Raw genomic sequence first — 72,089 nt, 5'->3', positions numbered from 1 at the left:
AATTTTTGTGAATCTCTGAAATGGGTTGTGGAGATGAGTCATGAAGATAAAGGCAATTCTCCAAGTTTTCAAATATAACCCGAAAAACATCTCCAGTTCTATTGAGAGAACTATACTCTAGTGTAATGTGGGGTCAATAAGTCCTTGGTTTAGAACAGTGGGTCTAAGAGCGTGTTTAATGGATGCATTAAGCAAACATTTATTGAATAGATCTTATGTATCAAGAATTGGGCCAGCACAAATGTAAAGGGATGAATAAGACAATTACTGTGCTCAGGAGACCCAATATCTTGTGGCCCAGCCAATTGTCCAGGGACTAAAACTAACCCTCAGCCAATCTCTGGCTCCTGGACCAAAGGCCCCTCATGGGAGGCAATTGTGTTTGCTCTCTCACAATGAACTGTGGTCATAAATAAAGGACAATGGTCAAGCCTAAAGTGTTAATGGATGAAGACAAAGAATTCTCTGCCTCCATGTTTATGCATCTTTTTGTTTGGTATCTATAATAGTCATAGTCAACTGAATTTTCCCTGAGTATATCACATATCCATCAATACTTCTGATCATTAACTGTCATTACCTACTCTTCTTCCACCATTATGTTTCCCCAATATGCCCCACGTTCACATGGTCACCATGTCCTAAGCATTCTCCCTCCGCAAAATCTCTGGAGACCAGCTTCTTCAATGTATTGCACTAACATAACTACCACTGCCTAAAACCAGGCTCTAGTCGTGTTGCTCACAGATTGTTAGTAATAACCTTCTCACTTGCCTACCTCCTCTAAGTGCCCCCCACTCCAAACACATCCCAGAAACCATTGCCAGAGTAATCTATTTAAACAACTATCTAATTATGTATCAACTCTGCTGAAAATCCACCAGTGGCCTCTCTCTTCTTCCTCCCACTCACTCTGCCTTTCAGTATCATATTCATACACTTTAGCTTAGCATTTAATTTTGTGAACAGACCCTATCCTGGTCTTGTTGCCAACATGCTTCGTTCTTTCCTGTTTTGCTTAAATATTTGCTATTTTTTGCCTCTTTTCCTTTACACAGCTGTCCCCACAACTAGAATGTCCTTTCTTCTCTTTCATCTAGCATCTCATGCCTACTCTTATTTCAAATCTAAACACTGTCACGTCTCTCAGAAAATTTTTCTCCACCCATTGGCTGATTGAAATGATTATGGGCTTACACAATACCCAAGTTGATACAATTATTATAAACTTTTCTCATTACTTCGTAGTCACTAATTTATTTGCCTGGCTTTCCACTAAATAGTATGGAAAAAAAAATACATGATTTTTACACCTCCCCTCCCGAATATATATATATGCTGAGATATATATATATATATATATATATATATACCAAAATAGTTGGTACAAAGAATAAATTGGTGACCAGATGAATAAGAATCTTGCTTTCTCTCCCTTCTCCCTCTCTTTTTTAAAAATTTGGAGTAAAGAAGGAATGATTGCTTAAAAACAACAAAAAATGCCCTTGAAAATGAGTAGCGTGATTCTACCCTGATAAATTCCTCCTTTTCCAGAAAGCTGAGAAACTTTAAGTGTTCGTTGTTTGGAGGAGGAAAGTGCCTTTCTTTATCATGTCTCCAGTGGCTCATTTTCCTGAAGGAGGGCAATGGACCACATGGGGCCATTCAAAGCAAGCCAAAGTCACATGGAAGGAATACATTGGCTTTACCTCGGAGGATCTCCAGTTGAGTTGAATAAATGTTGCAGCCTTATACATTTGGCTCATGAAAAGCCTTTTAAAAATAAAATAAAACTCTTCAATCTGAATTCGAAAACTTATGAGTATAGGCCTGTCCCATGCCACAAAGACTTTTATTTTTAACTGAGCTCCAACATCACCATCGCTCACAGCATGGGTAAAACAAATGATCCTTCTAGTCCACACCCTGAATTTCACAGATTTAGGCACTTTTCCTTTCTCCTAGGAAGATACACAATCTATTATATCCAGTTCTCAGAAACACATCCCGTTAAACATGTCATATTCTGTTATGTGTCATTCCAATTCCTACTGGTACTTCTCTAAGCTTCCAATGAGCCGAATCTTCATAATAACTCTATTAAAATCTTACTACCTCATATTTTGTTCATATTACTGAGTGATAATAAAACCGCAGTGTAATTGGGTGAAACTTAGAGTGAATTCAGGTAGGCATGATAGGGAAGCATTGATGTTCTTTCTGTACTTTCTTGCTTACTTCTCCTTTAGGGAAATTCTCCAGTCACAGACTATTCAGTTTAAATAATAGAAAAGTGGGAAACTTTAGCCAGAAAGGGTGAAGAAGTCATCTTTTGCAACGACTTTGTTTCATAAATGAAAAAAAAAAAAAACAAACAGAGAGAAAGTCATTTGTCCATGATCATACAGCCAGTCAAAGACAGGATCCTGACTCTTAATTGCACTAAATATCACTAATTCAAGAGGTCCAGGAAGATCCTAACATCCTAAATAAAAAATTGTGAGATGCGTAGGTAGAGAGGGGATTCTAGCTTCATTAATTTCAAAAAGTTCATGACCATATAAAAGATTAAGAGTTATATTCAAAGATGTTTTAAGTTGGAGGCATTTCTTAGTCTACAAAATGCTCCTTTGGCCTGTGTTCTCTCTAGCATAAGTTCAAAACAAGAAAAAAAGAAGTTTGTCTTTATTTTAACACAAAATCTTATTTAAATTGAATTTTTTGCTTCCTTACAATTTATAGATAAATTTTGCACATCAAAATATTTCAAGGGACATTAAGCTTTTTCAACCTTGACTCACAATTAAGTTTTTATTTCCATCTTCCTTTAAGAAGATACAGGGGCATACTCAAATATTTGTGGCCATCAGATTTCAACGGATTATAAAATTTTGTCTAGTAATAACTCTATCCAGTGCATTGCCCAGAAGGTAAGACATCCACCATGTACCAATATGGATGGACTCATAGCATTGTAGACAGATATGGGAGGACCTTAAGCCCCATCTAGTGACAGCCTCCCTCTTCTACAGGTAGGGATAAAAGACCCCAAGCGAAAGTGATTTGGAGAAGTGGTCATTATAACTAGTGGCCCCGTACTCCTTCAACATTCAGAAGACATCCTTTAAGCAGCAGGTGAGGTCCAGGTATTGAGTGTGGCATTAGGAGTGCAGAGATGAAAAGAACACTGTTCTCCCTTCTTGGACTCATAGATGGATGGGAGACATAGACTGGCTTCCCCAAGAAGATCTACATACAAAGTATTACATTTTCTACTATATATCACTGTAATGAACCAGACCTTCACAGTAACTTTTATCAAAATCCTGGTAACTCAGATTTCGTTGGTATCCTAGACCATAATAAAGGTGATGAGGATGGTTGAGTTGTACATTATTGGTAACAAGAAATTATATATATATATATATTTGGTGAGGAAGATTAGCCCTGAGCTAACGTCTGTTGCCAATCCTCCTCTTTTGCTGAGGAAGATTGGCCCTGGGCTAACATCCGTGCCCATCTTCTTCTACTTTATATGTGGGACGCAGCCACAGCACGGCTTGATAAGTGGTTTGTAGGTCCCTGCCTGGTATCCCAACCCGTGAACCCCAGGCCGCTGAAGCGGAACACACAAACTGAACCACTACACCACCGTGCCAGCCCCAAGAAATAATATTTTTATTCATTGAAGTCACCAGACTGATCTCACTTTTTTTATTTTTATGGGTCATAAGTACTTCCATCCAGAGCAAATAATGACTTGGTATTGTAGAAAAAGGGAAAGATGACATTTGGTTTGCTTTATTAAGGACTTGGTGCATTAATTATAAATTAGCCTTTGTACATGGTCACTGAGAGGGAAAGTAAAGTGTGACTTTTATATTCAAGAGAGCATAAAAACATCAACCTGACTGCTGGTCCTCTGAGACAGAGTCCTTAAAATCTGTCATCTGGCTAAGCTCTCTTTCTTTAATGTTGTTTTAATCTTTCTCTTCATTGACCTATTACTATAGAGGTTCTTGTATGTACGTGCTGGGAAATCAGAGATAAATGAAACACATGCCTACAAAGTACACAGTCTGTGGCTGAGGACAGAGAACACTAGAATCAGAGGAGGGGGGTGGTCCTACCTGAGAGTGTGTGGGAAGTTCTGTGCATGAAAGTGTGTTTGCAGGGGTCTGTGAGCAAGAGTCACCATGGGCTCAGCATGCCATGTCCTGTCATGGGCTATAGCTCAGTTGAAGTCTTCAGACGTGCTTGGGGTATCTGGATGATTCTGAAGAAAATGATAAAATAATGACAGAAAACAATTACAGAAGCAATTTTGTGCTAGTTCAGACACCATCTTACATTCAGCTCTGGAATGAGCAAGCAGTTTGCAGAGCCCTAGTTGGAGATTGAATACTGTATCCACTAGCAACCCTCCCAGTGCCCCAACTGTGAAAGGGTTTCTACTTCTCTAATGTTTCAGAAGGTGGACCTTAAACAAATCCCAGGGCAGCAGAGTTTGGTGGCAGCATGCTGGAGGGAGTCATGCAGGCTGTGCAGATGTAACCGGAAGCCAGGCCACACACAGCCAGATGGCGTAGACTCATCAAAACAGGGACTGGATTTAGAAAACCAAGGCTTTACACTACGGGGCCTCCGCACACCAGTGAGTGATCAATCCAGTCTTATAATTTCAGAGGTCAGCACACGGAGATCTTGATTTCAGCTGGAGCCGTACGTATCAGTCAACCAGCCACTGGACACCACTGCATACTCTGCGTTTTATCACGTCCTGAGAGCAAACGAATCCTGCCCAGCATGAAAGACAAGGCTGCATCTCAGGAGTCTACAATCTAGTTTAGATACCAGTCTAGGGCAGAACACCTCTCTCCCAAATATTTCTTCCTTGAAATCTCCCTGATTCCTCTCATGTCTCCTTCTTTTTCTTCCTTTCCTCCAATTCTAGTAATTCCCCTTTATTTCGACTCCCAAGAATAACAATTATAATTCTTATTATAATAAACTCAGTACTCACTTTGCATCAGACTCTGTCTTAAAAGCTCCAAGAGTATTGGCTCATTTAATCCCTGCAATAAATTTAGGAATTATTGTAGGATTCTTTCAGCCTATTACTTATTTTATTTCCAATATGAGTCATGGAGAAGCAAAATGACTTGGCCAAAGTCACACTACGAGTATGCAGTGGAGCTGGGCTTCAGACCTGACAATCTGACTTCAGAGCTTCCTCTCTTAAGAACAGTTGTCCCCTCTGCCCACTGCCTTATCACCCCAGCCCAAGCATGTCACATATGTGTTTGAGCTGAATCCAACAGGAAATCCAACTTCTCTTTGGTCCACAGAGATTTTAAAACATATCTTAAGGTCTTGCTTTTCACTTGGCCTTTGCAATTTTGATTGGGTCGAGGAATGGCAGGAGTGACCATTCAGCCTCGCTTCACCCAAGGTTTACTTGCCACGACACGCGTTCAGGTCATCAATAATGCCTTTCTGAACGGTCCACAATGATTAGGAGGGTTTTTAGGCAGATTTATGTTTTGTCGGGTTTTAAGAGTAGCAAGATATTCAAAATGGACCTCAATTGTTGTTCACACTATAATTTAAATTTTGAGGAAACCTGGCAGGGCCTTCACATTCTAATATGAGCTAATTCTCTCCAGTGGGAAGAAGGAACTTCTTGGAATCCAAAATGGCTAACTTCATGTTCTACAGAGAATCTTTCCCTTCTCTTTATGGATAGGCACATAGTCCTGCCCATGCTGAAAACCTTAGATCCACGTGAAGTTCAAAACCAGGGCCAATTAAAATGGGAGAAATCATTTTCCAGATCCACCTATCGCAGAGAGTGGACTCATATGTATAAGAACCACTTCAGGGAAAAATTGTGAATCAAAACAGGGAGCAAGATCTAGGTGGCTAGGCTTTGTAGCAACAAACCAGATCCGTAGAAAGAATCGAGAACACGTAAAGTTGGAGAAGTTATCCTGCCCAATCTTCCCAAACTACCCCCTCCCCACTCAGTACAGCAATTCCTTCTTGGATCTTAGAAATCTTGTCATCCAGCCTCAGCTTGAATAACAATAGCAAAGGCACTTTTACTAACTCAGACACTCACCTACTCCATTTCTGACAACTTTAGTTGCTGAAATATCTATCTATCAATAACCACTTATTAATAGGTGATCTGGGGCTGAAATATGGCTTGTGAGGATTCTATCAACTGATCTTAATGTGCAACATCTGAAGAAAGAAACACTACATCCTTACATTTTCTGAAGGATGAATATCCACTGTGTCAAATTGTCCTTGCTACAGTGTGTTATCTCTAAGAGTCTTCCCAGGGCTGCTACACTCTAGTAATTAACTTCATAAGTTCTTCTGTCATGCATCAAAAACTATTTTGTAAGGCCTCTGGAGACAAATAGCAGGCCCTGAATTTCTTTATATTACCTAGAGCGCCCAGGAGAAAGTTCGGTTCAATAGATTTGTCGTAAAACCAGCATAGTAGAGTAGGAAGTACGGTGTCACAACATCTGGGCTCTAATCCTGGCTCTAGCTCTGGACAGGCAACCATGGGTAAGTCTCTTGCTTGTCTAGTCTTAGTATATCAAGGTTTTAGACGGTACAGAGGGAGATGGAGAGGGAAGAAGGAGAGGATGCTAAGTGCTCTCTATATGTGGACATGCCATGAACATTGAAGTTGGTAGACCCAGCAGTCTGGCTGAGTCATATCTACCACTTACTGACCTCAAAAAATGGCTTAGTCTCTCAGAACTTCATTTTCTTCAGTTTTAAAATAGGAATATTTATAGCATTTATGTCACAAGATTGTTTTGAAGATTACATGAGATAACATATATAAAATGGGCTCAGCACAATGCCTGGCACATAGAAAATGTCCAATAAATGTTAGCTACTTTAAAACCTTTAAGATGTGAGCGACTAGAAGCATTCTCTCAAGCAGTTTTTGCCAGATGGCTTCCTAACTCTAGGCTTAGCTCCTTCTCGGGAATGTGTTCAGTGAAAAAAAAATTCCAGCAAATCAATTAACAAACATCAAACAATCCTTTCTACATGCAATACAATGCTTCAGGGTCTGTGAATGATCCAACAAGAATAAAGCATGGTCCTCCCCCTCGAGGAGCTAATTTAATTAAGAAGATAAGACAGCACATGCAAACAGAACTGAAAATTCAGAATAGTAAGGGATTCTCAATGGGTAATGCATGCTCTGTTTCCTAAAGCAGCATGGAAGGAGATTACTTTCCAGCTCAGACTGTTAGGGAAAGCTCCCTAGGGAAGGGGAGGTTTAAACTCATGTCATTTCCACCCCACCTCACAGTGGTACCCTGTCTTCCCCCCGCTTCCACCAAAATCAAATCAAAATAAAAACAAAGCAAACTCCTGATCTGGATGTCCTCTCTCAGTAGAGGGAGTCATCACCTACCTAGAATTCCAAGAAGGAATCTTTCTTCAAAATTCTCTTTGCTTCATCTGCCTTGTCCATTTGGTCCTAAATATCTTCAGCACCTGCACCTGAAACTACTCAAATGTGGGTCCTTCTCTCAAAATCTTCTATATGAGTTGAGGCCCCCATTGTCTCTGAATGGGTCTCTGAATGGTTCCCATTCATTAACTTTCACATCACCCCATCTCTTTGTTCAGGAGGCCACCATCGGACTTTTTCCCTAGAGAGTAAATCTGGACACCTCAAGGCCATATTACACTGACTGCTGCTTTGTCAGTCTTTCCACCCTGTGTCGCAGCAGCCAGAGCATAGTTTTATTCCAGCCATACCACAGCTGCTTACTATCCCCTGACTGTCACGCTTTTCCCAACCTCCATGGTTTCTGACACTGGGAATGCCTTGTCTCTCCCTGTTTCTCCACCAGGAATGCTGACCCTTCTGTCTCTTCAAGGATAAGCGGGAGATATCTCATTCTTTAGGATTTTATTCAGTGTCGCCTTTTCGGGAATCCTTGGCTGATACCATCCCAGTCTGATTTAGGTCTCCCTTCTCTGGGCTTCTCTAGCTCCCTGTGCAGAATTCAATTATTCCTCTTAACTGTATTGAAATTGTCTATATTTATCTGACTTGTCCCTAGATACTGAGACATTTTAGTCTTTTTGTGTGTGTGTGTGTGAGAAAGATCAGCCCTGAGCTAACATCCGTTGCCAATCCTCCTCTTTTTGCTGAGGAAGATTGGCCCTGGGCTAACATCCGTGCCCATCTTCCTCTACTTTATATGGGACACCACCACAGCATGGCTGGACAAGCGGCACGTCAGTCCGTGCCTGGGATCCGAACCCGCGAACCCCGGGCTGCAGAAGAGGAGCGCACAAACTTAACGGCTATGCCACTGTCAGTCTCACTGTCTGAGACTTTTTTTTTTTTTTAATGGCAGACCATGGTCATCTATTTCTGTATATCTTGTGCACAGCACAACACAGGGTCTCAATAAATGTTTGTTGAATATATCTAAGTGACCACTAAATGATGAGTTAAATTTGGCCATATTTGTCAAATTTGAGGAGAAGTATCTGCAAGGAAAAGGTAGACAGAGGGCGTGGTAAAGACATCATACTTCAAAGATGGCTAAATGTCTTCAGTGATATTAAGCAATGATTTGTTCTAAAATAGTGTCTTATCATCTGAATAATTTATTTTTAAAATTGTAAATGTCCAAGAAACCCTGAACCTAGTCCTTCCTATGTTGCCCAACTGTGAGTAAAGTTGCTTATCTTCTTCATTACTAATCCATGGTGAATATTCTCCTCTTCCACCTCAGACCCTCCCAGCTCATCTGAAAGCCTTAGTCTTAGCACAGAGTACCAGATGTATACAGCAGCCCTCTGCACTATTGATATTTTAATGGAGTTGTGGGGGAGAGGGAGTGTGCAACAGAGTGCAGCAATGGTTTGAACGTTCCTCTATCCTTTCTATCTCATAAAGAATATTCTTTATAAACAAATAGTATAAAGCCATGCGGCAAAGTAGGAGCATTTTCAACACTGTACAAATTAAGCAAGAGTACCCTTTGAAAGAAATCTGTTCTGCAGGGTGAAAGTAAACCAACAGCCACTGCCCAGGAAAAAAATTATATCTCTAGTATTTTTTAATATCAGTTTGATGAGATCTAGGTTATAAACAGGTCTGGTGCCATGTAATTTGCAACATAATTTCACTGTCTGTTTATCTATCCCTCCTCCACCCATTCATATGTATATAACATAGGCAGGAAATCTGGTGTCTGCTGCTAGTTCATAAATCAGTGTCTGCTCTCAGCAACATCTGAATACAAATGTGATTAAATTTGATACCATGCCCGTTTTTCATTTATCAGATTTCAGAATGTGATGCCTTGGCAGCTGTCCTATGGTAATGTGTTTTGCGTTTAACCCCATGAGTCCCAAGTCCCCTCTATGTAGGAAGCCCCTTGCAGAGAAATTGGAAATTCACTGAACAGGATATCTACATAGCACAGAGAAATTTTTCCTCAGCATATCAGAGAAAGAAGAATGGAGAAAGAGCTAGAAATAGCATTGGAATATGGAAGGAAAAGTCAGAATTTTTTCTGTTTTTGAGATGTGTTTTTGAGATGGAAGAGAACTTAGAGATCATCTAGCCCCATGCGTCTCAAAATCTCATGTCCTACAAATCTCCTGGGATCTTGTTAAAGTGCAGAGTCTGGTTCAGTAGGTCTAGGCTGGGGCCTGAGAGCCTGCGTTTCAAATCAGCTCTCAGGGAAAGCCCTCACCACATGTGAGGCAGCAGTCTAGTGGCTCCACTATTTCCTAAATTTGGTAGTCATCTGATTGACTCCTGTACCTAAGCATTCTCCCCAGAATCACGAATCAGATTTTCCTGGAAAGGGGTCTTACAACTGTATTTTTATTTATTTATTTATTTGTTTGTTTGTTTATTTATTTATTTATTTTTTGTGAGGAAGATCAGCCCTGAGCTAACATCCACGCCAGTCCTCCTCATTTTGCTGAAGAAAACTGGCCCTGAGCTAACATCCGTACCCATCTTCCTCCACTTTATGTGGGACACCGCCACAGCATGGCCTGACAAGTGGTGCGCAGGTGCGCGCCCGGGATCCGAACCGGGCTGCCAACAGCAGAGTGCGTGCACTTAACCGCTACATCACGGGGCTGGCCCCCACAATTGTATTTTTATCAGTCGACTCACATGACTGACCAAATTTGGGAAACACTAAAAACTGAAGCCCAAAAGGAAAAGTGAATTGCTGAAGTAGAGACTTGAATACAGATTCCCAAGCAAGTGCTTTTCACAACAGAGATGAAATAATCAGAATAGAGTTTGGAGAACAATCCAGAATACTCAAAACAGGTTCTAGAAAATTGATTCTAACAGAAATGGATTCTTCAGAGTTGGTGCTGAAGAACCTTCCAGGAATACCAAAACAGGTCCCAGAAAAGAGAGAAAGTATCCAGCTGTTCTGTGAGGAAAATAAACCAAAACAAAACAAAGCACTGGCAATAAGCTATCTTTACTAACAAACAAGCCGATGCTGCTTTCCCTTTCTCTTCCTTCACTTGCCTTGTGAGAACGTATTCACAGAAACATCAGCCACTCAGTTGTAAAGCCACACTCTACAGAAAGGGAGATGCATTGTGGCCCCTCAACCTTCCCAGCTTCCCCAGATCCACCATGGCTTCCTCAGATCCACCATGCTTCCCAAGATCCACCATGGCTTCCCCAGATCCACCATGGCTTCCCAAGATCCACCATGCTTCCCAAGATCCACCATGGCTTCCCCAGATGCACCATGTTTCCCAAGATCCACCATGGCTTCCAAGGATCTTCACCAGCACACACAACATATCTTTACTCCACAATGGTGTTATAATACCATAGGCCTGCCAAAATATCAACGTTCCTACTTGGAACGTTCAACAAGAGATATTTGAAAACCTATCTGTTATTTTCCTTGTCATAGGTGAACCATTAGTAGGATATCTTTCCCTCAAAAAATAAGATAATGACCGTACAGAGGAACATGGCCCCCTGAGGCTTGTGGGTAAACAGCAAACTCCTAAACATTAATGCCTACCTTTAGGGTAAGACAGTGAATAAATCAAATAAGCATTCTGTATACCTCTGTCTCCTTTACAGGGAATAGAAAACACATTTACTGCTCACCTTAAAGGGCACAGAAAATACAAAAATTTACAATACTTAAAAAATGTAAAACTATAGAAACAACATACCCAACTTGCAGAGCACTTGCTAATAAATAATAACCAGTCAAACATCAACGTTTTTAGGATTAGCTAAGGGTGTTTCACCTACCCTTAGTGGGTTGGAGAAAACAAACTTCATACAATAGTTTTAAACATGCGTTGGTCACCTGAGCAAAAGGCTTTTGTTCAATGCGGGCAAGGCTGCTTCTGAGTCATGGTTTCATACGACGCCAGCAGACATAAATTGCTATACTCTTCCTCCATAACCATTTGGCATATGTATCAACCACCTCAAAAGTGCTCAATGACTGGGAAACTTCTGGCAGTTTAGCCTAAGGGAATACTTAGCTTTGTGAACAAAAGATATCCATAATGTTATCTCATTTGCAAGAGAAAACCTTTGCAAATACATAAATATATAAAAATAGAGAAATGGCTAAGTATATCATGATACATGTAAGGTTATTCAATCATTTAAAAATGTGGTTTGTAGAAATATGCAGCTTCTCACATGGTTGAGTGAGAAAAGAATATAAGATTTCATAAACTTAACCTAAGTACACATAAAAACCCATAGAGAAAGAAAACTTGAAAGAAATATACAAAATGTGTCCTCGTTGATCTTGGGGCTGGTCCAGTAGTGTAGTGGTTAAGTTCACACGCTCTGCTTCGGCAGCCCAGGGCTCCCAGGTTTGGATCCCGGGCACGGACCTACACGCTGCTCATCAAGCCATGCTGTGGTGGCATCCCACATACAAAATAGAGGAAGACTGGCAACAGATGTTAGCTCAAGGCCAATCGTCCTCACCAAAAAAAAAAAAAAAAGTGTCCTCATTGATCTAAAGAGGAAAATAATACCTCTATTCTAGGGCAGTGTAGGAAGTACAGGTTAGCTCTATAGAGTACCCAGCCCAGTAATCAGTAAATTATCTATAGTATTAAGTATAACCAATGATAATTATATTAACCACGATAATTAACAGTTACCAATGGATGCTGGAATTACGAGGGTCTTTTGTATTTTTTTTTCCTTGAGCGTTACATAGTAATCAAATGTTGGTTTTAGAAACAGAAATGTAATTAATTTCACTTTTAAATCATTCTGGATGGAACATATCTGTTCTTCCATCCTTCCCTCCCTCCTTGAGCTGAATTCTAAGAATATTAACTAGGATCTATGTCTTCCCTCTGGCATTCACAGGGTTGACAGCCAGCCCCCACCTCTCCCACCCCCACAAGCTGTGATTAGCTCCCTGGCAAGTCTATCCCCCACCAACCCCCAGACACAAAGCCCAGAATTAAAGAAATGGGGGTGGGGTGTCTGAGGTGTGGCTTTTTGCTGCTTGTCAACGTAAAAATGAGACAAGAAAGCAAAATCTCCTTTTGAAAATATAAATGTTAAATGCTAGGCTCCTTTTTTTTTTTTACCTCCGGAAGTAGCTAGCCTTATTAGGTAGGATTCATCAATGTTTTATGTTGTCTCAAGTGGGATACCATTTATTGGGTTCACAAAAGCAGATAAAGCCACAGAAGTGTTGCCTGGTCACTCTTGCTGACAGGAAGACATAGGATAACATGCAGGAGGCACCCTTCTCTCTTGCTCACAGGACCTAGTTCAAAGGGTCTTCAATCCTTATGTCACAGTTACTGGTCTATAGTTAAGCTGGGCACAGTGTGCGAAGTTACTGGTAGAAGACTGGAGGGCAGATGGTGGGATGGTCTCTGTCTCTCTCCTTCTCCGTCTCTCTTCCTCTCTCCCTCGCCTCCAACTTTCCACCACTATCTCTCTCTCTCTTCCTCCCTTTCCCTCTCCCCCTCTTCCTCTTCTCTCTGTCTCTCTCCCTCCCTTCTCCCTCTCTCCCTCTCCTCTGTCCCTCCCCCACTTCTCCTCCCTCCACTTCCCCTCACCCTCCCTCTGTCTCACAAGTCTCTGTGCTGGTCAAGTCTCCAGGAGCCCTGGCCCACCATGCTCTAGGCTGTGCATATGGATCTCATTGGGTTTGTTTACATTTTCAGCCTTCTGAAAGAAATATAGCATCTAGGAGAGCCACCTCACCTTCAAGCTTCTATAGAAAGAAGGATTTAAATTCCTATTCAAAATAGAGCTTGTTATAATTGGTAAAAGATTCTCCTCCCTGAGGCACTCTGAGTCAATTAATTGGGTTTTTTGGAGTGTTAATAGGGAAAAAAATTTTTTTTTTACTTTTATGGGGCTTTTTTCATGGAGCTATTCAAGAAAATTGCTGTGCCATTAACCAAACCAATTTTGGGGCCACAGAGCTCCCAAGAGTGGGTTTGGGTATGGCTGAAATATATAACATGGATGACACATGAATCATATCAGGAAAAAGCACCCATTTGATGAAGAGACTACTTTTGCACTGGCCCACAGCCTGTATGTGAATGAGTGGGTGTGAGATAGAGTGAGGGGGAGGAGGGAGAAGAGAGGGCGAGGGAGGTGATGAGACTGGTGCTATGATATGCCATTTGGGAATGAGAGGCATATTCACAATGAGTTTGTAAATCTGGTCAACACCAAAGCAACACCCTAGTAAACTTCAAAATACGTAAAATGGAAACAAAATGTAGCAAGAATATATTCAGAGAAACTGACTCTCTACACTCTATGGATTAAAAAAAGAAAACTATAGAGAAACCATAGTAAAAGGGAGAGCTCAAGAACTGAAATGTGGGAGATGTAACTCTGGTTTAAGGTTCTTCCAGACCCCCAGAGAGTTCCCAGTATGTTTAAAGGTAATGTGGGAATAATAGCTGGTGAATTAATGTCAGTAGGTACATGCAGTTTCACTGTAGCTTCAACTATGAGAGAGCTGACAAAAGCATTTTCAAATTCTCTTGGTGCTCTAATTCTTTAAGCACCCATGTAAATCCTAAACACGGTTTTCCTTTTCTGTGATAAGCATACACATACACATAAATGCACACGCACCCCCCCCAACAAAAATAATAGCAGCGGAGCCAACCACATATTTCACCATTCAGTTTTTCCTCCTATAGCTCAGGCTTCTGTTCCTGGTGCTTTGAAAACAAATAACCAGAGCTGAATGAAACAAGCAGCAGTGCCCAAGTCACACAGGCTGCACAGGGCACTCTCTCCCTGGAACAGATGGCTACATAAATAAAGCACTTGATTCAACTACGAGGAAACCTTCCATTCATCTCCCATGGATTGGAAATGGGGTGACTGGATTAATTAAATATTCTGGTAAGCAGTGAGGCTCCATTTATCCACAATGGATTTCCATGTGTAAAAATGTAACCACGGGTAAGTACAGTATGCGTGGGCTCAATGGAACACAGCCTCATCTTTCACAATGTGTCTCGGAATGGACCCCAGGCTCATCAGCCCAGTGACAGCCAGGCCAGCGAGGCCTAATTGTTCACCAATGGACAGCTCCGTTGGTGAACTCTGGAGCTTCACTGTACTGATGTAGTGAAAGCTTCAGAGAGAACGCAAGCTGATCAGACACCAGAGGAAGATCTGGGAAGGCAGAAATCCTTCAATGCATTTCTGAGAAGGGACACAATTGATAAGAGCAAGGCATGGAAGAAGCAAAAACTGAATTCTATCATCTACAAAAAAACCTACAGCTATCATACTTAATGGTGAGAAACTAGAAGCTTCCGCACTGAGACCAGGAATCAAGCAAAGGTATTCCTCTCACCACTCCTTTTCAATATCCTACTGGAAGTCCTGCCTAATGCAATAAGACAAGAAAAGGAAACAAAAGGTACGCAGATTGAGAAGGAAGAAATAAAACTGTCTTTGTTTTCAGATAACAGGTCCATCTACACAGGAAATCTGAGAGAATCAACAAAAGAACTCCCGGAACTAGTAAGTGATTGTAGAACGTTTGCAGGATACAAGGTTAATATACAAAAGTCAATCATTTTCCTATATACCAGCAATGAGCAAGTGGAAGTTGAAATTGAAAACACCATACCCCTTACATTAGCAACCAAAAATTAAATATTTGGATATAAATCTAACTAAACATGTCCAAGATCTATGTGAGGAAAACTGTAAAACTATAATAAAGAAATCAAAGAACTAAATACATAGAGAGATATTCCATGTTCACAGATAGAAGGACTCAATATTCTCAAGACGTCAATTCTTCCCAACTTGATCTATAGATTCAACTCAATCCCATTCAAATTCCCAGCAAGTAATTTTACAAATCTTGACAAACTTATTCTAAAGTTTATATGGAGAGGCAAAGACTCAGAATAGCCAACTCAATATTGAAGGAAAACAAAGTCAGAGGACTGACACTACCCAACTTCAAGACTTACTATAAAGCTATAGTAACCAAAACAGTGTGGTCAGGTGAAAGAATAAGCAAATAGATCAATGGAACAGAGTAGAGAGTCCAGAAATAGACCCACATAAATATGGTCAATTGATCTTTGACAAAGGAACACAGACAACACAATGGAGCAAAGACAGTCTTTTCAACAAATTGTGCCAAATGACAGAATATCTACACATGAAAAATGAATCCAGACACAGACTTTACACCCTGCACAAAAATTAACTCAAAATGAAGTATTGACTTAAATTTAAAATACTAAACTACAAATCTCCTAGAAGATAACATAGGAGAAAACTTAGATAACCTTGTCTAAAAAGACAACTTTTTAGATACAACACTAAAGGCACAATCCATAAAACAAATAATTGATAGCTTTGTTGTTAGCGCTGTCAAGTGGATTCTGACTCCTAACCACCCTGTGTACAGCAGAGTGGAACCCCGCCTGGCCTTTTTGAGCCATCCTCTCACCTTCCGGTGCTTTATCAGAAAATGCTCCACTGCTATTCATAGGGTTTTCATGGCCAATTTTTTCAGAAGTGGGTGGCCAGGTCCTTCTTCCTAGTCTGTCTCAGTCTGGAAGCTCTGCTGAAACCTGTCCACCATGGGGGACCCTGCTGATATTTGAAATAGCAGTGGCATAGCTTTCAGCATCACAGCAACATGCAGCCACCACTGTGTGACAACTGACAGATGGGTGGTGTGGTTCCCTGACCAGAAAATGAACTTGGGCCACTGTGGTGAGAGAATTGAATCTTAATCTAGACCACCAGGGCTGGCTTCATTAAAATTGATAGTTGGATGTCATAAAATGCAAGTGAAACTTTAAAATTGTAAATTTTAAAAAGTTAAAAATTTTTAATTTTCATGAAAATTAAATTTTGCTCTTCTCTGCTCTGTAAAAAATAATGTCAAGAGAATGAGCAGAAAGCCACAGACTGGGAGAAAATATCTGCAAAAGGCATATCTTATAAAAGACTGTTATCCAAAATATACAAAGAACTCTTCAAACAATATTGCAATGAACAACCCAATTAAGAAATGGGCAAAATATCTGGACAGACACCTAGCCAAAGAGGATATACAAATGACAAGTAAGCATTTGAAAAGATGCTCCACATCATGTGTCATCAGGGAAATGCAAATTAAAACCACAATGAGATACCACTACACACCTATTAGAATGGCCAAAATCCAGAACACTGACAACACCAAACGCTGGCGAGGGTGTGGAGCAAAAGGAACTCTCCTTATAGCTGGTGGGAATGCAAATGGTCCAGCCACTTTGGAAGAGAGTTTGGTGGTTTCTTACAAAACTAAACTTACTCTTAGCATATGATCCAGCAATTGTGCTCCTTGGTATTTAGTCACAGGAGTTGAAAACTATGCCCATACAAAAACTTGTACATGGATGTTTATAGCAGCTTTATTCATGATTGCCAAAACTTGGAAGCAACTCAGATGTCCTTCAGGAGGTGAATGGATAAATAAACTGTGGTACATCCAGACAATGGAATATTATTCAATGCTAAAAAGAGACGAGCTATCAAGCCATGAAAAGATGTAGAGGAAACGTAAAAGCATGTTACTAAGTGAAAGAAGCCAACCTGAAAAGGCTATACACTGTGTGATTCCAATTCTACGACATTCTGGAAAAGGTAAAACTACAGAGACAGTGAAAAGGTCAGTGGTCGCCAGCGTTTACGGAGGAGGGATGAACGGGTAGATTACAGAGGATTTTTACGGCAGTGAAAGTATTCTGTATGATACTATAATGGTGGGGACGTTATACACTTGTTAAAACCCATAGACTATACAGCACCAAGAGTGAAACGTAGGATAAACTATGGGCTTCGGGTGATTGTGATGGGTCGATGTCGGTTGATCAATCGTAGCAAAGTTACCAGTCTGGTAGGGGATGCTGATAATAGGAAAGCTGTGCATGTTTGCGGGGAAGGGGTTATATGGGAAATCTTTGTACTTTCACCTCAATTTTACTGTGAACCTAAACTTTCCTAAAATATAAAGTCTATTGAAAAAAAAAAAAAAACGAATTCTCACCTGATCTAATAGGAAACTGGGAATAGAGAGAGAACTGTCAAGGCCATGGGGGGGTGCAGATGGGTGTGTCTGACTAGCTCCCAGCCCCTACAGTTAACATTCCTGGGGGAGTTTCTACTACAGAATGAGGGACAGGAAGACGTAGGTCCCAGGTTCTGAGGGAAGGTGAGGCCATCCCAACACGTCTCCTCAGGAACCCAGCATGAGGATACCTCTCAAGCTAACTGCAGGGACATCAGCGGGGGTCAGTGCCATGAAGTGGTCACCAGCAGGGTGTGAGAGTCAGACCGGCCTGGGTCTGAATCCCTGCAGGACCTGAGGAAGTTAGGTAGCCTCTCCGAACCTTAGTTTTCTCATGTATAAAATGAGGCAACAATACAGACTTTTCACTGGATTATTGAGTCAGGAGAATGGAATGTCTTGCTGGATGGAGCACTCAAAGATGGCAGCCTTCGTTATTATTATTGATATGCAGGGCAGCAGGGTGTGCTGTTTGTATACACCCGCAGGGTGTGCTGTTTGCTTGGGTGTGAGAGAGTTCACCACGCAGATGTTTGGGCCACACCTCCCTGTTCCCCGGACTGAATCCCCTGTGGTCCATCAGGACTGAGGCCTGACCTGCTCCTGCCAGAGTTTATCCCACGTTGGGCTACCCCAGGCTCCTACTCCTAGCCTGCCCAACTCTCTCCGGGACTCCATCTCCTATTGCCTGGCTTCTCAAATACGCCTGCTGACAAGTTCCCATCCCCCTTGTCCTGCCACTCATCAGCTGTCTGCTGGCAGCACTGGGCCCGGGAGGTTGTATGGTCTCCCCACTGTGTAATCATGGGCTCTGCTCACCCCCGGCACTGCACTTTGGTCAACATAACACACTTTCCCTCTCTTTGGCCTCTGCCTCATGCTAGGTGCCACACATTTTAACACACGCCATCTGGTTTAATCCTCTCAAGAACTTTAGAGATTGGTAGTGTTATTTCCATTGCAGAGATGTGAAAACTGAGAATTTGGCAAAGTGAGAAACTTGACCAAGATCACAGATCCTGTAAGGAGCAGAGGCAGAATTTGAACCAAATGTATCTGTCCCCAAACCCATGTTCTGCCTGCAGTGATGAGACCAGATATGCACGAGCTACCCTCCAGTGTCGGCTTCCTCCTGTGGGCCACTGCCAGCTCCTGACCCTCGGCGGGCTGCTGCAGAGAGACGGCTCTGTGATGCTCTAGTACAGAAGGCGCACAACAGACACCTCACAGCACGCTGGCCTGAGCCAGCTCTCAGGTAGCCTGTGTCAAGTTCAAATAAGGGGAAAGGCAATATAATGACATGTCTATTAGCAATTCATCCCGGTAGTGATTGATCATAAAGGCCAATTGTTGGCTGGCCCCACTTCCCTCATAATGACAATACTGGGAAAGTGACCAATGGTGCACTTCTGCCAGCCCCATAAACCCACTCAGTATTGCCAGAGCAAGAACATCCCATGAAAGGTGGGAACTGTAAAAGCTCATGAGGAGGAAATACACGTGTGCTGCTCTGACACAGATCGGCAGTTGCACCAGGAGGTAGCTGCTTGGGGAAAGAAGAGAACCGGGCTCTCAGGGTGTTTTTGGAGCAGCCACATACACAGCACCTTGAACTTCCATCCTTCGCCCATCCAGCTCTGGGAGGGCATCACGCACATTTCCAGAGGTTTTGAAAGGCAGTGGTGATGGCAGTGCAGTGTGTTGTGGAAACTCTGTGAGCTTTGAAGTCAGGCCAGCTTGGAGTCAAGGCGCAGCTCTGCACTTCTTCCCCTGGTCAAGTCACTGAAATGTCCTGAGTCTCGGTGTCCTGATCTGTAAACTGGTCATGATTCTTATTTATGGTGATGCCTCATAATGCGTGCTGTCCACGCCTTTGTCACTGAATGGTTGCCCACATTCTATCATTCCCATGACATTTATGCGACTCAGCCACCGAGGGAAAGGAAGAAAGACATTGGGGAGAAGAAGAACTGTGACTCTCATGCATGCAGGGCCAGCTCGGGGAGTTAAGGACCAGTGGGAAAATATGACTGTGGTTCCCGGCCCTTCATCCAGTCTCAGGGAAGTACGTGTGTGTGTGTGTGTGTGTGTGTATATGTATGTGTGTGTGTACAGAAGAAGGGAACAGAAGGGCACACGGTCCATCATGTGCAGGGAAAGCCCAAATCACAGGCAACATGTGAAGATGGGGACCCCAAAAGGAGAGGGCCATGTGTGCTGACTGTGACTAATCATCCTTTTCCCCAGGCCCCCCCATAGGAGGACAGAATCGTGCAGCCCCTGAAGATCAGATATCTAGTCTACCCATGGTTTTAACAAGAGAGAAAACGGAGATGCAAGAGAGAAAGAGATTTGTGCAGAGAACTTGAGCTGCTGGGGTGAGTAGATCCCTCTTCCCTTGTCCCTTCCCTACCTCCACCATCGTCCTTCCCAGCACACATTTACCCAGTGCCCCGTGCTTGCAGCAGGCTGGAGAGGGCACAAAGGGAAGCGGGACTTGCTACCACACTGTCTGTGCACTACCCTCTACACTATACTCAACAGCCGCTGCAGAAACAACCCGACTCCCAGCTGCCAGTGGGAGGGAAGCCATGCATGATAAGTGACGATGTTTACAACACAGAATAGGAGTAAAAGGGGGCATTGAGGGGCAACACAGGTGAGTTCAGGTTGTCATAGAAAGTTTTTTGGGGGAGGAAGGCTTGAGCCTGTTCTTATGGACTTTCCTCAAGGCCCAGACAACAGATTAAGGAAGGAAGATCACCAAGGGCAAAGGGCCAACAGGACTGCTGGCACCTTGGAAGCAGCCCTTCCGCCCATCCAGCTCCCCGCTAACGGTCTGTCACTTTAATAGAAATGCATCCATGTATTTCTATAAAATTACCAGCAAAAGAAGTTGTATAAAGATGGGAGGGGATCCTTGTTCATCATGGAAGATGCTGGGTGAGTGTGATATTCCTAGACACAGGGACTGGGTGCAGAATCAGCCCAACTTCAGGAAACAAAGAAGTCTTTGCCAAGCCCAGGGTTTGCACAGCGCTCCGGCCGAGTTATGAAAAGCCCGCTTAGAACACACAGAACGGTCTGCTTGGTGTGAAGTGATGCGGCCTCACCAATGGGGTGCAGGAAAGTCCACCCTGCATCAGTCACGTTTCCATCCCTGGGAGACCGTTAGGAGAAAGTCGATGAAAACCCACGACTTTTATGTAATCTCCACAGCCAGTTTGAAAGGATTAAATCTTAGGAAGAGCCGACTCCAGCATTACAAGGCTTTAGCTGAGCTGCTATGAAAAGAATATAACAATAAAGAAAAAAACTGTCATGTGCTTTCATTAAAACCAAATATAACATCAAGCCACTTCAGAACCTGGAGATGCTGCAGGTGTAGGTCTTTCCTCCTTGCTAGTCTGATTGCTCCCTCTCCTCCTGCTCCTTCCCCTCTTCCTCCTCATTCTTCTCTCTTCTTCATCTTCAGCCAAGAAGTCCACAAAATTCAGCCTTTCTGTTGGGGGGCTGGCTATGCTTTAGTGCCCTTCTCAGGTAGGATATTAGCAAGGATATGGAGCCTTGGTTTTCATTAATCCTGGAATTTCCATAAAGCAAAAACCATGGTATTGCAGTAAGAAAATCAGATTGGGAGTTGAGAGTGGTTATAACTTAATGATAAAAGAGTTAGAGAGGGGGCCAGCCCAGTGGTGCAGCAGTTAAGTGTGCGCACTCTGCTGCAGCGGCCCGGGGTTCGCAGGTTCGGATCCCGGGCGCCCACCGACGCACCACTTGCTAAGCCATGCTGTGGCAGCATCCCATATAAAGTAGAGGAGGATGGGCACGGATGTTAGCCCAGGGCTAGTCCTCCTCACAAAAAAAAAAGAGAGAGAGAGAGCTAGAGGCACAATTTATTTCTTCTGGCATCTACACAATAACAAAAGATAATTCAGAAAATATTAGAATTGGAAAGAAACTTAGAAATCATCTAGTCAAGGGATGACAGATTCCATGTCAAATACCAACTCTAAGTTATTGGCATTGATACCCCCTTCTCTCTGGAACTTTGTGTTGAGTAGGATTCTGAGGCCCCAGCTGAACTCAACAGGAGACACTGTTATGATCAGAAAGCAATGCCTGGCATGGGAGCAGGAGGCAGAAGAGACAGTGCCTGTGCCTGGTATTAACGGTCATCATCTAGTCCAACACTTTCATTATAGGAAAGAGAAACCCAAGACCCAGAGAGGCTAAACCATCTGTCCACAGTCACATGAGACAGTGCTCTGCATCCTAATTCAAATATTGGCCCAGAAAAGAAAAGACGCTTAGGTCCCTGCTTCAGTTGTCTATCATTATGTAACAAACTACTCCCAAACTTAGTGCCATAAAACACCAGTGATTTATTCTTTCCTCTCTGGGTTGAAGAGGCTCAGCTGGGGATGGAGGAGGTGGGTGGCTCTTTCAAGATAACTTAAGGCTCCCAAGAGAGCAGAAGTGGAAGCTTCCAGGCCTCTTCAGGCTGTGGCCAGGATTGGTGGGGCACCACTTCCGTCACATTCCATTGGCCAAAGCTGCTTTTACCTTTGGATTACACACGTAGGGATGGGAATAACTGGACTGTCTTTGCCAATAATCTACCAGTCCCTCCTCCATGCTGTCGGCATACAGCAGATGAGGACCCCACAAGCTGCGTCACCTGGACAGGTGAGCCAAAGTTACTCAGCCTCAGCAATGTAATCTGTAAACGGGGGATAATCCCTACCTCACAGCATCACAGTGAAGACCACAGTGAATGAGCATGCAGCACGTATCTGGATCACAAACATCCCGTGAAAAGAGCGTACATGTTTATCATCATCATTTTATTTATGCCTTATAGAAACCTAAAGATGCTAAGAGGGGAAGATAACTGTGCAGATGAGCCAGGCAGCCATGCACACACGGGCCACCAGTGACACAACCACTGATACCCAACCCTGGCTGATAGCCTCCCATGCACACAGCTGGCTTTGTTATTTCGGAAACAAGGCCTCTCTTATTAGGGCTCAATTTTTCCACAGAAATCTCCAAAGAGAGTCACTTACAGAGCCAATCACTTGATCAATTCACTTGTGGAGTCGATCTCATTCATCAGCCCAGAGGGTTCTAGCTTGGGAGAATCATCTAACCCAACAGCCCTGTTTTGAAAATGAGATTTCTGAGCCTCAGAAGTCTGCAGAAGGTCACAGTGCCCTCTCCATGGTGGCCTGGGCTCCTCATTTAGATATGTTCAGAATGGGATAGGGTGGCTCCCTGGCCAAGGGTGGTGGGGTTAGAAGTAGTCCTTTTCTGTTGATTTTTAATAACGCCCTGGCTTCTTACAACCAAGTGCAACCAGATTTGTCACAAGTGTGAACTCCAGAGTACATAGAAACTCCTTTAATATTGCTATCTGAGGCTCCCTCTACTCAATGATCTCTCTAAATAACACTAAGAGGAAGTCCCCGTGTCACCGTGAACTTGCAGGATGGAGTCTGACACTGTCTTGCACTTGGCCCATTGCCCACAACAGAAACCTTAAAGCAGAAAGTGCAGAAGTGAGAACACTAATCTCCATGAAGTCACTCTAAAGGGTCGTGAACCAGAAACACCACAAGTAGATATACTAACACAAAAATAAACAGAAAAGCCAGAGATTTCCCCAGATAAGCGTGCCACAGCCTCCCAACATTTAAATGTCTATATGTCATGAGATGAAAGGAAACTAATGATTACCTCTTAATAGTAATTTCTGACTATGTGTATCTTAAGAGTTGACATACTGATTATGCTTTTCATTCACACAACTTTTTAGATAAGCTAGACAGGTGTTATTACCCATATATGATAGAGGAGGAAAGGCGGGATCAAAAGAACTGACTTGCCAGAAGCCATAGATGCAAAGTGGAGAAGCTTGGATTAGAACACCCGCCTTCTGACTCGAATTGGGCCAGGGCCTAGTACTATCTGGGCAGCCAGACATAAAGTGCTAGAGACAAAATGGAGTCTATGGCTAGGGAATTTGGGCTTTACAGCCTCTTTTCCATTATCTTTGATGGCAAAGCATTTTGTACCCAAGACTTTTAGTGCGTGTTCAACCAGTCAAAAGTCATCATCTATTTCATAAAGGCTTCTGTCATTCACTAATATCGGTTATAAGCCTGCATGTTCCTTGGACATAGTAGAGGAAGACATAGAAGGCCGGCTTGTCAATTCTGGGCATGATGCATCTGTGAGAGGAATCTTCAATGCATAGGAACTCAGCTCATTCAGAAAGATCCAGACAGGCTTGAAAAACATGCTGAAAGTGACTTTATGGCAGGAGAAAGTGTAAAGATATAAACTTAGATTCAGAAGTGCAGCTGCCTAAGTGGAGGGTGGAGTGAATAGATTTACTAGAAGTTCCTTTAAAACTAGCGAGGAGGGACGGTTAGAGTTAGCTATATGGTCTATATGAGCTCACAGTATGAATCGTGGGTCGGGGAGTTCATACTCTCGCCGACCACAGTAAGAGATTTTGGGTGTTGTGAATGAGGAAGTAGCACATGGTCTCTCCGCTGTGGGATACAGTAGAGCTTCTGACTGGCTGATATGTGCAGAAGAAAGACCTGAGAACTGAGCTGTGTTTGAAGAATGAATGAAGGATCTGTTGATATTTAGCCCAAAGAAGAAAATCCGTAATAGATGGGACTGAAGAGATGTTTTCAGATATTTGAAGGGTATTTGGAGGTTTTCAAATGTAGATGGCCGACTGATGAAGGTTCCCCGGAGCCAGTTACAGAAGCAAGCTGAGGAGGACCCCAAACTGGGTGTATAAGCTGAGTGACTGGGGGTCCTGAGCACACTGAGAAGGGGAGACTCAATCTATATTGTCCCTTTCAATGGCTATATCAGAGTGCACGGCTCCCCGCAGGCTGTCTGTTAGAATAGACCTCACGGAAGCAATTGAGGAGGTAATTAGGTTTTGAAAGTTTTTAAAAGCAAAGGACAACTACCAAACAGTGCTGATTGAAATAAGTTGAGCACATACACGTTTTTCAACCCAGAAAAGCAATTCCACTTTAAATACTTCACTACCTCTGATCTGGTAAAATAACACTTCTGATACCCCCTGACTCTGTGGGTGACCAAGTTTTGCATTCCTTGCACAGACAGATTTTCATACTGACTAGACAGGGATTACGAGCTGTGTGTCAACACCTTACCTGTGGATTGGTTTCTGCATATCCACAGCGCACACTCTAAAATTCATGAGATTGCAGACGCTCTCTGTATGGTCTCATGTAGGCAGTGACAGACGCCCTTAATTTGTAAGCATTAGCAGTATGAAATGCAGTTGCAGAAAGTGTAATTGGATCATCTGTGTATTTTATGTCAGCGTGTCTAAGTACTGTTAAAGGATGCACCACGTGCTCAGCACCACCTGACAGCAATATAGGAGTTGTGGTAGCATGACAAATAATAGCAGAGTCAACTTCTTACTGTTGCATTCGGAGCATGTGTATGTGCATGTGTGTTTGTGTGTGTGTGTGTGAAGAGAGAGAGCATGCACACCCACTTTACCAAGGCACTAGTCATTAAGTAGGAGAGCTTTAAGATCTGCTGAGAAGCATAACAGCTTTCAAACCTTTCTGACATTAAAATGTTCTATAATCACCTTCCATTAGTAAAATCAGAAAAAGCTTGGCTTGGCTGTAAAACACAAAATTCATTTGCCATCCTCTCCCCCCTCTCCCCACAATGTCCTTGTGCCTAAAATATTCCAGACCATTGAGCTCTCAAGGCAGGAAATCAGTGTATTTTTTTCTCTTGAGAAAAAAGATCCAGATTTCACAGCTCACAATAATTGGAAAACAGCTAAGTTTTCCATAAGTAAATTATGTAATTAAGACTAAAGAAAAGGGAAGCCAGTCCTGCCCACACACCTCACTTTATACATAAGGAAAACACTGGGTCCATTTTCCCTCGTCCATGCCAAAATGCACTGAGAATTCTAATTCACTTCTGACCACCAGATGGTAAGAGGAATGCAAACAGGAGAACACGTGAGAGATGGCTTATAGATCTGGAGACATTTAGCATGGACAAAAAAAGGCTGAGGCAGAAAACAAGAGCTGTCTTCATGGATATAAAGGATTGCCCCATAGAGAAGAGAGCAAGCTAGTTTTCTGAGCTGAAAAAACAGAGGAGCAGCCAATAGGCAATGTTTCCAGGAAAGCATATCTTGATTTAACATACCATGTTCCAGCTCAAAGTTCTTGAATGTCTTTCCATTAAACAACATTGGTTCTATGCTGCTAATCATGAAATATGCTCTCTGAAAAAAAATCAGTGAACAAATATGTTTGGAAAGGTTGCAAAACATATCCCCATATTTTAGAGATCACTACACATATTGAAAACTTCAGGAAGATGTTAAGAAACTATGCAGCAAAGCGACCATTAGACTTTAATCCAGCGTGTTTTCCAACTGACCCTATAATCCTGCTTACACTGTTCTATCACTGTTTCTCTAACCCTGTGTTGTAATAAATATACTTTTGAAAACTTTGAATTACAGAAAAAGTCCAAATGCTTTATCCTGGTATTTAAAATCCAGAAAAATCTGGTCCCTACCTTCTAAACTTTATTTTCTACCATGTTCTATTATTGCCAACCTCAATAGCTTTGTTGTTAACATACCTTCTACCTGGAATCTTAGAACATCACTGTATCCTAATATCTCCATGTGTGTAAATCTTATCCCAATCTTTTTCAACAAACAGTTATTGCACATTTATTTCTTAGGCTCAGAGAGGTAAGATAATTTCCCCAAGTTCACACAATTAGCAAGACATAGAGCAAAGTTACAAAGCCAGTTTGTCCAAGCCTGACATCCAAGAGGTTTTCAGTATGCCTTTCCCAGCCTAAGGTGATTCCATAGTCCAAATCACCACCGATTGCTTTTCATGGAATGGCTATGCAGAGGATGCTCAATATGGGCTTTGCTAGAGATCAGAGCCTCTGGAAAGTTCCAGAATTCAGTGCAGAGTGGAGTGCAGGCCTGGCAGCATGCAATGGAAACTGAGTGTATCCATTTACCTGGCTGCAGAGATCCTAAAAGCAGTGTACTTGTCGAGGACCAAGGTCGGTCCTGCTGACCTTGAAGAAGTAAGTCGCCATGTTGCTAATGGCCTCTGAAGTGGGCCACATGGCAGGGAGCTGTGAGCAGCCCCTAGGACCTCAGCCCCTGCACCCTAGAGTTGCAGCCTAGGGTGACTCTGAAATGGAGAACCCAGGTAGCCATGCGTAGTTTCCTGACCAACAGAACCTGTGAAATAACAAATGTGTCTTGTTTTAACAGTTCTTTGTAGTAATTTGTTATGCTGCAGTAGAAAACAAAGACATTTGGCCTGGAAATCATGAAAAAATTCAAGAGGAGACTTTCTGGAAATTGTGTCTTAACAGAAACACATTCTTTACACCTCCTGTCCCCTGTGTCCCCACATGCTTCTTAAACTAATGACTCCTGAGATTTCATTCCTTAAATATTTGTTGAGCACGCACTATGGTTCAGGTACTGTCTTAGGTGCTTGAGTTTTAATAAACAAAGGAGACAATGATTTGTGTCCTTGTGAAGCTCATATTCAGTAGGACGTGCAGCGACCTTGGGAGTCACCTAGAGGTCTGAACCCCAACTGGGGTTCATTCAGCTCTAAAAGCACACTCGAGCCAAGACTCTTCTAAGATGTATGAGCTGGGGCAAACGACTTAGCTTCTCTGAGCTTTCTCATTTCGGAAGTGGTGATTATTTTATCTACTGTCAGGATCTTTGAGAAGATCAAACTAGAAACAAGGTGTTTCCAGCAAGGTTATCCCTCATTGGAGTTTCTGTTCCTTTTACCTGAAGAATTTACAATCATTCCACATGTATATTAAGCAGTAGCTTTTTACAATCATTCCACTTATATATTAAACAGTAGCTTTAGCCATTCCTTTCACATTAGTTAAAAAATTCATAGTTGTCTTAGGAAGTTTTCTCTAGAAGTAGACCCCGATTGCAGGATTTGTGTGCAAGTGATATATTAGCAAGTGTTGCTAGGAAAAACCATTAGGGTTGTGGAAAAGGAGAAAAGAGAAGAGAAAAAAACCAAAGGGGAAGGTACTGCAGAGGGTAACCCTAGTTCAATTCCATAAGGAAATGCTGGAAATAGTGCAGGTTACACGTCAGAATTGTCCTGATTAGAGAAGGAGAGAGCCAGGGAATTCGTCTGCTCTGCACCCGTTGGTCATTGGTTACAGGCTGTCACCATGGGAGGTAAGTTTTCAGACACTTCATGGTGGGAGTCCATGTGCACGGGCAAACTGGTCTCCATAGCCTAAAGACAGATGTTAACCATGAAAAGGAGGGGCTGGCTGTTGGGGGTGAAGCACAGAGCCAGCCCATGGGCATGAAACCATAAAGGGGTTGAAGGAAGCGAGAGTCCTGGTGTGCCCACTGCAGTAGCCCAGGGAGTCCTGCCACTAAGCATGCAAAACTGAAAAGTCACCCTGCATAGAGAAGGATGCGATTTCCTTCTAAGTGCAGTAATGCGTCACCTTACCACGGGGATACATACTGAGAAATGCATTTTTAGTCAATTTCGTCGTTGTGTAAACATCATAAAGTGTATTTACACACACCTAGATAGTTTAGCCTACTATATGGATGGTATAGCCTACTATACACCTAGATTATATTGTACTAATCTTATGTTACCACAGTCATACATGCAATCCGTTGTTGACCGGAAAGTTGTTAGGTGGCACATGACTGTAAATCTATAGACAATCACATATCGAGTATTATTGTACAGGGGAAGCATGAAGGAAACATCATCAGAGGAATAGGAAAAAAAACCACCCCTTTTGATAGCACTCTGATATCATCAAAGATCTTTCTTAAATATTCTGAGTCATCACAATGACCTTTTGTAGTCAGTATTACCTGCATCCTTCTTTTGCAGACTGGGAAACTGAGGCTAGGATAAGCTATGAAGCTTGCCTGAGATCACAGCACATACTAGAAGCCAAGCCAGGACTCAAAGCCTGGTCTCCTATGTCCACTGATTTTTTCCAATAGAAATTCTACTAAATATTAAGCAGAAGTCAGATAAAATTTTGATTGTTAGGGGCCATTGCAAAGATGGGAAGTATCCCTGCCACAAAACTCACAAGGGAACCATAAAAAGGCCTGGATTCATTCTGGGCTTTGCAAGCAAAGTGGGCTCTCTCGCTGCTATGGTATACTAACCATGTAATTTTCACAAATTCATTGGAATGCATCTCACCAAGGTTTGCTTAGAGGTTGGAAGAAGGTTGGAATCCTGCCACGCTTCCTAGAAGCCATAAGCCATAATTTGTTGTAAATTGCCACTCAAAATATTAAGAGACACATATCGTGCAAAGCTAAAGTGCTTAGAAAGGATGGGAAGGCATAGCATTTCTTTTGTAGCCAATGTAGCAACTCAAGGAACTATTTTGATGATATTTTAGTCAACCTCCAGTATTTCTACCAAGTGATTGCCGTGAGACATGTGCTAGAGCAATACATTCTAAGTCACTTATAGATCCTTTAGTATAAGGCCACCATGCTGTTATTAAGTTCATGCAAGAATCCTTAAGAGCTGATGGTAGTCATAAGAACTATGCAAGACTCTGATGCTTCTACTGAGTAAGAACAGTGTAAATAATGTAGAAAATAATCCTTCATATGAGTTCAAACCCAGGAAGCATGACTCCAGAGTTTATACCCTGGACCATCAAGCTAACTTTCTGGACAAATCATAAAGATTAAATAAAATAAGTTATGTGAAGTGCTTAGCAGAGTGCCTGGTACATTCAGTTGCTTTACAAATAAAAGCTGTTATCAGTTTTAAACAGGAAAGATGCTAGAAGTTGGAAGAAGAAACCACAATGTATCATGAGTATTTCTTTCATTCATTTATCCCTTTTGGGGGGCACCACCAAAGTCCCAGGCATTGTTCGAGGCACTGCACGACAGTGGTGTGCAAAGCCAACTTTGTCACTACCTTCATGAAGCGTATGTGATTTTCCAGAAGATCTTCTCCCATTTGAATTCTGACATATTAAGAAAGATGAAATACTGAAAAAGGTTTAAGAAAGCTTAAATTAATGAGCATTAGGGAATAGGAGCAATTTAAAGGAGTTGGATTAATCTGGAAGCTCTATAATCACGAGGAAGGACAAGAGAGGTTTAGTCAGTTTATGAATTCCTGTATCAAAGATAAATATTAACTAAAGCAATGATGATTTCAATCCAGTTTTCTTAACTACATAACCCAAGATATTTCTATCATGAAAGATGGTAGAAAACATCTAAAGGGGAGTCATAGGGAACGCCAGGCTCTTGCTTGGTGTTGCATCAGGAGAGGTTAATAAAAGGAAAAAACAATTATAAACCAAAGATTTTAACAATATGATGGATAGCTCTGGGACTGCTTTGCATGTAGCAGAGTAAATGCATTAATTGAGTTGGATTCAGGCAAAGGCAAAAATGACTATTTGTCAATAATGTGTTAGATGGAGATATGTATATTTCTTAGTCTTCAAGAACAGGACTTCACTCTTCAAGTCTTCCTTGTCACCTACACTGCATATGGCCCTTTCAGATTTACAAAGAGGGAAGATGAGGAGGCCCAAAGATAACTTTGGCCCGAATCTCCATTTGTCTGGAAGCCAAGCTCCCTCAGGACTCTGGTCTTAAGTCATCCCCAAGGAAAGATGAGATGTTACTGCTGCTGGTAGGTAAGTAATGCGTCACTGAGCTGGAACATCCTTTGTCTTATTTTCTCTGCTAGGACTATAAAAGGTTTGTAAACCTTGTAGTCTGCCCTCTTATGCAGTTTCCTCTCTATGCATGTGGAGCTCATTGAAGTTCTCGAAACACAACACCCTTGCTCGCTCCGCCAGGACGTCTCTTGTCCTATTCCTTCTGCTTACGAGGCCCTCTGGCCAACCTTCTCTTGCTTAACTCTTATTTTTTGTCCAAACTCAGTTCAGGGGTTGCCTCTCCCAGGTGCTCTTCCCTGACCTTCTCTGATTCCTATGTCAGGTTCATACCCCTCCTCCAAGCTCTCTCAGCCCCTGGACTGCTGCTATCAGAGTGGCGATCACCCCAGATGGGACTTATCTATCTGTCTCCCTCACTAGACTGTGGCACGTCATTTGATCTCTGTGACGCCAGCACCTAGCTCATAGTGGATACTGACATATGCTTGTCAACTGAGTGAATGCTGAGTACTTTCCCTCCCCACTCGTAGTCCCAACATCAGCTCACAGAAAAGCATCCTTTAGGAAAGTGGAAATCTGTTAGTGCCACCCAGGGATGTGGCTGCAGCATCCAAGTGACATGATCCCGAGGAAAGGGAATCCTACACAGATCGCTCTGAGAATCTACAGAAACAAGCAGGCATGTGAGGATTAGAACACGTTATATCTGCTGCCAAGCAAATTGGGAAGCTTTTACCTCAGCTACAGAAAGCTTCGGCTTGTGCAAAATCGTTTTGGTGGGTTTATTTATAAGTCACTAAGCACCTGAGACACGTCAAGCATTGCACTGAAGTCGTTTCCACAGATATTTTCTTCCTAGACAAGGCTGAATCTTTGGCCTGGACCTCCTTCTTGGACAGTAGTGCTGTCTCCCGTGGGCTGGCACGTGTCACTGTTCACGGGCTCAGGCCTCGTTTCTAGGAGACAGCAGAGCACAGCAATATCCTATTGAATTGTTTACCTTGAATAATTTCAGAAAACAATCTTAATGGTGCATTGAGGCCCTTTCATTGTCTTGGTTCACTAGTTATAAGTGGATTTCAATATGCATTTAATCAAAATACCCAGCTGCATTCACTTAAAAACGCAGCCCACAAAAAGCATCCGAGTGGGCCCCTTCACTCCCTGCTAAGAAAATACAGGAGAGATTTCACCAGAATTTAATTTTGCAGAAAACTAAAAGCCCCTGAAATCAGCTATTTGTAATACAAATTTTAATTCTGTTTTTCTTTTTCGTAACAAAGGCAGCTAATAAATCTGTATATCCACACAGATGAGGGACAAGGCTGAGGGGAAAAAGACAGGCGAGAGGCCACCAGAGCTCACGCAACTCAGGTTCCTGTGGGTTTGTGTTCACAGCAAACACTCAAAGCTGACTCAGAAAGTCAACACTGTGGAGCATAGTCGCCCTCTCTTCAGAAGCAGCAAGATTCACTAGACAGAGTTTAGGTTTTATAGTCAGATTTACAAGTTAAATGACCTGGGAAAATTATTAATTTTCTCAAGCCTTCATAATCTCCATCTTTAAAGTATAGAAAGTAAAAGCTGCTCGTAGGGTTTGTTATAGATTGAATTGTGTCTCTAAAACAGTCATATTTTGACATCCTATTCATATGTTGATGTTCCCCAGTACCTCAGAATGTGGCCTTATTTGGAAATAGGCTCATCGTACATGTAATTACTTAAGATGAAGTCATACTATAGTAGAGTGGACTCCTAATCCAATATGGCTGGTGTCCTTATAAAAAGTGGCCATTTGGACATAGACACACGCAGGGAGAATGCCATGTGAACAAAAAAGCAAAGATCAGGGTGATGTGTCTACAAGCCAAAGACTCAAGGGAAGCCAAATATTGCCCGCAAACCACTGGGAGCTAGGAGAGAGATATGGAACAGATTGTCCCTCACAATCTCAGAAGGAACCAACCCTGCCGACATCTTGATTTCTTACTTCTGGCCTCCAGAACTGTGAGACAGTACATTTCCATTGTTTAAGCTGCCCAGTTTGTGATATTTTGTTGCAGCAGCTCTAGTGAACTCATACAGGGTTGTTCCCTGGATGGTATAGGATGACGTCTGTAGAAGCATCAAGCACTGGACCTGGGGCATAGTAGGTGTTTACACAGGTCAGGTCCTATCTCTTTGTTCTAGCCAAGACATGGCTCTCATGTGTAGGAAACAGAGAAAATGAGAAGACTGCAGCTGGAGCGAGCTGAGTATCAATACGTGTATTAGATAAATAAATAAATCGTTCTGCAAAATGAATCGAATGCTTCTCATTGGCTTACATAGCTGGTTGCCTGAAAATATCCTTTTGCTTTTTTCCTACAAGAAATGGTGCAGTGTGTAATCTTCATTGGGTCTTCGTAATTCCAGAAAGAGTCTCTTGAAAGTTGCTCTTTTTTGGGCAAATGTGAGGCGTGCAGGCCTTGCCCTGCAGTGGAGTATTATGAGGCCATGTGGTACTTGAAAAGGGCTTTCCCTCCCAGGACCCCCTTTGTCTGCACAGCTGGTCTTCTGAGGAGTGGATGCAATTCCACATGAGTGAAGGAGCCTTCTGGGAGGTAAAGGATTGGGACTCTGATCGTTTCCACTTTGTGGCTCAATATTATTAGAACCATTCTGGTGGACCAGGAGGGCCCTGACCAAGGTCTCTGAAGGAAACGATATCAGGGCCCAGAGGTGTAAATCATCAGGAGGGAAGGGAGGTTGGACGGTGACCAGGCCCGTCACCATGTTGGGGAGGACTTATGATCACGCACACATGTGGTGGAGGGAGCTGGACGCCCTCAGGCCTAGCCTCTCCCTCTGACAAGCATGCTTGGAGAATGATGGTCAGGCAGCATGTGGACCACTGAGGAAGCTGACGAGTCAGGACCCAGTCAATCATGTGGGCCCCATTTTAAAAACAACCCCATGGAGCAGCAACACAGGCTAGAAACCAGGATCTGGCAAAGTCCTGAAGCCCTTTCCAGAAGTCTTGCTTTATTTGCCGAAAGAAGGGGATGATGACGCAAAGCTTCACTTCTTCCTTTTATTGGCAGCTTGCTTTCCTGTCCCTTAACTAGTCTTTTCATGGCAACCACCAAGCACCTAGCGATTACTATATCATCTATTTTCCACACCTTCCAGGCGGCCTCCATGCATCTTCCTTTCATCCCTACTGAGGCTGAGGCTGGGAAGGCCTTGCCTGTTGGGCAAACAGGAAACATACAGCAAAGTCGTTGGAAATAGGAATACCCTTTAATCCAGCAATTTTACCACAGCAACGTAATGATGTAATTTTAAAAAGTAAAAAATAAAATGGAAATAAGCTACATGTCCAACATGAAGATATTGCATAAATAAGTAATGTGCAGAGCACTACAGCATTACACTGTCATTCACAGTGAACTGAAGAAGGGTCAGCAAATGACAGCCTACAAGCCAAGTGTGGCCTGCTGCCACTGCCTGTGTGGTATGGCTCACAAGTTACGAATGGTGTTTACATTTACAAATGGTTGAAAAAATTAAAAGAAGAATATTTGATGTTGTGTACAGTGTTCATAAACGAAGTTTTTTGGGAACACAGCCAGGCCTGACCTTTCACATTGCTTCTCAGGCTGCTCTCATGCTACAACAGAGTGAGCGGTTGCAACAGAGCCTAAGGTCTTCACTATCCGGCTCATCACAGAAAAGGTGAGCTGATTTCTGTGGTAGAAGAATTATCACATGGGAAATTACATTTCAATGACAAAGGAGATAACAAAGCAGTGTGTGCAGTAAGATCCATGTTTGGAAAGTAGACCACGCTGGCTGTGGGAGGTATGTGAAAAGAAACTTTATTGTTTAATCACTAGATTGTAGGATTACTGATTATTTTACTCAATCATCACCAGAGTAGTTATTAATATTAATATTCCTGTTACTAATATTATACTCCCCTGTAGTTCCCAAATTTTCTATAATTAATATTGTTTTTAAAAAGACTAAAAGTTATTAAAAGGGAAATCATTTTTCCTCACATCAAGGTTAGAGAGGCCTTCCTTGGACACCTGAGGAAGATTTTGACATTAAAAACAAAGACAGGGCCGGCGCCATGGCTTAGCGGTTAAGTGCGTGTGCTCCTCTGCTGGCGGCCCGGGTTCGGATCCCGGGCGCGCACCGACGCACCGCTTCTCCCTCCAACCATGCTGACGCCGCATCCCACATACAGCAACTAGAAGGATGTGCAGCTATGACGTACAACTATCTACTGGGGCTTTGGGGGAAAAAAATAAATAAATAAAATTATAAAAAAAAAAAAAAAACAAAGACAGCTGTGTATAACCATCACTGTATTTCCTTAAATTGTCTGGTGCTGTGATGCCATGCAGACATACACCTTTCCTTGGCAACATAGGAAAGTTACCTAACATTTTAGGCAGTAAGATATATGGAGTGGCCAGTTTTAAATGTTCAATAATGAAGTTTTATTAAAAAAATATGGGTCAGTCAACTGAGCAAAAGGTCACAGGGCTCCATGTAGATTGCATAACCTCAGTGCCTGAGACGCAGCCCAGTGGGACTGCCCCACAGAGGGCTCCAGCCCCCTTTCAGTCTCAAAGAAACCATAATGGCTTTTCAAACCCCCAGATTAAACTGAAACCACGTTGTTCCACCAAACTAAAAATATCAGAAATACATTTCCCTGCTAATTGGGGAAAATATGATTAAGAACATATTTTTTAAAATTCTAAACATCATAACAAGAGACCCTTTTGGCAATGGTATATGCGAAAACTGCTAGAGAGATCAAACCAGACACTTCAAGTCTGATTTCTAAAAACCTGTGTAAAAGGCTCTTTAACCTTATGTGCCAGACTTCCCATCGTTATAAGGAGAGAAAGGATCCTTGCGTTGCAGAGTGCTGTAGTAGAGGCTTCCAGAGGGAAGGAGCCATTGCTCAACCAACAGGATCAGATTTGCTCTTCTCTGGATTGCTCCAGAAGACAAGCTTTGTCTTCATTTCCCTTGCTGCAGGTAGTCCAACTCAAGCTTGATGAATCCAATGCAAGGGCATTATGGAAGCCCATTAAAGGCCCGATCTGAAACTAAAGCTTCAAATGCCATGTGTCTGATGTCTCACTGAGAGCTTTTACTCAGTTGTTTCAGTGAAGGGAGTTTTTGTTGAAAACTCCAAATGCATGAATATCATATGTAATTTTTCCTCTTTCCAGGTGGGCTCATCTTCTGCCTCTGAGGTTTGAAATTCAATTAAACCTCAAGTGCAGAATCATTTTGAGGGAGCACAGACAAACACATGTGAATTAAAACAGGAGCTCTGAGTATGTGGAAACCCCCAGGGCCAGACACACAACATCCCATAGCAGCCATCACTTAGCACTCATTAAGAGTCCCAAGAGCAGAGCAAGCTCACATTCAATGTCAAAACCCATCTCCCATTCCTCAGCCCCTCCTGCTCTTCCTCTCGCATCCCTCACAAGTGCACACGCAAAGCGTGGAGGTAGTGTTCTTCCTTGCCACCTGCTCTTGGCCATTGTGTAGCAGTCTCCACGGAGACAGGGAGAAGTATTTGGGGTGTTGAGCTCCCTTTGGAAAGTAAGATTAAAGTGTGGGTCCACATATCACTTTATTATGTCCTTTTAGCAAAGTCAGGTAACGCCTGGTTCTGATCTCACGGCATAAAATGCCCGCTCTGTTGAAAGCCTCTTGCGCTTGCTCCATGCTCCTCCATGGCTCCAAGCGGACTCCAAGATTTCTCATACTCACAACATACTCAACACATCCTTAACAGAAAGTATGTCTGGATCATCTTTATTCCAGAAAAAGAGATTGTGAGATGATGCTGTTCATTACTCCTGGCAAGGATTTATAATTTATTTAACTGTAATATTTCCTAAAGTGCCCTAACCCTAGTAACACATTGACAAAGCTCCCTTTAATGAAATTGCAAGTAAAACCAACTTCATATTCATCTGGGTGTGGTCCCCCTTGGATGCTGCTGAGAGGATGGTCATGATGCTTCCTCATTTACACACTTCTCAAACAGGGCCCGTGGGCCAGATAGGATGCGATGGGGCATGTCCAAGGAGATGGCTGCATTCAGGGCTGTGTCTGACAGTCGCCTGGAAGAGGAAAAGGGGAGGCTCTTGCCTTAACCAGGTGTGGAAGGGGTCAGAGCTCAGAGGAGCAAGGGAAGTTGCCCTCCAGCTGCCCTGGAGAGGAGGGAGGGAATCACAACAGGAGGAGAACCTATTAAAGGCCACTGTTAGGTGTTCAACTCATTTTTACCCCTGGAAGCCATATTGCTCACAGCCTGGTATGCTTTGGGGAAGCATACTTGGCACATTAGAAACGACATTGCTTTATAAGCATTGAAGTCATGATATTCTATACATTGCATAACACAAGTTGAATGAAATAAGGAATGTGAAATTACTTGAACAGTGCTGGCAAGATACACAGGAATTAAAGAAATAAATTAAAAAGTGAATACCCATGAGGCCCTCCATTCTGGTTGGAACAATTATCATAATAACCCCCTCCACTCTTTGGGGAACCAAAGCTCTGACAAGTGCTGATTTTACCACCCACTGACTTGCAACCCTGAGCCTGGTACTTCCTGCTCTTAAATTGAGTTTCCTCATTTGCATCCAGAGATACACCCAGCTCCCACTTAATAGTTTCGTTATGAAGATGAAATGAGAAAGAATATAGATGTCATATATTTCCTACTGTATGGGGCACAGAGCAATAAATGTAGTTACCTCTATTATCATCAATTCTTACAACAATCTTGCAAGATATTATTAAGTTCATTTTATAGATTAGAAAACAATTTCAGAGAGGTTAGGCAATTTTTCCAAGGCAGTACAGGTGATAAACAGGGAGCTTTGGATTCAAATCTAGTTTTTTCTTGTGCCAAAGCCCATGCTACTTCCAGCCCAGGGCCTCTCTGATTTTACGTGCCCACAATCACCTGGGGATCTTGTTAAGAGGCAGATTCTGGCTCAGTGGGACTGGATGGAGTCTGAGATTCCTATTTCTAATAAGCAAGTAGGGGATGTCCATGTTACCAGTCTGTGGAGTACACTTTGAGTAGTGAGGTTCTAGAACATTCTGTGTCCTTAACAAGCACGCTGCCTCAAGGAGTGAATGGCCAGAGCAAAACTAGGAATGGGATGGATAAACACTGACATTGATTTAAAAGAAGAAGAGAAAGAATCAGGAGGAGGAAGGGAAGGAGCAATGGTCATGTCTGAAAGAAATCGGGTTGTGGAAAAGAAAAAGAAGAGACTTTCGTCTGTCACACCTCTGTGCCCAGGATCACACATGTTCATTCAGCAGCTTACATGCATGCGGCATTTCACATGTGTGTAAAACTATACAGAATTACAAAATTCTGCCTTCATCTCTATGTTGTAAAAGATTTAAAAAGTAGTTTTCTCCTTTCTCCCCATCTCTGATATCCCAACTTCCAGAAGAACAGCCAAGTTTCTGCGTTCTAAGGTCAGTGGTCCAGAGCATGACGACGGGCTGGCAGTTTATGAGCTCGGTTTTTCTCAGAGCCCTGATCTCAGACATAGACTTCATATTCAGATAAATGTGGGGTTCATGTCCAGGCTCTGCTAGTAATCAGATTCCTCTGCTATGAAATAGAAATGCTTTTATTCATCAAATTTTCCTGAAGATCAAAATGAATTAATGTGTAAAGCACTTAGAGCAAGTCCTGGCATGAAATAACCTCTCAGTACCTGTGAGCTCTAGCATTGGCACTAATGTGGACAGAGCAGTGACCCTTGTGCCTGCAGAGTGTAATGGACATGATTCTTCACCTGTATTAAGGGCTTACAACGTGCCAGGTGTAGGACCAGGTGCTTCAGGTGGATTCTCCCCCCACCCACAAGGTGTGTACTACTATTCTTTCACTGATGCTGTTTTACAGATGAGGAAACTGAGGCACAGAAGGGTTAAGTCATTTGCCCAAGTCACAGGCTAGTAGGTGGTGCAACTGGTATTGGAACCAAGTGATCTGACTTCAGAACCTCGCTCTCGTCCTCTGCTCTCTGCTGCCCTATTCGATGGTGCTGGTTGTTGCTGCTGTTGTTAAGGGTTAGAGGAAGTTCCCCTGGCTGGTAAAATCTCGAAACGCCAATTATTTTTAACTTGCTGCTAGAGGTGATCAGAGCAATTCATAGGGAGGTGACATTTATCAGTACAGTCACCCTGAGAGCACACAGAGGGACAGATCCATGCCCCAAGACCAGCCCGTTAATGACATTCCTTTGTGCAGTATGCTGATTCGCAATCCCCTCCCCACTGCTGTCAGAACTGATTAAGCCAAACATGTTTTCAGTAACACCGTTCAAAGACTTCTGTAATTGACTGTATGACAAGAGTTACACATAAGCAACTGAATTAGCAAATCTACCCAACCCTCTCAAACAAAGAGTCTTAGAAGAAAATGAGCTAATTATGCATATGCTGTCCAGACAAGGAACAGGGTGTGAACCAGGATGCCTCTTCATTACAGGGAGAAGCGGCACTTCCTTTGGAGGTGGCAGAACTGAGAAAGTGAAAGGGATCAGAGGGATCCTGCAGCCAACCCCTTCTGTTCTCAGTTACCAGAGTGAGCAGATGAACCGCCAATCACTTCGCTTCCTGAAAATCACATAATACTTCTGTATCATTGTAGCCCCTGAACCAACCATGGTTGGTTGGTTGCACAAGCACATGCTAGGTGCTCACTAAATGTTGAAATGAACAGAGGAAAGCAGAAATGACAGCTGTCATTTAAGGAGCAGCAACTATGTGCTAGTCATAGGTTAGGAACTTTCCCATCGTTCTTATTTTTAATTCTCAGAAATACCCTGCCAGGGTATTGCTCAGGTTTTCAGAAAGGAATCAAGGTTCAGAGGATTGACGAAATCGACCAAGATCACAAGCCAATGAGAGCCAAGTGTGCGTGGGCCAAAGACGCCTGTGTTCTTTCCCCTCCGCTGCTTTCTCTCTGGCATTCAACCTCAGGATGTCTCCCCCCACACTAGAGGGCAGTACTCCTAGATTAACCTTCAGGGTCAGGGCAGGGATGCGGCAGGTAGATATAGGGCCACAGGGAAGACAAAAACTACAGGGCATGGAAGAACGCACATTCCTTCTAAAGATATGTTTTAATTCTCTTCAGGCCAAACAAGTCCAATCTGGATTCTCATGGGATTTGGCTTGCGAGCCATCAGAGACCCCTGCGTTATTACACCTTGCCAACTCCCCACAATGCCATGTCTAAATATTGTATCTACAAAGATTTGCTTAAGGGCCGGCCCCGTGGCTTAGCGGTTAAGTGCGTGCTCTCCGCTGCCGGCGGCCCGGGTTCGGATCCCGGGTGCGCACCGAGGCACCACTCCTCCAGCCATGCTGAGGCCGCATCCCACATACAGCAACTAGAAGGATGTGCAGCTATGACAGACAACTATGTACTGGGGCTTTGGGGGAAAAATAAATAAATAAAATCTTAAAAAAAAAAAAAAGATTTGCTTAAAACCGTTCCACCAGTTAGCTGGATTTTTTTCTAGTCGTTCACAGCAGCATTTCAAAGTTTGACCAAGGACGAAACGACTTCTACTTCACTTATATACTGGGAGAGGCTGTGATTCCCATCCTCCTAACTCCTTTACCAAGTCCCTAGAGACCAGCCTTTACAATAGAGTACAAAGCTTTCCATCTTTCTGTCTTACAGGAGTGAGATCTGTCCTCAACATATCTTCAAAAGGTTAATCACATGGAAATTGTTATGCCACTATGTTTTAGCCTGCCGATGATCTATCATATCAAAGAAAGAGAACCGACAATTGATGTACAACAACAGCTCCTGAGAATCTGGGTGTTGAAAGGATAATCAGCTGGCCTAGCTCCCACATAAAACTGTTACATAGAATTAAAAAAGTGTAAAATTTTAGAGATACAGAGTCCTTAGAAGCAATCTAGTCCAATCATCATATTTTTACAAGTAAGGAAAAATTGAGGCTTTAAATCAGAGAGATCAGTCTATAAATCCCTGGTCTACCATATTCCTATATGACTTTGGGCAAAATACTTATCCTATTTATGGCCCAGTCTCCTCAATTGACTGATGGAGAGAAATAGAAATATTAGTGAATATTAAGGATTCCATTTCTGTTTTGCTGACTTCCGTGTACCCAGCACCTAGCTTGGCTCCTGACACATAATGGAGGTTAATACACATGTATGGGTGAATCATAGATGTGAGAGCCTGGCTAACGCATAGCATGTGCTCACACACAGTATGAAACTAACAGAAATGTTAGTTTCCCTTTCTGCAAACGACTCCTCGAAGGTCACAGAATAAGTCATCACATTGAGAGCAGACTCTGAAGCTGCTTCCTACTGCAGTGCTCCCCGCATGATGAGTTAGCAAAGGAGGAAAGCGGGTTTAGCAATAAGTCAAGGACACAGCTGGAAGAGATTATGCTTCCTTTGCCTGGGGTAAACTTGAACCATAACTTTCTGTTATTCTGAGATGAGAGAAATATTCAAGTCAAACGTTACCTTCCCCCAGCTCCCCCCATCACAGGAGGGAATCCCGTAGGCAGAGCCGACCACCTCTGGCTAATTCATCGCAGGTTCTCACCATCATGGGTCATGGCGTGCCTGTTCATCATCAAAACCCAAGTCAAATGAGCTTCTCGAAGGTAAATAAGAAAGCGGATACTTATTGATAAGTCCAAGATGACATGTTTAGCCTTTTATATTCACATTTCTATCTTTCAGTGACAAATCATGCCATACATTTAATGCACATGCCCAGTCCCTTAGACCCCTGCTGTTGGCTTGGCTTTCAAGGCCTTGCATGCTCTGGTTCTCGACAGCCGTGCCAAAACATCTCCTGCGATGCCTCCCACCCGTGAAACAAGCTCAGTGGCTCTCCAGGCTCCAGGTCTGCAAGCTGTTAGCCCTCTGATTTCTGTAGTGGCTCCTTCCTTCCTCTGTGCTCCCACAAGAGAGGGTTTGCTTCTAGACCTGAGTGCATGTCTCCATCTGTATTCAATTAGAATTCTCTGTATGCACCTTAACATCCCCCCACCGTTTCCCCAAATCACAGCCACGTGTAGGGTTTGTGGCCTGCTCAGTGCCCTGATCACGGGAGGAGCTGCACAGAGGTTTATGCTGTATATACTCCTCTCTCCACAATCCCTCATCATATTTTACATCTAAAATCACAAGCCCTGGGCTAGCCACAGAAAAATCTATGAACACTTTTCTTTAAGCTTTCTCCTTCACCTCACCATCTCACCTGATTAATTTGTATTCAGGCAGAACCATGAACAAATTATGGGTATGGAGCTTCCCCACCCCCATCACTCACACACACACACACACACACACACGCGTGCGCGCAAAACCTGGGTGTGTTCTTAAATCTTAATCCTTCTAGCCAGCTGGTCTGAAGTTTGTAGGAAAACCAAAACATTCAGTAGTATATGGTTGAATCCAAACTTTGTTCGCTCTGGATAGTTGACAAAATAATAAATATATCATCAAAACAGAGACAATTTTGTGAGTGAAAAGGGGCATTACTATACTATTAATAGGAAAATAGGCATAAACAGTTGTCTTCCTGAGAAACAGAATACAGAGTCACACAACCTCTAGTCTAGGGTGAATCGGAGGCAAGTTTTCCAGGAATCTATAAGCAGAAAACACTGAGAAAAATTGTGGGAAATGAGAGTAGAAGTGGATGCATTGATCCAAAGGCAGTGCTCCCGTGTTAGGGTGACTGGTGTGGACCAATCTGGTTGTCCTCTAATTGCAAACTTGTTCGGGCATCCTGTGCTTGTGTTCCAGGAAGAGAGGGCGTAAAAGTAGACTAACTGGATAATAAAATCTCAGTAAGATATCAAGACTATGAAATGGCTTATTTTGTGCTCATGTAACAAGAGGGACACAAGTGGGCGTTGAGGACGTCCATCTTAAGGAGATGGATGGCACTGTTGGAGCAAAGACTAAACCCATCAAAATGAGCAAGGACCTAGACTCACCTATGTTTCAAACACGGGAGAACATTGGGGCTGCCGAGAACCCCAGTGGACCATGTGACGGAGAGGACGCAAGTCATAGCTAACTAGACCTTGGGGGAGTCCTTTACGTTGACTTGAAGACTCTCAAAGGAATTCTGGTTATTTGCAATGGTGCAGGTGGTGGCTAAGGCAGAGAACTACCGCTCTGTTACTGTTACGGTACCCAATTTGTTCTCTCAGGTCAGTGAGTCCTGAGAAGACACTGGTTATAATAGTAAAAGCAAAGTCAGCTTAGGACTGTTTGAGTCGAGAAGCCAGCTGAAGCCAAAGACTCATCTACAATTCGTTAGTGTACCTGTGTTCTGTTTTCATAAACATTTTATATTTAAATAATTCCAGACATATAGAAAACCAGCAAGAATAGTATAAAACATCCCTGTATAACATTCACCGAGAGTCTGAGAGGCCACACTGATGTAAATAAACAAATAAATAGTAAGTGGGGGGAGTTCTGCCTTACAGCAGAATGCCAGACCACAGATGTAGAAGAAACTATGAACTGAGAGTGTCACTAGGTGACAACCATCGTAGTAACAACCGATTCAGGAGAGAATCATCCATGGAGCCAACAGTGAAGGTTTGATGAGAAACATAGTCTCAGAGTGCCTCACCACAATATAGTAATCTTGTACAAAGGAAAAAAATAGTAACTGCAGTGAGAAATCACTTATCCAAGTGATCAGAGTTAATATTATCAGGACTTGGTGCTCCTGATTGATTTACTGATATCAGTATGGACTTAACGGATTCTCACTTTATTCAATGGTTGTATTAGCTGGCACTGTCAGTATTGGTTGATTTTTTGATGCTCACATTGTCTCAGGTCTGGCCAATGGCATCCCCTTCCAGATGATTCTTGTGCCTTTCACATAAGCCCTTGTTCTCTGAGCACGACCTGACCTCTGACACAAGATATTTGTGAAAGATGGTGGGTGCGTCATCTCTCTTGTTATTACACAGGATTGAAGTAGAGTTAAATTCAGGCTAACTAGATTTTTTACACTTTATCCACGAGAAGGGATTTCAAATCCTAGAAAGTTATGCGTGTGCAGGACCTTAGAGTTTATCTAATCCAACATTTCATTTTCAGATTAGGAGCCTGCAACTCAAAAGCAAAAACTGCTTGTCCAAGGTCTTGCATTCCAAAAGGAACCCATTTTATAAAAACCCTTCAGAATGGACCAGAAGAACAGTGCTACAGAGAGACTCCAGTGTAAGTGAAACCAGTATTAAGTCCAAGCATGTTCTCCAGGGCAGTCTGCAGCATTTGGCTCCTGTGTCTGACCATGATAGCCCAATAAACCATTTTTATTACAACATGCCTAACAGATTTGCCAGCCATCCCCACATTTACAGATGGCCATTAATTTTTTTTCCTAATGTAATGCATTCTACTCACAAAAAAATCCTTACTCGGCATAAATTGTGAGTGTAGAGAGGCAGCATTACAGTTAAACACTGAGAAATAAATGCTCCTCATTATTCCCTCATTTATTATTTCTTGCAGGATTTGAATATATCTTAAAGAGTATCTTTGAAAAAGCCATTCGTTCCCTTACAAGGCTTCAAAACCTCTTGGGGTGCTTTACCTATGCGACCCTCAAGAGGTGCTAGGAGAAGTGGCCCCTGCAATGGAATGGAGGGATTGACATCCCATCACTGACTTCATCGATGCTTTGTCATTACAGGAGGAGTCTCCTGCCACCAAGGAAGACAGACGCTCAGGATATTCTCCATATCCAGAGTTTTCATATTGAAAATTACTGTATTTTAGGGAATTATTCAAAAAAACTATCCAAATAATAAGAGTTTCTATGCAGTAGAAAATGATCAAAACGCAGAAGAGTGCTTTCCAAGGACACACTTCAGGAAAATATTGACTTAGGGACAAGATGTCTAAGGAAGATTGGTGATCTGTGTGCTCCATTTTGCAAGGGGAGGAAAATAAGATAGAAAGTCTTCCAGCATTTCCCTGCAGGCTTTGGTGACTGGGCAGCAAACATCACTCACATACAGTATATTAGTTTCTGTTCATCCATTAGATCAATCTTTTTACAAATACGTACATATTGAATACCTACTAGGTAACAGGGATGCAGGAAAAGCAGGAAAGACACTGTCTGTGATTAGGAGAAAGAGAAAATTTAACAAACAATAAAAGTCAAGGATGCCATTGCTGTTATCAGGGAAGAAAAACAGAGAGCAGACCGAGTCCCTGGGAAGAAAGGAGAGCAGAAGAGTTTCTCTGAACCTGAGTCTTGGATGTGGTGAGTCATTAGCTAAAAGGCTTAACTAGTCTCCCTCCACGTTTTATGGTCATTCAACCAAAAAGAAGAAAAGGAATTTTGAAGTCGATGAGCCCAAGATTCCTAATAAATGGTCGAGCTGGAATCCAGTTCCTGGGGATATGGATCCAGTGCACATTCTTTCCACTGCACCCCCACAGGGAGCCACGGTACTTACTTTCCTTAATTCTTGCAAAACCATTTACTAAGCATCTTTTAGGTACCAAGAGGAGGGAAAATATAAGGAAAGGAGAAGATACAGAACAAATTGGACACGGTCCCCTCCTTCAAAGATAGTTTATATTCTAATTAGGGAAGCAATACACATAATTTCACTTAGAACTGTAATAATGGAAGTGGAAACTAATGTGGGACATTCAAGGAAGAGAGAGGCAATTTTTGGCTGAAATCAGAGAAGGCTCTGCAAAGGTGCCAGCTTGTGAATCTAACCTTAGGACCCTGAGGAATGACCAGACTTCAAATACATGAAGACAAAGAAAATCAGAGTAAGATGCTCATGGTCCAGGGTGGCTAGAACTCAGGGTGCATGTAAGGGAAGACTGAGGGAAAGAGCGGGAGTGTAGATGATGCTGGGCCCTGAGAGTCCTCAGGAGACTCTGTCCAGGGCTGGGTCAGCAATGGGGTCGTCAGGACTGTACTAACAAGCCCAGGTGGAAGACCTAGCCTCAACAACGTGCTAAGGATGTCAAAAAAAGTGGTTGGAGAAGAGCACCCAACTGGGCGAAGACCTGAAACAACATTACAGCAGGCAACTGGAATTCCTAATTGCAACCCAAATACATTTTAAGACATTTTTCACAGCGAGTGCTTTGTCAGGAGTTGCTCAAAAGGGATTATATGAAATAGATGAAGCAGAAAATTACCCAAACTCTGAATCAGTAGGAGAATAGAACAGATTTTAATAGATTTGGCTAAAGGAGAAAGACTAAGTGATAACAGATATGTTCTAAATATATGCTAAATTATTTCTATTAGAAAATATGGATTTCATGATATTTAGTTCATATTTTTTATTTTTTACTGTCAGCAAACATCTTTTAATATCTATAATATGCCAGGAGGTGTTGTTTTGGATGTTGGGGATACAGAGATGAATAAGACAAATTCATTAATTTAACTGGCTCACAGTTGAGTGGGGCACAAAAATAATTTTAAAAAGATCAATTTAAAATGGCAAACTGAAGAGGATAGGGTGCTACAGGAAGAGACCAGTGCATGCTCACTCGAACTTTTCCTTCTGCCTTCACACACCTCTGTACCCTGGGAACTACCTTTCCAATACCATATATATGTAGACATGATAAGCAAGTGCGTCAGTTTAATACAAGGTTATAAATCATTTCACTAGTTCCTCCAAACGTTTTCAAAAATCTCACCTCTTCTGGGCGGTTGAGACAATAACTGTATATGTTTCAATCTGAGATGTCCTCTCTTTCCAATTCTTATAGAATGGTGGGTGGAAAACTGGAAATAATGTAGAAGTTGCAGTCAGACAAAACCAGAATTTCACTGTGGAGGCTCTAAGGAAGCACGTGGCTTTGGACAAATTATTTTACCACCGTGAGCCTCAATCCTTTCACCTGCAAAAGAAAGACAACAGGATTGGTTCCTTGCAAGATTGAAGTGGAGATTAGAAAGGGGATTTGTAAGATGTCTAGAACTGAGCCTAGCACATAGTAAGCACTCAATTCATTGTAATTCTTGTCACTATAATAAAGATCATTTTCCACCTGAGTCAACAATATCTTAGGACATCTCCAATTACCTGGAAACATGTTATGGAATTATCAAGGCAAAAATATTTTTACATTTTACAGTAACATAGAGAGTCCATACAGCACATGGTGCTAAGAAAAGCAAGATCAAATACACACCCTCCCCCCCCACACACACACACACACGAAAGAGGCAGCCATTGTCAAGAATTCGGACTGTCCTGACCTGCAGTCTAGCCTGGATGATAGCCCAGCTGGGGCTGGGCATCAAAGGATGCTGTAAACTGGGAATCATGTGTGCAGGAGGAAATGTTAGAGTCCTGCAGAGGATCTAGGAGCTTGCTGACTTGAGGTGACTGCACTGTGTCCATGCTCGCTATCCCCTCAGCAGATGGTGATAGTCTGAAAAAGAGAGGGCCTAACATTTAGTGTCTGGCCTGCTCATAGGTAACTTCTAAAAATGACAACTGGGGAGAGATTTATGACTCAGAAATTAGATCTTGCTCTTTTCTAAGAAACCCATGAGCTTCAACGGGCTCTGCAAGTAACTTGAAAGAAAGGGCATTTGGAAATATGAATGCCTGAGATCTGTTATACAAGGATAATGAGATAATGATGATAAAACCCTAAATATAAAGAGTATTTGTTCATACATTTCTAGGAAGAAGAAAATATGTCATAAAATTAGAGATAAAATTTCAATCCCTTCAATAGCCGATGAGGAGGGTGAGAGCTCACATACATGAAAACTTCTAGAAGCCAGGCATGTATACCAGTCTGCTCTGTAACACTCATCAAGGAAGTAGCATCCCATAGGTCACACAGCTGGAAAGTGGCTGAATCAAGCTCTAACTGAGGACAGCCTAACTCCAGAGCTCATGTTCTTCCCATTATGTGGATCATTTATCATTCCATAGCATGATACTCTCTTTATCTGTCTCCCCATTACATGGTGCTTCTTATCATTTTTACCCAAGTCTCTGGCACATACTGGGTATTCAATACATTTTGTCAAGTGACTGAATGAATGAGAGCAGCATTATGTATTGGACTATCCATTTGTTTTTGCTGTAATCTATTCTCAACCTTCACTCCCACATTCTCAGCAGGAAGACAAAGCTTTGAGCTCTATAACAGTCTAATTAGAATTTTCTAGCAGGAAAATTTCCCAAAATGTTAATTACTATATGCTTTTACTTTTTTTTTTTCAGTCCATTCCAAGCAGATAGCCAGCCTTTGTGTTCCTTTGCCTCAAATTATGCTGGGGAAAAGAAAAAGAGGTGAGATCTCTTGAAGGAAGTAAGAGAGAGAGGCAAGGATTCTCAGATCTTGGAAGGGGTAGAGATAAGGGATCCTGCAAGTCATAAGGCTCTGTGGCTGGCTTTGCCTTCAGAACCCAAAGTGATGGGGCTTCTATCCGGTGATAAACTTGACAGTGGTGCTGTGAAGGCTGATGGGTTCAGGTTCCCAGGCCACAAACACAGCACAAGAGCCACAAAGTCACAGAGCCACGGAGCCGAGCTTCCTAGTTGTAAGGAACTAGGAGGCCTGGGACAGTTGAGATGTTAATGGTAACCACAATGAACCACAGGTTAGAGGCACTTCCAACGTTGATGGATGCCATGTTCTTGTACAATCCAAAGAAAGTGGAAGAACCCCAATCATCCCTAAAATTCAGCCTAGCAGGATTAGGGCTCAGAGTTTGAATGAATTTATTCAAAGTAAACGTATTAAATTGATCCTTCTGAATTTCAAGATTGATCTCACCATACCTAAACTTATTGAAGAGAGTACATATGGCATCTGAGAAAGGGAGGCGAAAGAGGAGTGTCTTTGGGGACTGAAAACATGGAGGAATAGGCAAGAGGTGCAGTGTTGCCTCAGAAGCAGTAAATGTCCCTGAGTCCTGCAGTGGTAGGAAGGACTCACGGCTAGCTCCCTCATCCCTTACTGAGAGGGCTGGAGCTCCAAGGAAAATGGCGTTCAGTGCTGTCAGACAGGTTAAGCCCAGGCCAGGCGCTCAAGGTCACAGCAAAGATTCCAATGCTGTAAGTGGCACAGACCTGTCAGAGCTTCCAGGCTCAGGGGTCAGGGTCTGTTGGACCAAGAGCATCTCAGTGATACCTAGTGAGTGAGGTCCAGAGGAGCCTTCCAGAATGATTTGCATTCTATAAACCCAAGAGTTTTGCAGTATTGGAAGCCCAATTCTATTACTGCAGCCTAATAATGACTCGCTCTCTTGTTCCCCTCATCTTCACATCATGGAGACTTAGAGTCTGATAGAATCAGATTTAAAGAAAATATCATCACACATCATTTATTGCATAACCTATTTGATGAATCAATACTTATTCTCATTGCAATTAAGTAAGATTTTAGACTTGTGATGTAGGTTCATAACTGCAATAACTGATTTGCTATGCCTGGAGCAAATATTTATGGGGTACTTTACAGTTTACAAAGAAATTACCACCCCTTAAAGGAGGAGGTGTTCTGAGGTTTCACAGAGGAGAGTTATAATCTCTGATGATGCTCTGGGGAAGAGAGACTTGACCACATGGTAAAATAAAAAAAATAATAAGAAGAAGTCAAGATATTTCTAAATTCTGAAGTAAACTGTCCCAGATGTGTCACAATGTTTCTAAAATTTGCATAATGGAAATATTCCTTTTAAAGGGAAGAAATTCCCTCAGACCCCTCAGAAAATATGTTCATGGACCCCAGGACTCCACAAGCCTATTTTAAAAACACAGTCATGTGAAACTAGCCCTATTATAGGAAAATATCTTTCCACTAAGAATTTTTGCTACAAAAGGGAACTTTCATCCTTATAACTGGCAAAACTTTTGTTAAGATTATCACTAAAATGAAAATACATATATTTTTAACTCCCATGAAGAGCACTATGTCTTGAGTTTACATCTGAAGATTCCAGGGGGTCTAAGCTCCTTAATTTGAGAATCCCTGTTCTCAAATGTGGGTGTACACTCACATCTACCCAAGAGGAAATTTCTAGAACCAGTGCCCCTGGAGTTAGACTGATAACCCTGCATGGGCACCAGGAGGAGCCAAAGAAACATTATGACCTGGAGATGACATTCTTGGCAGGCAAGACTTCCCACTTTCTTAGGCCTTCTTCATCATCGACTCCTGCCAAGATATTTTCTAACAACTTAGGAGGAGAGAGAGGGAGGACAGGGCCAGAGGTAGAGTTTGGCATTACCAGTAAATTGGTGACACTTAAAAGCATGGGAGGGGATAGAGCACTTAATTATAGAAATTGGGTTACAAAGAAGACCCGGAGTCACAAGGGACAGATTAAAAGACATGTGGGAAGCAAATCTTCATGGAGGAATGATGTCGGGCACAGCATTTTATTTCTACAGTTTCAGTCTCTTCGTCTGTACCATAAGCACGTGGATGTGGTGTCTGTGAAGATTCATTTGACCGCTGTCTCTCTACAATAACTAATAGTTGGTCTTTGTTCCATGGTTTAAAAAGCATTTTTACATTCATTCTTATTTAATCCTCATAACAACTGGAGATTATAATCTCTGGTTTGTTGATGAAGAAAAAAAGGATCAGAGAAGTTAAACCACAGAGCTAACAGGGTTGGACTGTTGCTATATCTTAGGTCTCTAGGGTTCTGAAGCCTACCCATTTCTCCTACAGAGCAAGGCCTTGGGGTCTAAGGCTTCATAGCAGCTGGGCCTCGTGGAATGGGAAGGGGTGGGGAACAGATGCTCAGATCTCTTGGTCCTTCCCTGTCAATCCACCTTTTCCTGATCCCTCTTACCATTCTTGTCTGGACCCTCCCGCCTGTTGACCCAATTGTCTTTAGGCCAAAGGGATTATTCAAAACAGAGTGGAAAACTCAGATGGTTTTTCATGCCTCTATTCTATTCATTGCTCCCTCCTCCTCACTGTAATCTCTGTGTATTGTTACCCTAGTCCCCCAGGTTGCCAGTCTTGACTGAGCCAGGCTGCGGAAATGTGAGCCTGGTCCTGGAGAATGAGCATCCTATTTCAGAGATAGCCAGCTCATTTCTCCACCCTGAGATTTTATTAGGATAGGGATGGAGGCTGACTGTAAGTGATGCTGCTCTCACGGAACCATCTCTTAATACCCCACAGTTGGTGATTATAGAAACCTATTGAGGGGCAAGCTTCTGATGACATGAATATAGATTAGAGGAAAAAGGTACGGTAAAATCTGAGTTCTATCTAAACTGGCGTGTAAAACTCCATGGAGTAATCGTTACCAAGGATTCTTACTTTCAACAATGTTTTCTTACAGTGCATTAAACCAAGTCAGACTTGCAGTGCTATACCAACAATTGTTTTCTAAAGATTTAGTTTTCCCCAGCCTTGGACCGAAAAAAAAGAAAGATTTGATGAGCCCAGAGTAGATGCATATTTATTCCATCTAAAGCCACGGTGAGGTGATAGAATCTGGTTTTCATTTAAACTAAAATCCTACAAAGTAATAATAATAATGCATCCAAGCACTGTGTGCAATGTTTAATAATTCTCTGAGACTCGTCCCCCAAAATACTGGCAAGAAATGTATACTCTTTTGAAGGAGCTGGAAATCCATCCAGTTCTCTCTATGCTATTCAATTATTGCTTAATGAGGAGTACAGCTATTATAGACCGTGCATCTCTATCATTTCAGCACCCTGGAAACCACAAGTCAAGAAAAACCTCACTGGATGATTCTAGAGTGACAGCAACCACTAAAGGGAATAGCAGTTGCTCTAACTCCGGTGCCAAAATCCCACGGCCAGGAGGAGTGAAGTTGACCTTACAATATGCACAGTTACTGTCTCTTGACAAAAATGTTCTGGTTTCTTCTCAACTCTATGCATGGTAGCCAGGAAGAGAGGTGGGAAAGGAGTAAACAGTTCGGTCTCTGTTCCACAGCACATTGCTCCTGATATTGATTTTTAAGGAAAAATCATTATTTTACACATCCCATACACATTTCATTATCCTGTGATTATAAAATATAGTAACAGCATATTATCATTCTGAAATTATTACAACCTGAAGTTCCCCACTGGCCTGATCAACTAGTGGAAATTTAACAGGGAAATACAAATTTAAAACATCACTGCATATTCACTTGAATGATTAAAATGTATTTTTTTTAAAAAAAAAGAAGAAACTGAAAGTGCCAACAATGCCAAGTATTGGCAAGGATATAGAGCAACTGGAATTCTCATACATTGCTGGTGAGATTTCAAATGGTAGAACCACTTTGGAAAATAGTTTGACAGTTTCGTATAAAATTTCATATATTCTTATTATATGACCTAACAACCCCAAGAAAAATAAAAACGTGTCCACTTAGGACTTGTATATGAATAATCATACCAGCTTTATTCATAACAAAAAAAAAATTGGAGAAAATCCACGCATTCATCAACAGTTGAATAGATTAGTAAATTGCTGTGTATTCACACAATAGAATACCACTCAGCAATAAAATGGAATAAATTACTAATGCCCAGAACAACATGGATAAATATCAAAAACATTATACTGAGTGAAAGAAAAAAGATACAAAATAGTTCATCCTGTATGACTTCACTTATGTGAAATTCTAAGAAACCCAAAACTAATCTATAGAGAGAAAAAGCAGATCAATGATTGCCAGAATCAAGGTAGGAAGGAGTTTGACTACAAAGGGAATGACATAACTTTTTGGGGTGATGGAATATATCAATTGTGGCTGCTCCTCATAGAGCCTATGATGTCCCTTTTGCACTGGCTTCTTGGTTCTATTCAAACAACTGGACAAAGATGACCCCCTGCTCCTAGGAATGGCCTCATGCATCTCTGTGGTTTAGAGTCCTGCCTAACCATCCACCAGCCCAAAAGAGAGAGGAAATTCCTCCCCTCATCTCACATTCCCTCTCCCACCCTCCTCCTCTCCTCTATGCAAGAGCAGCTTCAATATTAACATCCACCATTGGTAAGCCAAAATGAGAAAGATCATCCATTACATTCAAGAGAAAATGAACCAACGTATTGTTTGTGCTGCAAACAATAAGACAATCTCAATAGTTTATGTCCCAAAGCCTAAGTTGTTCAACCTTAACACTGATTCCGTAGTGTGGTCCAAGTCATGTTTCTCCAGCATAGTAATAAAATGAAAGTAAGACATCTACACCTCTCCAGTAAACAAATATTTGTTCAATAGCACCCACACACAAAGTGCTCAAGAGTGCCTGCACAGACACACACACACACACAATCTTCCCAAAAAAGCAATAATATTCTCACAAAGAAAAATCTAAATCTAGACATCAGAAAAAATCAAGTTCTCTAACTGTAGTTAACTCTTCTGCTAGTATATCCAAACTTAGTTAACAAAACACAGGAAAAAAGGAAGATAGGTACAGGAGAGAGAGATGGAAAAGACACACAGAGGCATAAATCCCGGGTGACAAAATACATTAAAAGTTAAAGATATGCAGTTTAGGTGACCCTTGGGCATCAGTGTGATCATGAACACAAACAGAGGTTACCTGGATGATCGAGGATATCAAGACATACAGACAGATGGATATAGATATATCGTGTATACATATTTATAGACAGAGATGATAGATGATATAGAGAGATATATATAATGTCAATATAAAATTTTAAACTGTTAAAGAATTCCTGACTCCCAACAAAATATGTCTACTGACTTTCAGGAGTAGATTCCAGTTTCAGGAACATTTGTTACAGCGGATCTTTTTAAGCATGGGAAAAGAAGATCTCTGTCTCAGTTCCATTGAAATGAAGTTATCACGCATTTCCAACTCCATGAGTAACATACACTACACAGTGGCCTCTTCATGACAAAGCTAAAACAGTCTAAGTTTAAAAGCTGGACATCATCCAGAATTTTAGAAATAGCCAGAGATATGCAGTATCTCAGATAGAATATCAGATTTTTTTTTTTCCCTGTGGCAAAGAAAACATGCCTAGGAAGAAAACTGACATCTGCTGCTCACCTACTAAATGCCAGGCATTTTGTGTGTACACTTCATATATGACCATATGCAATTTAATATAATTCTGTAATTTAGCAACCAAAAGTTAGCAACCAGTAACCAAGAGTGGTAATTTGAAATTATCTTTCACTATTACAGAAAATACAGATGGAATTTAAAAATCTGGGGGGAAGATGCAAACCAGCTAACTCTCATAGCTTCTATATTTCCATAAAGATTTATTTTTTGTGTGGTATGTTTTATGAAGTTCTGTTTTTCCCATTAGGCAGTGAGCTCCATCAGGACACTGGTCAGAGCTGGGTTTTGCTCACCATTGCATCCCCAGTTCCCAGCACATGGACTTTGTGTAGTAAAGACTCAACAAATCATTGCTAACTAAATGAATGAACAGACTGTTGTTGATTTTCTCCACATTTCTTGTATTCATAGGATACATTGATTTTCTCAGTTTCTCAGTTTCTCAGTTTGAGGAAACAATCCTTAAACACTTCTCTGTGGAAACAGAAGGCAGAATATTAGTGAAAACACCTGAAAACTGAACTATAGACTTACGAGCAGGACCTAAAAATAGTTTCCTCTGATAACTGCTTCATCTGACAAATGTTAGGCTCTGTAAAGCCTCTCTCTTGTAGACACGGGGCAAACCAACATGTTCACAGTTGTCAAGTAACACTCTTAGCTACACTTAAGTGGAACAAAACCTGACAGTGAGACATGGTTGAATCTAAGTCCTGATTACATAATATCTCCTAGAAAAATGAGTACTTTCCAGATAATCTTGAATGTCAAAGCTAGAGCTATGAACATAATTATAGATGATATTTTTGTTCACCTGCTTTACATTAGCAATAAGTAATAGTCTCATGCAGAAAATGATTCAATTTTTATAAGAGAAGGAGGGAAATAGCTTACAGTATTGAAAGACAATATGAGTACCATTTCTTCTTCCATTTCTGCTATCCTGTGCTCCTTGGTGGTAAAGATTTAATTCAGACCTGGGTCCCCAGGAATATATGACTTGTAGTCTTGAGGAGAGAACGAAGATGGATCACTACTGAATCATTTGGTGGATTCAATAGTCTTACTAAATTGACTTAGCTGACAAAGAGCTTAACAAAAATAATAACAACACATACAATAATAAATTTCAGTTAAAATGTATGGAATGTTTTCTATGGACCAAGCACTATTCTAGGTGTTGAAGAAAAAGCAGTGAATACAGCAGGGAAAGATAAAAACAGTACTCATGGAACCTGCCTACAAGCCATACAAAACTTTCCCCCATGATTACACATGCTCACCATAGCTCTGCGTTGGGGCTCTAGATGAATTCGAGAGAAAATGGGAAGGAAAGGTTGTCCTTAATAATTTTCAAAATAGAGAGTAGGGAAACGAATCTCCAATCTCTTCTAGTAACCCTGCATCTCAAAGCCATTTAATCATCTATGGACACTTTTAAGCACATGGCTATTTCCTACACTTTAAATTTATTAGGACAAGGAATAAAAAAAATAAAAACCCTTTGTTGAAAAAAGAATGAGGTCTACTGCTTATAGTCTGGAAACCAAAGGCTAATTTTTAGTGGCATGATTTTAGTTGCTAAATCAAATGGTTCATTCGCAGCTCTCATATTTTATTGACCCAGCAGCAACATTTGAAATAGTGGATCACATCCTCACCTTGATGGACTTTCTCCACTTGGCTCTCAGAACATCTCACTCTCTTTGTTTTCCTTTTATCCCCATGATCATTTCTTCTCAGTTTCTTTTGATGAGTCCTTCTCGTATTCTTGAACTCTTTAAAATAGCAATGCCCTAAGGCTCAGTCCTAAGTATTCTATTTTTTATTCCACCTAAATCTGTTGGAGACCTGCTACACCCCTGTGGCTTTAAATACCAACTATGGAGTCTTACACAGTAGTTGGTAGCAAATTTATCCCTCCACTATAAACAATAAAAATATTTGAACAAAATATATAAAACAATTTTTTATAAGCATTGGACAGCAAGTAATGCTGGGCTACACTACTTGAGAGAAGGAAATTGAATGAGATGAGTGGCATATTTACTTATCCTTTCCCCATGGAACAGTTCCCAAAACAGCCCTGCAGGAAAATAGAGGCCAGACAGAGAACAGCAAGCTGGTGATAGAAACATAGATCTAGGCTTGGAGGAGTAACATATCTAAGACTTAGAGGATAGGACAAAAGAGAGGAGGAAGCCACAGAGAAGGATCCCAAAATTTCTGCATACAGTGCCCCTTTGGTCTCTGGTAATGTCTGTACTACATCTATGCAGAGGAACGTTCCAGGAGGCTGAGATGGGAGCAGATCCTAGGAGGCTGAATACTGAAGAGAGAGTTCAAGATCACACAGCTCTTGAGAGATGTTGGGGTATGGGCCCAGCAAACCTCAACATTAGCAAACAACACAGTATTTAATTGTGACCAAAAAAAGACAATGCCCCAGTAATAATCACCACATGCTAAGAGTGAAAACCATGTTCTAGGACAAAGGGATTTATTCAGAAACATCTACTCCAAGATACCTCCAAAATGAAGGTCAGTTCAAAGCAGTTAGATCAAAGTAGTCTGCCACAAATTTAACTGCTTGTCAGATAAAAACTCAATATTTTTTGGAAGAAAATAACATAATTCAGAGACTCTACAACACTTTATACATAATGTCTGATATATAATTGAAAAATAACAGCCATTTGAGGAGAAAAGAAAAAGTGACTGATAATCAAGAGATAATATCATCAATGGAAGTGTACAAAGAGACGATCTTGTTATTGGAGTTAGCACACAAGCACTTTAGAGAAAAAAATATTTAGAGAGAATAGAGGAAAAGATGGACAGAAAGTATCAAAGGATGGACTATTTTAATAGAGAATATGAAACTATGACAAAGAATTTTAAAAAATTCCAGAACTACAAAATGTAATTTCTGAAATTAAGAACACATTAGATTGATTTAACAACAGATTAGACAGGGACAAATATAATGTTAGTAAACTAGAAGACAAGTCAATAGGAAATATTTAGACTGAAACACACAGAGGGGGAAAAAGCAATAGGAAAACAGAAAACATCATAAGAAATATGTGAGACACAGTTGAAATGATTAACATATATGTGAATAAAGTCCTAGAATGAGAAAGGGGAGACAATGGGACAAAAGCAAGCAGTATTTGAAAAAATTATGGTCAACTATTTTCCAACTCTGATGAAAGACATCAACACACATCTGGAGATAAATATACATATAAAAGACACATATGCGTATGTATATATATATAAAGAGAGAGAGAGGGAGAGAGAGATCATTGTAGCCAAAGTGCTAAGACCAGAGAGCTAAACAAAAATAAAATATTAAAAGCATCTACAAAAAGGAGAGACATTGCCATTGTCATCAGTGGAAACCAAGAAGATTGAGGCTAATTTTATGAAAGAAACTATGAAAGCCCAAAGACAACGGAATGAAATCTTTAACGTGAGGAGAGAAGTGGAAGGGAGGCTGTAAACCTAGAAATCTACAATCAGCAAAACTATCTTTAAAAATGAAGGCGAAATAAACATGCTTTCATTGGAGTGACAAAAATCTTCTGTATCTTGACTATATCACTATCAATATTTTGGTTGTGATATTACGTTCCAGTTTTGTAAGATGTGAGCTTTAGGGAAACAGGGAAAATTGTACATGGGATCTCTCTGTATTATTTCTTACAACTGCATGTGAATCGACAATTATCTCAAAATAAAAACTTTAATTAAAAAGCTTTCAGAAAAACAAATGCTGAAATATTTGATGCCAGCAAACCTGAACAACAGGAAATATTAAAGGAAGTTTTTAGGATTAAGAAATATGATTCCATCTGGAAACACAACAATGCAAGAAGGAAGGTACAAGTCGAGAGAGAGTAAACATATGGGTAAATGTAAAAGATTATCAGTTATTTTAAGCAACAATAACAACAATGTTTTGTGCAATTTCTAGAATATGTAAGAGAAAATTTTAAAAAATAATAGCAGTATAATACTAACAGTGTAAACTGGATGCATTTTGTAATTTAGATGACATTCACTGAAAGAATTATGCTAAAAGTTATCACAATAAAGCTAATAGAAGAGACAAATTGATTAATCATAATTTTAAAAACTTGATGAATCCAAAAGAAAACTTAAAAGGAGGACCACATAAAAAATAGAAATGAGATAAAGAGAAAGTAAATAGCAAGGTGTTAGACTTAAATCCAACCATAACAGCAATTACATTTAATATAAACAAATTAAATACTCCAAATAAAAGAAAATATTTACAGAACTGATTAAAAAAATAAAACAAAATAACTCTGCTTGCAAAAAGCGTGGCCTGCTTTTCCCATGATCGGCTCGGTGTGATGGACGTTCCCCTGTGGGTGAGTGTGGACAAGAAGATGGAACGGCCTCTTTCCCTTGACTTCCAATCAAGGGACACAGCATCTCCTTGAGAGGGGCAGGCCACCAGCGTTTCTACTTCCCCCCAGCTCCATGTGGCAGACACTAAATTCCATGTAAGGGGGGCAGAGAGGTTGGGGACTCCCTTTCTCTACCCAGTCCCATGGGGCAGGGGCTCTACCTCAGGTGCAAAATGCTGTGCCCCAATTGCCATTGTTCTAGTTCATTGTTGAGTGAGGATCCCACAGCAGGAGACGCAAGTCAAGAAGACCAGAGACTATTCCCTCTACTCAGAGACCAGCTCATAAAGCTGGGGTGTCATTTCAAGAGAAGCCGACCACTGGCCCAGCCCTCAGCTCTGGAGTAGTGGCTCAGAGATTTTGCCCAGAGGGAAAGGCAGGCCCACCTAATAGGAAGATCAGAAGTCCTCCCCAAAGAAATTGCCTTTATTCGGGACAAAGTGTGTGAAATGCAAGCCTAAAGACTTTCTCAAAAACAATGGAGATTTTGGTGGTAAGCAATTAAGAAGAAGCCAGTAACCCCATGAGAGCAAAGAGAGAAGCCATAAGCCACCTAGTTTACCAGAGAGAATCAGGCAAGGAAACAGCCAGGAAGGGCTCTCCTGATGTCAGAACAAACCCCACATACTGGCCTCTAAAATAGCACTGCAAAGGGGCCCAGGTTTAATCAAATTAGACTGCAGAGCAATATATGCCCCAGGACATTGTTGAAAACAATAATCAGTCAGCAATTAGTGGAGCTTAAGAGCTAGGTGTGATACTCAAAGCAGCAGATGGCTTAACAGAGAGATGAGGGAAAAAGACAGTTGAAGAGAGCCCTCCTAAAATCACTGCCATCTCTGGGAGACTGTCCTGTCCTCATGCCCAAGGCTGAGCCCCCAGTAGAGGGATATCAGGGGCTTCACATTGTGTGACAAATAGACTTTGTTGAAATAGTCTATCTGGGTCACTAGGCAAATACATAAGCAAATAAAGCAATAAGCCCTGGGGTTGGGGTGTGGGTGAAGAATAGGAATCAGTATCTAGCATTGCTGAAATATATTATCTAAGATGTTCACTGTTTAATTAAAAGAAATATGAAGCATGCAAAGAAACAGGAAAGTGTGACCCATACTGCCCCTTAAGGAACAATGCTGTTGGATGGATCATTCAGTTGACATTGAAATTACCTTTCACTATAGAAGACCTAGGAGCAGAGACAAAGCCTGTAAGCCTCAAATATTCATGAAACCCTTGCAATTTTCTAGATGTGTTCGTCTGTATGCTCTGCTCCGTATTTCTTGTTTAATCTGACTTTCTCTTTTTTATGAATGCAAAATGTGTGTATGATAACATTTATCATATTAGAAAGACCTGTCCATCATTCTTTACCTTCTTCCTTATAATACATGCATTGGATATTTTTAAACTTGTGCCCCAAATTTGAGATCCTGATTTCAACATTCATCGATTTTCTAAAGGCCATTCTTCATCGCTTTTAGCCTAACTTTGTGCTTTCCACCCATTTCATTCTGTCTGTCGAACATTTGCACTAATCTATCAGGCGTGCCATATTGTTCAAACAGAAAATTGAGATTTATTGTTTGACAAGTATGAATTAGGTTAGGAGGATTATAGAGCAGAGTATTAGAAATGAAGATTATCCTATAAACTCTGAAACATAGATTCACCACAGGTATTAAAATAATAATAAATTTATCTTTGGTAGACATTCTTTATTCGTCACATTCATCTTCATAATTACCTGATAATATATCATGCCCGTTTGCGTTTGAGGACACCAAGGCTCAGTGTGTTAAGTGACCTCCCCAAGCTATACATCTTGTTGTGATTAAGGTTGCTACTCACTTTGTCCATTTTAAAATCCCTTGCTCTTCTCAAGCTGCCAATCTCATAACAAACCTCTGCTCAGAATATCTTTTCTGGCTTCTTCGTGATTACTGATCCCTTTCTTAAAGACCTCAGTATTGTCACTACAGCCTTTGTAGGACAACAATGCTGCCAGCCTCTGATAAGCTTCTATGCTCAGTTCTCAATCATCGTCTCAGATGCCGTATTTGTGTGACCCAGATACGCATTTCAGTTCCCTGATATGCTTCTAATCTGCAATTCCAACAGATTGTAAATCCCAACTATTGCATTGCTACTGGCATATCCAGCCCCTCCACGGAGCTTAATGAATTATGATAATGTCTAACATATGACAGAGCAACTTTAAAAAAAAGATTACATTTAAATATTTACCAAATAACAGCAACATCCTGAGTATATCAAATACCTCTTAGACACAGGAAAATGTTTTTGGCAGTATCACTGAACACAGTATTTTAAAAATCTAACAGCTGGGATGAGGATATCCAACATCACTGTTACAATGACGAGGGCTGTTATGTCACATCAATGAGAGACTCTGAGCAGCCAAAACAGCAGAATTATTACAGAATTTTTTTAAATAGAAAGGACCTTGGCCATGATCTGCCTTAGGACTTTCTCACTAAAGCTTGGGAAATTATGCTCCAAAGAGAAACAAAGGGACCTTCAACTAATGAGTGACAAGGTAGGATTAGAAAAGCATTTTTTTGATTTGTGCTCCCTCCAACCCTGTACCCCCTCCTGGTCATTCTATCATCCACACAGCTCCCACAGTTTATCTTGGATATAAGGGGGATGTGATGTCCCTCACTTGCTTAAAAAACTTTGATGATTACTTATATTTCATGGAATGAGTACAAACTCCTTAGCATGACTATCCAAAGCCTCCACAATCTACCTCAATAGGTCGTGTTATCACCAGATACTTTTCTCCCACTGCACTTTTTGGGAGCCACAGCTTAGTTATAGTTTCCTGAATGCTGGTAGTAATTCCTTTCCTCTGCCTGGTTAATCTCCTAATTTCCATCTTTTTCTTCCCTTTACTCAGCCAAAATATCTATTATTGTATACATGTCTGCCTTCCCATCTAGACTGTTAATTGTTTGAAGGCAAGAATCAAATCTTAAGAGATTCTTTAGTCTCTTCTAAATTGAGCAGAGCTTCTAGAAGATAGTAGACATTCAAATAGTAGAAAGTGTAAATGGGCCTTTCACCTTGAAGAAAAAACTGGGATGAATGCAATTGCTGTTCTGTCAATCTCACACATTTTCCCACTACCCTCACCCCGATTTCCATTCTGAGCAGGTCCCAGATGAGAGGGTACCACCTTTAATTCTATTCCCTTGGTGACTAAACAGGATAGAGTATGGACATAATTGAAAAAAGCCTGACCTGCAAACTGAGCCAGGTGGGACCAAGACAGAGCAGTCAACTACTACTGCCAGGCCTATGCCACCAAGTGCCTATGACCCCAAGGAGAGCTCCCCAATACTAGATTGTTTCCAGAGGTAAGAGAAAGTCTAAAGTTTGCTTTAGTTTGGAAATTAAACAATATTAGGTGTCCTATTACCAGTAAAGGGTAAAATTGAACTAATGTGCATAATATTTTATAATTTACATTTTTTTCATGCATTATCTTATTTAATCCTTATGACAAATGTGAAAACTGAGGTGAAGCAACTTTAACATGTTCCAAAAATCCTATATCTCAAAAGCAAGAGAAATAATTTAAAAACTTTCTAGGGAGTTCCATTTCTAGCATGATAATGGGAGGAGGTTTGCAGGCCCACTCTTCAGTGAAAATTACTTATTAAAAACAACAACAATATCTCTGGAAATGGTCCCAAGGGCACATATCAAATGAAGAAATATTTATTTTAAGGAAATACTAAAACTCAGTAAGAACAGCAAGAGTCTGTGGTATTTAAACCAAGTCCCTGCTTCATCCCTCCACCCTCATAGCTCACTGGAACAGAAACTTCCCTCCAGACTGTTGCAGCCAAGAACACAGGGCTGTCTCTCATTCCAGTCAAAGGGTTATCATCCGAAAGGGGCAGGACACCAGCATTTCTCATCCTGCCTCCACCTACCTATTGCTGCGGTTACATTTCAAACAAGTGAAGCTAAGAGGTGAGGGGTCCATCTTCTGTCCAGCCTCCACTGTAGGACGTAATCTCTACACTGGGTGTGGCACTGCTGAGAATACTGGGGCCCTGGTTGCCCTTAGCCCAGCTCATACGGTGGAGGTTACATGCCGGTGGAAGCAAGCTGAGAAGAACTGAAGATACTGCTGACACCTACACCAAGTGCTCAGCTTTTCAAGTGGGTCACTTAGAGAACCTTGCATTGTCCCTAGCCACAGCAACAGTCTCTGAGCCATGGCTCAGAGACTTTGCCTGGAGGGAAGAAACAGTCATACAACAAAAATCTCTGAATCTCTTCCCAAGAGAACTGAAGAGTGTGGAGAAGCTCAGGCACAAGTGATGCTCTCAAAAACAATGGAGGTTGTAACAAAAGGCGATTAAGAGGAAACTGGTAGATTCATTAGAGAAATAAGCTAAAATGTAGGCTGGCTAGTTTTCCAAAAAGAATAGAATAAGAAACAGCTCAGAGGAGCTCTGCTGGGGTCAAAACAAATCTCAAACATTTACCTTGGGAATTATCCCTTTAAAGGAGCTCAAATTTGATTGAATTGGTGTGTGGAGCATACGCTTCAGAGCATTGTTGAAAACAATAGAAATTTCAGGCAGCAATTAGTGGAACTTAACAGCTTAGTGAGGTCAGAAAAAGAGAAAGTCAAAGAGAGCCCTGCACACACTGCTGTCATCCCAGGGTGACTGTGGGCGTGCCCAGGCTGCCACCACTGAGGAGCAACAACAGAGGCTTCAGGCTTCAGACTTCAGGAGGAAAATAGATTTAATTAAAATAATACAGCCAGTCACTAAAATAATAAGCAAGATAAAAAACAAATAACAATAATAAGCTCTGGAAGAGGGAACCAGCACCCAGAGTTGCTACAAGATATTATCCAAAGGATCCAATTTCCAACAAAAATCACAAGACACATAAAGAAACAGAAAAACATGACCTGTACACCAGAAAATAAAAAAGAAAGAAAAACAAACCACTTGTGAGAACAACCAGATATCAGATTTAACAAAGATTGTTAGCCATTTAACAGATTTAATAAAGATTTGAAGTAGCCATTATAAATATATTCAACAAACTAAAGTAAACTTCAGTTAAAGACATAAAGGAAATTATTATGACAATGCCACATCATTAAGGATATTAATAAAGAGAAATTATGAAAAAGAACAAAATGGAAATTCTGGAGTTGAAAAGTACAGTAACCGAAATTTTAAAAAAATACATTAGAAGGGCTCAACAATATATTTGAACTTGTGGAAGAAGCTATTAGCAAACGTTAAAAAAGATCAATAGAGATTATGCAATCCAAATAACAGAGAGAAAAAGGAATGAAGAAGAATAAACAGCCTCAGAGAAATGTGGGGCACCATTAAGAGTAATTACCAGAAGTAGAGGAAAAGAAGGAGCAGAAAAAATATTTGAAGAAATAATGACTGAAAGCTTTCCAAATTTGTTGAAAACATTAACCTACATATACAGCAAGTTCAATAAACTCCAAGTAGAATAAATGTAAAGAAATCGATGAAAAGAGAAATCATAGTAAAAATGCTGAAAGCCAGAAACAAGGAAAAAATTTCAAAAGCAGCAAGGGAAAAACAACTCATCACTTACAAGTGAACCCAAATAAGACTAACAGCTGACTTCTCATCAGACACAGTGGAGGTCGGATTGCAGTGGAATAACATATTCAGAATGCTCAAAAAAAAAAAAGTCAGCCAAGAATCCTATATCCAGCAAAGCTATCTTTCAAAATTGAAGCTGCAATAAAGACATTTCAAGATAAACAAAAACTGAGGGAATTTGCTTCTAAGATACCTTCCTTAAAAGAAATACTAAAGGAAGTTCTTCAGGATGAAAACAAATGACCCCAGACAATAATTTGAATCCATATGATAAAACAAAGAGAACTTGTAAAAGTAACTATATAATTTTTTTTAAAGTATAAATGCATATTTCTTCTGCTTTATTTTCTTAACTGATTTTAAAAGAAATTATATAAAACATACGTATATAATGTATTGTTTGGCCTAAACATATAGAGATGTAATATATTTTCCAGTGATAGTGCAAAAGAGATGGATGGGAACAAAATTGTATTGGATTTAAGAAATTATCCCAGATGGTAACTAGAATCCATGGGAACAAATGAAGAGATCCAGAAATAAATCATAGGGTTAATATAACAAAAGCTGTAAGTATATGCCTACTCTATTTTCTTCTCTCAACTTATTTACAAGACACAAAATTACATAAAGTAAAACTTATAGCAATGTAATGTTGGGTTTGTAACATGTATAGATGTAATACGTATAACAATAATATTGTAAAAAGAGGGGAATTGGAATAGAACTATATAGGTGTAATATTTCTATACCTCACTGAAATTAAGTTCATATAAATCCAAAGGTATTTATGATAAGTTAAGATGTGTATGGTAAGAACCAGAACAACTACTAAGGGAATAAGTCAAAAATACTGTGAAAAATATAATTCAAGAAATTAAAATGCTGCATTAGAAAATATTCACTTAATGAAAGGAAAACAGTAAAGGAAGAATAGAGGAATAAAAAGGGTATGAGACATAGAAAACAAAAAGTAAACTGTCAGACATAAATATGACTACATCAATAAAAATATTAAATATGAATGAATGAAACAATCCAAGCAAAAGGCAGAAATTTTCATATGCAATCTCAATAAAACAAGATCCATATACATGCTGTCTGTAAGAAACACACTTTTAATTCAAAGATACAAATAGATTGAAAGCAAAATGTTAGAAAAAGATATATCAGGCAACAGTGACCACAAATAGGAGGGAACATTTACCAACTCATTCTATGAGGTGATCATCACCCTGGTACCAAAACAGACAAAGACATAATAAGGAAAGAAAGCTACAGACCAATGTCTCTTATGCATGTGGATGCAAACATCCTGAGCAAAATATTAGCAAATAAATCCAGCCACATGTAAAAATAATTAAACACCATGACCAAGTAGGATTTATCCAGTGAAGCAAGGTTGGTTTGGCACCCAAAAAATCAATCAATACAATGTATCAATAGAATGAAAGACATTACCCACATGATCATTTCAACTGATACAAACAAAAAGCATTTGACAAAATCCATTACACTTTTATGATTAAAACAAACAAACAAAAATGACTCAATAAACTAGTACTAGAAGAAAATTTCCTTAACCTTATAAAAAGTATCTATGAAAAATCCAGAGCTAACATACTTAATGGTGAAAAACTGGAATCTTTTTCCCTAAAAGCAGGAATGAGACAAGAATAACCACTCTTGTCACTTCTGTTCAACATTGTACTGATGTTCTAGCCAGAACAATTAGACAAGTAAAAAAAATAAAATGCATCAACATTGGAAAGAAAGAAGTCAAGTTATCTTTATTCACAGTTGACACAATCATGTTTATAGAAAATTCTAAAGAATCCACTAAAAAAAGATTATAAAAGATAAACAAGTTCAGAAAGGTTACTGGATACATGATCAATAAAGAAAAATTGATAGTATTTCTATAAACTTGCAATGAAAAATCCAAAAATGGAATTAAGAAAATAATTCTGTTTACAATAGCGTCAAAAAGAGTAAAATACTTAGGAATAAATTTAACAAAGGAAGTAGAAAACTTATCCTTGTAAACATTGATGAAAGAAAGAAAGTAAAGTAGATCTAAATAAATATAAATATCTCATGTTAATGGATTAAAAGACCCAATATTGTTAAGCTGTCAATACTCCCCCAAATAGATCTATAGATTCAACATATTCTCTGTCAGATTCCCAGCTGGCTTCTTTGTAGAAAGTTATGAGCAGATACTAATTTCATATGGAATTGCAAAAAGCCAGAATAGCCTCCCCAAAAAAAATCTTGAAAAAGAAGAACAAAGTTGGAGGATCCACACTTTCTGAGTTCAAAACATACTGCAAATCAAGACAGGATAGTGCTGATATAAAGATAGACACATAAGTCAGTGGAATAGAATTGAAAGTCTAGAAATAAACCAACACATCTATGGTCAAGTGATTTTTAACAAGGGCTGCCAAGACCATTCAAGGGGGAAAGAATCATCTTTTCAACAAGTGATACTAGGACAACTAGATAGCCACATACATAAGAATAAAATTGGACCATTACCTTACACTATATACAAAATTAATTCAAAATGGATCAAAGACCTAAATGTAAGAGTCAAAATTATAAAACTCTTAGAAGAAAACATAGGGTTAAACCTTCATGACCTTGGATTTGGCATGAGTTTTTAGATTTGATACCAAAAGCATGTGCAACAAAAGAAAAAATTGATAAGTTGGACTTCATCAAGATTTGTTCTTCAAAGGACACTATCAAGAAATTGAAAAGACCACCCACAGAATGGGAGAAAATATTTATGAATCATACAACTAGGACTTGTATCTAGAATATTTTTTAAAAAATATTATAGCTTGATAATAAAAAGACAACCCAATTAAAAAATGGACAAAGGATCTTAATAGGTATTTCTCCAAGGAAGATAAACAAATGGCCAAAAAGTACATGAAAAGATGCTCAACATCATTAGCCATCAGAGAAATGTAAATCAAATCCAAAGTTAGATACCACCTCACACCCACTAGAATGGATGGAATCAAAAAAGTCAGATAATAACAAGTGTTGATGAGGATGTGGAGCAATCAGAACCCTCATATACTACTGGTAGGAATGTAAGATGGTACAACCACTCTGGAAAACAGTCTGGCAGTTCCTTCCTCAAGCAGTTAAACAAAGAGTTACCATATGACTCAGAGATTTCACACTTAGTTTTATATCCAAGAGAAATGAAAGCATGTCTACACAAAAACATGTACATAAACGTTTATAGCAGCATTATTCATAATTGCAAAATGTAGAAGCACCTCAAATGTCCACCAACTGACAAACAGATAAATAAAATGGGTATATCCATACAAAGGAATATTATTCTGCCTGTAAAAGAATAAGAACTGATAGATGCTGCAATATGAATGAAGCTTGACAACATTATACTGAGTGAAAGAAACCAGTCATAAAAACTCACCTATTATATGATTCCATGTATAAGAAATGTCTGGAATAGGCAAATCTATACAGACAGAGAGTAGATTAATGGTTGCTCAGCGCTGGAGGTAATAGGGGTAGGAGAATGGTGAGGTTAGAGCTAAATTGTATGGGATTCCTTTTGGAAATGATGAAAATGTTCTAAAATTCACTGTGGTGATGGTTGCACATATCTGTGAATATACTAAAAATCCTTGAATTTTATACTATTAATGAGGTAATTGCATGATATGTGAATTATATCTCAATAAAACTGTTTAAAAGACATTGTTAGGTCAGATCTTACTGTTGACCTATAGATTAGCAAGTTACCCTGGCACTTGCCCCTCGTACCTTAGTAGGTACAAAATAAGTTATCAGTAAATTAAATTTTGTGCTAACACACAGGACAAAGAAAATGTAACTGAAATGATTTTTATTCGTTTTCACAATATTAATCATGATTTTGATAAAAGCTTGAAAGAATTTGTGGGGGGGGGATGGATAAGGCACATAGTTTTGAACAGAGAAATAAAGCAAGTGCTTGCTCTGTATGTGCTATAATCAAGAATGTGTCTAAAAACTCACATGGGAACAAACTCTAGCCTTTAAAAACAGGTGGTAAATTAAAGAAATAGACAATTGTAAATCCAGAAACGTCTTAGGGTGGGGGGTGTGGCAAAAATGTTTTAGTGGTCTAAGTGTACAATTTATTACTAACAGCAGGAATCACCATGGGAATGTTTAATAAAAACATTTTTTAAATGCATGGGATATTTTTGAGTCTTTGCAATTCTAGCCTGGTCCATGGAAAAGAAGCTACAAGTTCCACTGAGGAGAATTTAGTAACAGCTTTTTCATCAAAAAGGCTCCTTCATGGTCTAATATGTAGCAATATTTGCCAGTGGAATGAAATGTTAGATACTTTATGCACTTATCTGGAGACTTCACTTTTGTACTCATTAACCTTGTCCTCTCAAACAACTCACTAATCTCTCACTCACAGACATGTAAGTGCTAACATTGTTGCATCATTTAAAAACCTTAAGAAATAAGCGAAAAAACTGAAAGACCACAAGATTAGGAGACAGATCTAATTCTGGGATAAACATGAGTAAATGTCTTTAGGGGCTTAATTTACAGATCCATAAAATGAAGCTAATATCCTGTTACCTACATCACAGAGTTGTTTGCGTGAAAATAAGATCAAATGAAAAGTTGTAAAAGAAAGCAATGCAATATGTAATTGAATCTAGAAGAGTTTTATTTTTATCCGCATCTTAAAAAAAGATAGTAGGGATTCCAAAGTATAGGGAGGGACGCAGGGGCTGACTTTTCAAATCTTCAAACTATAGACGAACTAAGTAAATTTTGTTGGCATGTGGAATGTTTTATTTAAAGCCAGAAACTAGAACTTTCACAGTTTCAGGTCTTACATTCAAGTCTTTAATCCATTTGGAGTTAATTTTTGTGTATGGTGTAAGGTAAGGATCTACTTTCATTTTTTTGCTTATGGCTGTCCAGTTTTCCCAACACCATTTGTTGAAGAGACTTTCTTTTCCCCATTGTATGTTCTTGGCTCCTTTGTCAAAGATTAGCTGTCCATCGATGTGTGGGTTTATTTCTGGGCTTTTGATTCTATACCATTGATCTGTGTGTCTGTTTTTGTGCCAGTACCATGCTGTTTTGGTTACTATAGCTTTGTAGTATATTTTGAAATCAGGGAGTGCCCATCAAGGGACGAATGGATAAAGAAGCTGTGGTATATATACACAATGGAATACTACTCAGCCATAAGAAACGATGAAATCCAGCCATTTGTGACATCATGGATGGACATTGAGGGTATAATGCAAAGTGAAATAAGTCAGAGGGAGAAGGCCAAATACCGTATGATTTCCTTCATTAAGTAGTAGATAATAACAACAATAAACAAACACATAGGGACAGAGATTGGATTGGTGGTTACCAGAGGGGAAGGGGGGAGGGAGGAGGGTGAAAGGGATAATTCGGTACATGTGTGGGGTGATGGGTTGTAATTAGTATTTTGGTGGTGAACATGATGTAGTCCATGCAGAAATAGAAGTACAATGATGTACACCTGAAATTTTTGCAATGTTATAAACCAATGTTACTGCAATAAACAAAAAATTAAAAAAAAAAAAATAAAGCCAGAAACTAATCTATCATCAGCATTTCTTTTGTCTATTTCTTACAGTATGTAAAGTCAATGGTGACATTAAAAAGTCATGTTCAAATCTGTGTGAAAATTTCATATGTTGCAGTTTAGGAGCCATTTAATGCTTGTTTCCTCTTTGGTGCTGCTGCTTAATAACAGAGGGAAAGATACAAAATAATCAGTTCATTAAATTTTGGTTGAGAGGCCTGCCTCGTGGCTTAGCGGTTAAGTGCGCGCGCTCCGCTACTGGCGGCCAGGGTTTGGATCTCTGGCACGCACTGACGCACCACTTCTCCGGCCATGCTGAGGCCACGTCCCACATACAGCAACTAGAAGGATGTGCAACTATGATATACAACTATCTACTGGGGCTTGGGGGGATAAAACAAGGAGGAGGATTGGCAATAGCTGTTAGCTCAGAGCTGGTCTTCCTCAGCAAAAAGAGGAGGATTAGCATGGATGTTAGCTCAGGGCTGATCTTCCTCACAAAAAAAAAAAAATTTTGGTTGAAAATGACAAAAAGAAAAAGAAACACTGGCTCTATTAAATAGTTGCTATAATAAACAAATCCTAAATTTTAAGTTGCTTAACACAGTAAACTTTTTAGTTCTCACTCATACCAAGTCCAACGTGGTTTGGTAAGTGGGTCGCCTTCCACATGGTCATCTGGGGACCCGAGTACCTTCCATTTTAGAACATTACCATTCTGTAAGACCTCAGAGTCAAGGCCAGTCCTGGGTATCCAGCTGGCAGACAAAGAAAGAGAGAGGGTCAGCAGGAGGTTTTCATGAACCAGGAAGGGAAGAGGCAGGCATGTCTTCGCACACATTCCTTTGGCCACACCTAACTGCTAAAAAAGCTAATAATGGAGCATAGGTTTCCACTCAGAATGAAGAGGCAATGGGTTTTAAATTTTTTTTTTAATTTTTTATTTATTTTTTTTCCCCCAAAGCCCCAGTAGATAGCTGTATGTCACAGCTGCACATCCCTCTAGCCGCTGCATGCGGGACGCGGCCTCAGCATGGCCGGGGAAGCGGTGCGTCTGTGCGCACCCGGGATCGAACCCGGGCGGCTAGCAGCAGAGCGCGCGTACTCAACCACTAAGCCACGGGGCTGGCCCGCAATGGGTTTTAATAGCCCTGTAGCAGGCTCTGCCATACTTGCTATAGCATAATCTCATAAGGTGAACTGAGGCACATTAAAATTTTCAAGAGTTTATTTGAGCAAGTGTGGATTAGAGTTGGGCAGTGCCAAACCCAAGTGGTTAGGAACGTTCCACTGACAAGAAGAGGTTTTTATAGAGAAGACACGAGAGCAAAGCAAGGAGATTATTTGATTGGCTAAATCTTAAGTGAGTGCCTTATTGGGAAAGCCTGGTTGGCTGTTTGTGATTGGTTGTTTAAAGTTTCATTTTCTCGGATTTGAGTGCATTGATTCTGGCTTAGGTTTTGGTTTGCTTATGTAAGCTGCCAAGGCAGTAGATCTACCCCAGTCTAACGGCCTCCTTGTTTAATTACTGTAAATAAAAAGACCGAGGGTAGGACTGGTTTTGCTGGCCACAGGAGCAGCTGGATTCAGGACAGAAATGTCCCTCCCATAGCTGAGTTTCTATTGCCCTCTCAGATCTAGCCCATATTCATTGTATTTGTTCTCAGGGTTCATTTGATGACAAGACGACCGAGAGCAATCCTAGGTCTACACCTCCAACCACACATGCTCTAGCAATCCTAGGTCTACCCCAACCCTCCAACCACACACGCTCAAACAAGGGCCGTTAGCATGAATCCCATGGGACTGAGTGGAGTTACATCCCTGCTCCTGAAGTATTCTCTGTGGACACAGGAATAAGACGTGCTGATTGGCCTAGGTCTTTTGTTCCATGTGAATCCTTTCCAAAATACAGAGTTGAGAGTGAGTCATTCCCCAGAGAAAACTCAGGATACTACAACTGGAATAGAGTGATTGGAGGCTGGACAGGAAAAATGAGAGATGTCCTCTACGCCTAAACTTCTCTCCTCCTCTGCCATGTTCCTCTGACTGAAGGTAATGAGGGTGAAAACAAGGAAGAGAGGAACATACATCTGTTTACAGGAGTGCAAGCCGGCCCTGAGTTACTGGGAAGGCTGCTCAGGAACCTAGTCTGTGCTTTAAACCAGCTGTCTCACTGAGCCCTCGTGGACCACTATTTGGGTGGTGCATGATTAAGACCATTTAATTATCCTCTGTGTATTTCCCCTTTCTTTTTTCCTGCTACCAAATCCCAACTTTGCCTCATGTTTGCATCTGGCAGGAGAGAGCGTAGAACCCGCCCGACAATGAGGACGGTCTCCACGAGCACAGCCCACAGTCCGCTGATCACCCAGATCTGTTTAGCCGAGACCTAGGACCACAGCTTAGCGCTTTCAGCTGTTTCCTGAGCAGAAGGCCTGGGAAGGGACTGGAAACGCGGTGACCGGCTCAGGGTTGTCTGTCCAGCATACCTTCATGTGTGGGAGTTGTTCTGCTGGGGAGTCATTTCAATGTTTAGCAAAATCAGCGCGAGTGCCTATGAAGGTTACAAGCATTGATCCCTCAGGTAGCAACCCTCCCCTTGGCCAGGGAGAGCACTTATTCAGGCAAAATAATTTGATCATAGTGGATTTTTGACTGAATATGACTTGCTTAATCTGTATGGCATAAAGAAAGACTTCCTCAGCTATTAGCACATAGACAAATTGTTCAAATGGATGGAAACTGCACGGCTTTAGAACTGGAAGAACTGCTGCATATGAGGATGAGAAAACCAATGTCTAAAGAAG

Source organism: Ceratotherium simum, chromosome 11, assembly GCF_057802395.1.
Source record: "Ceratotherium simum simum isolate JZ-2026a chromosome 11, ASM5780239v1, whole genome shotgun sequence".
Lineage (NCBI taxonomy): Eukaryota > Metazoa > Chordata > Mammalia > Perissodactyla > Rhinocerotidae > Ceratotherium > Ceratotherium simum.
This window is presented reverse-complemented; position numbering follows the sequence as displayed.